We start from the raw sequence: 72,089 nt of genomic DNA, 5'->3' as shown, positions 1-72,089 counted from the left end.
TTTAGGTTAAATATCAATCGAAGATATGTATCCTGATCTATTTAGCTTAAATATCAACATAGGATATGTATCCTGATATATTTAGGGTAAATATCAATATAGGATATGTATCCTGATATATTTAGGTTAAATATCAATACAGGATATGTATCCTGATATATTTAGGTTAAATATCAATTCAGGATATGTATCCTGATATATTTAGATAAATATCAATAGAAGATATGTATCCTGATATATTTAGGTTAAATATCAATATAGGATATGTATCCTGATATATTTAGGTTAAATATCAATAGAAGATATGTATTCTGATATATTTAGGTTAAATATCAATTCAGGATATGTATCCTGATATATTTAGGTTAAATATCAATAGAAGATATGTATCCTGATATATTTAGGTTAAATATCAATATAGGATATGTATCCTGATATATTTAGGTTAAATATCAATATAGGATATGTATCCTGATATATTTAGGTTAAATATCAATAGAATATATGTATCCTGACATATTTAGGTTAAATATCAATATAGGATATGTATCCTGATATATTTAGGTTAAATATCAATATAGGATATGTATCCTGATATATTTAGGTTAAATATCAATAGAAGATATGTATCCTGATCTATTTAGCTTAAATATCAACATAGGATATGTATCCTGATATATTTAGGTTAAATATCAATAGAAGATATGTATCCTGATATATTTAGGTTAAATATCAAGATAGGATATGTATCCTGATATATTTAGGTTAAATATCAATAGAAGATATGTATCCTGATATATTTAGGTTAAATATCAATATAGGATATGTATCCTGATATATTTAGGTTAAATATCAATATAGGATATGTATCCTGATATATTTAGGTTAAATATCAATCGAAGATATGTATCCTGATATATGTAGGTTAAATATCAATATAGGATATGTATCCTGATATGTTTAGGTTAAATATCAATACAGGATATGTATCCTGATATATTTAGGTTAAATATCAATATAGGATATGTATCCTGATATATTTAGGTTAAATATCAATAGAAGATATGTGTTCTGATATATTTAGGTTAAATATCAATTCAGGATATGTATCCTGATATATTTAGGTTAAATATCAATAGAAGATATGTATCCTGATATATTTAGGTTAAATATCAATCGAAGATATGTATCCTGATATATGTAGGTTAAATATCAATATAGGATATGTATCCTGATATGTTTAGGTTAAATATCAATAGAATATATGTATCCTGATATATTTAGGTTAAATATCAATATAGGATATGTATCCTGATATATTTAGGTTAAATATCAATATAGGATATGTATCCTGATATATTTAGGTTAAATATCAATAGAAGATATGTATCCTGATATATTTAGGTTAAATATCAATATAGGATATGTATCCTGATATATTTAGGTTAAATATCAATATAGGATATGTATCCTGATATATTTAGGTTAAATATCAATCGAAGATATGTATCCTGATATATTTAGGTTAAATATCAATATAGGATATGTATCCTGATATATTTAGGTTAAATATCAATAGAAGATATGTATCCTGATCTATTTAGCTTAAATATCAATATAGGATATGTATCCTGATATATTTAGGTTAAATATTAATAGAAGATATGTATCCTAATATATTTAGGTCAAATATCAATACAGGATATGTATCCTGATATATTTAGGTTAAATATCAATTCAGGATATGTATCCTGATATATTTAGATAAATATCAATAGAAGATATGTATCCTGATATATTTAGGTTAAATATCAATATAGGATATGTATCCTGATATATTTAGGTTAAATATCAATAGAAGATATGTATCCTGATCTATTTAGCTTAAATATCAACATAGGATATGTATCCTGATATATTTAGGGTAAATATCAATATAGGATATGTATCCTGATATATTTAGGTTAAATATCAATCGAAGATATGTATCCTGATATATGTAGGTTAAATATCAATATAGGATATGTATCCTGATATGTTTAGGTTAAATATCAATACAGGATATGTATCCTGATATATTTAGGTTAAATATCAATATAGGATATGTATCCTGATATATTTAGGTTAAATATCAATAGAAGATATGTATCCTGATATATTTAGGTTAAATATCAATATAGGATATGTATCCTGATATATTTAGGTTAAATATCAATAGAAGATATGTATCCTGATATATTTAGGTTAAATATCAATAGAAGATATGTATCCTGATGTATTTAGGTCAAATATCAATATAGGATATGTATCCTGATATATTTAGGTTAAATATCAATATAGGATATGTATCCTGATATATTTAGGTTAAATATCAATAGAATATATGTATCCTGATATATTTAGGTTAAATATCAATATAGGATATGTATCCTGATATATTTAGGTTAAATATCAATATAGGATATGTATCCTGATATATTTAGGTTAAATATCAATAGAAGATATGTATCCTGATATATTTAGGTTAAATATCAATATAGGATATGTATCTTGATATATTTAGGTTAAATATCAATAGAAGATATGTATCCTGATATATTTAGGTTAAATATCAATAGAAGATATGTATCCTGATATGTTTAGGTTAAATATCAATATAAGATATGTATCCTGATATATTTAGGTTAAATATCAATAGAAGATATGTATCCTGATATATTTAGCTTAAATATCAATATAGGATATGTATCCTGATATATTTAGGTTAAATATCAATAGAAGATATGTATGCTAATATATTTAGGTTAAATATCAATATAGGATATGTATCCTGATATATTTAGGTTAAATATCAATAGAATATATGTATCCTGATATATTTAGGTTAAATATCAATATAAGATATGTATCCTGATATGTTTAGGTTAAATATCAATAGAAGATATGTATCCTAATATATTTAGGTTAAATATCAATAGAAGATATGTATCCTGATATATTTAGGTTAAATATCAATATAGGATATGTATCCTGATATATTTAGGTTAAATATCAATATAGGATATGTATCCTGATATATTTAGGTTAAATATCAATATAGGATATGTATCCTGATATATTTAGGTTAAATATTAATATAGGATATGTATCCTGATATATTTAGGTTAAATATCAATAGAATATATGTATCCTGATATATTTAGGTTAAATATCAATTCAGGATATGTATCCTGATATATTTAGGTTAAATATCAATAGAAGATATGTATCCTGATATATTTAGGTTAAATATCAATAGAAGATATGTATCCTGATGAATTTAGGTTAAATATCAATAGAAGATATGTATCCTGATATATTTAGGTTAAATATCAATCGAAGATATGTATCCTGATATATGTAGGTTAAATATCAATATAGGATATGTATCCTGATATGTTTAGGTTAAATATCAATATAGAATATGTATCCTGATATATTTAGGTTAAATATCAATAGAAGATATGTATCCTGATGTATTTAGGTCAAATATCAATATAGGATATGTATCCTGATATATTTAGGTTAAATATCAATATAGGATATGTATCCTGATATATTTAGGTTAAATATCAATAGAATATATGTATCCTGATATATTTAGGTTAAATATCAATATAGGATATGTATCCTGATATATTTAGATTAAATATCAATAAAAGATATGTATCCTGATATATTTAGGTTAAATATCAATCGAAGATATGTATCCTGATGTATTTAGGTCAAATATCAATATAGGATATGTATCCTGATATATTTAGGTTAAATATCAATATAGGATATGTATCCTGATATATTTAGGTTAAATATCAATAGAATATATGTATCCTGATATATTTAGGTTAAATATCAATATAGGATATGTATCCTGATATATTTAGGTTAAATATCAATATAGGATATGTATCCTGATATATTTAGGTTAAATATCAATATAGGATATGTATCCTGATATATTTAGGTTAAATATCAATAGAATATATGTATCCTGATATATTTAGGTTAAATATCAATATAGGATATGTATCCTGATATATTTAGATTAAATATCAATAAAAGATATGTATCCTGATATATTTAGGTTAAATATCAATCGAAGATATGTATCCTGATGTATTTAGGTTAAATATCAATAGAAGATATGTATCCTGATGTATTTAGGTCAAATATCAATATAGGATATGTATCCTGATATATTTAGGTTAAATATCAATATAGGATATGTATCCTGATATATTTAGGTTAAATATCAATAGAATATATGTATCCTGATATATTTAGGTTAAATATCAATATAGGATATGTATCCTGATATATTTAGGTTAAATATCAATATAGGATATGTATCCTGATATATTTAGGTTAAATATCAATAGAAGATATGTATCCTGATATATTTAGGTTAAATATCAATATAAGATATGTATCCTGATATGTTTAGGTTAAATATCAATAGAAGATATGTATCCTAATATATTTAGGTTAAATATCAATACAGGATATGTATCCTGATATATTTAGGTTAAATATCAATTCAGGATATGTATCCTGATATATTTAGATAAATATCAATAGAAGATATGTATCCTGATATATTTAGGTTAAATATCAATATAGGATATGTATCCTGATATATTTAGGTTAAATATCAATCGAAGATATGTATCCTGATATATTTAGGTTAAATATCAATATAGGATATGTATCCTGATATGTTTAGGTTAAATATCAATACAGGATATGTATCCTGATATGTTTAGGTTAAATATCAATACAGGATATGTATCCTGATATATTTAGCTTAAATATCAATATAGGATATGTATCCTGATATATTTAGGTTAAATATCAATAGAAGATATGTATGCTAATATATTTAGGTTAAATATCAATATAGGATATGTATCCTGATATATTTAGGTTAAATATCAATAGAATATATGTATCCTGATATATTTAGGTTAAATATCAATACAGGATATGTATCCTGATATATTTAGGTTAAATATCAATATAGGATATGTATCCTGATATATTTAGGTTAAATATCAATAGAAGATATGTATTCTGATATATTTAGGTTAAATATCAATTCAGGATATGTATCCTGATATCTTTAGGTTAAATATCAATAGAAGATATGTATCCTGATATATTTAGGTTAAATATCAATATAGGATATGTATCCTGATATATTTAGGTTAAATATCAATATAGGATATGTATCCTAAAATATTTAGGTTAAATATCAATAAAAGATATGTATCCTGATTTATTTAGGTTAAATATCAATATAGGATATGTATCCTGATATATGTAGGTTAAATATCAAAATAGGATATGTATCCTGATATATTTAGGTTAAATATCAATAGAATATATGTATCCTGATATATTTAGGTTAAATATCAATATAGGATATGTATCCTGATATATTTAGGTTAAATATCAATATAGGATATGTATCCTAAAATATTTAGGTTAAATATCAATAGAAGATATGTATCCTGATTTATTTAGGTTAAATATTAATATAGGATATGTATCCTGATATATTTAGGTTAAATATCAATATAGGATATGTATCCTGATATATTTAGGTTAAATATCAATAGAATATATGTATCCTGATATATTTAGGTTAAATATCAATATAAGATATGTATCCTGATATGTTTAGGTTAAATATCAATAGAAGATATGTATCCTAATATATTTAGGTTAAATATCAATACAGGATATGTATCCTGATATATTTAGGTTAAATATCAATTCAGGATATGTATCCTGATATATTTAGATAAATATCAATAGAAGATATGTATCCTGATATATTTAGGTTAAATATCAATATAGGATATGTATCCTGATATATTAAGGTTAAATATCAATCGAAGATATGTATCCTGATATATGTAGGTTAAATATCAATATAGGATATGTATCCTGATATGTTTAGGTTAAATATCAATACAGGATATGTATCCTGATATATTTAGCTTAAATATCAATATAGGATATGTATCCTGATATATGTAGGTTAAATATCAATATAGGATATGTATCCTGATATGTTTAGGTTAAATATCAATACAGGATATGTATCCTGATATATTTAGCTTAAATATCAATATAGGATATGTATCCTGATATATTTAGGTTAAATATCAATAGAAGATATGTATGCTAATATATTTAGGTTAAATATCAATATAGGATATGTATCCTGATATATTTAGGTTAAATATCAATAGAATATATGTATCCTGATATATTTAGGTTAAATATCAATATAAGATATGTATCCTGATATGTTTAGGTTAAATATCAATAGAAGATATGTATCCTAATATATTTAGGTTAAATATCAATACAGGATATGTATCCTGATATATTTAGGTTAAATATCAATTCAGGATATGTATCCTGATATATTTAGATAAATATCAATAGAAGATATGTATCCTGATATATTTAGGTTAAATATCAATATAGGATATGTATCCTGATATATTTAGGTTAAATATCAATATAGGATATGTATCCTGATATATTTAGGTTAAATATCAATCGAAGATATGTATCCTGATATATTTAGGTTAAATATCAATTCAGGATATGTATCCTGATATATTTAGGTTAAATATCAATAGAAGATATGTATCCTGATATATTTAGGTTAAATATCAATAGAAGATATGTATCCTGATGAATTTAGGTTAAATATCAATAGAAGATATGTATCCTGATATATTTAGGTTAAATATCAATCGAAGATATGTATCCTGATATATGTAGGTTAAATATCAATATAGGATATGTATCCTGATATGTTTAGGTTAAATATCAATACAGGATATGTATCCTGATATATTTAGGTTAAATATCAATATAGAATATGTATCCTGATATATTTAGGTTAAATATCAATAGAAGATATGTATCCTGATATATTTAGGTTAAATATCAATATAGAATATGTATCCTGATATATTTAGGTTAAATATCAATAGAAGATATGTATCCTGATGTATTTAGGTCAAATATCAATATAGGATATGTATCCTGATATATTTAGGTTAAATATCAATATAGGATATGTATCCTGATATATTTAGGTTAAATATCAATAGAATATATGTATCCTGATATATTTAGGTTAAATATCAATATAGGATATGTATCCTGATATATTTAGATTAAATATCAATAAAAGATATGTATCCTGATATATTTAGGTTAAATATCAATCGAAGATATGTATCCTGATGTATTTAGGTTAAATATCAATAGAAGATATGTATCCTGATGTATTTAGGTCAAATATCAATATAGGATATGTATCCTGATATATTTAGGTTAAATATCAATATAGGATATGTATCCTGATATATTTAGGTTAAATATCAATAGAATATATGTATCCTGATATATTTAGGTTAAATATCAATATAGGATATGTATCCTGATATATTTAGGTTAAATATCAATATAGGATATGTATCCTGATATATTTAGGTTAAATATCAATAGAATATATGTATCCTGATATATTTAGGTTAAATATCAATATAGGATATGTATCCTGATATATTTAGATTAAATATCAATAAAAGATATGTATCCTGATATATTTAGGTTAAATATCAATCGAAGATATGTATCCTGATGTATTTAGGTTAAATATCAATAGAAGATATGTATCCTGATGTATTTAGGTCAAATATCAATATAGGATATGTATCCTGATATATTTAGGTTAAATATCAATATAGGATATGTATCCTGATATATTTAGGTTAAATATCAATAGAATATATGTATCCTGATATATTTAGGTTAAATATCAATTCAGGATATGTATCCTGATATATTTAGGTTAAATATCAATAGAAGATATGTATCCTGATATATTTAGGTTAAATATCAATAGAAGATATGTATCCTGATGAATTTAGGTTAAATATCAATAGAAGATATGTATCCTGATATATTTAGGTTAAATATCAATCGAAGATATGTATCCTGATATATGTAGGTTAAATATCAATATAGGATATGTATCCTGATATGTTTAGGTTAAATATCAATACAGGATATGTATCCTGATATATTTAGGTTAAATATCAATATAGAATATGTATCCTGATATATTTAGGTTAAATATCAATAGAAGATATGTATCCTGATATATTTAGGTTAAATATCAATATAGAATATGTATCCTGATATATTTAGGTTAAATATCAATAGAAGATATGTATCCTGATGTATTTAGGTCAAATATCAATATAGGATATGTATCCTGATATATTTAGGTTAAATATCAATATAGGATATGTATCCTGATATATTTAGGTTAAATATCAATAGAATATATGTATCCTGATATATTTAGGTTAAATATCAATATAGGATATGTATCCTGATATATTTAGATTAAATATCAATAAAAGATATGTATCCTGATATATTTAGGTTAAATATCAATCGAAGATATGTATCCTGATGTATTTAGGTTAAATATCAATAGAAGATATGTATCCTGATGTATTTAGGTCAAATATCAATATAGGATATGTATCCTGATATATTTAGGTTAAATATCAATATAGGATATGTATCCTGATATATTTAGGTTAAATATCAATAGAATATATGTATCCTGATATATTTAGGTTAAATATCAATATAGGATATGTATCCTGATATATTTAGGTTAAATATCAATATAGGATATGTATCCTGATATATTTAGGTTAAATATCAATCGAAGATATGTATCCTGATCTATTTAGCTTAAATATCAACATAGGATATGTATCCTGATATATTTAGGGTAAATATCAATATAGGATATGTATCCTGATATATTTAGGTTAAATATCAAGATAGGATATGTATCCTGATATATTTAGGTTAAATATCAATAGAAGATATGTATCCTGATATATTTAGGTTAAATATCAATATAGGATATGTATCCTGATATATTTAGGTTAAATATCAATATAGGATATGTATCCTGATATATTTAGGTTAAATATCAATCGAAGATATGTATCCTGATATATTTAGGTTAAATATCAATATAGGATATGTATCCTGATATATTTAGGTTAAATATCAATAGAAGATATGTATCCTGATCTATTTAGCTTAAATATCAATATAGGATATGTATCCTGATATATTTAGGTTAAATATTAATAGAAGATATGTATCCTAATATATTTAGGTCAAATATCAATACAGGATATGTATCCTGATATATTTAGGTTAAATATCAATTCAGGATATGTATCCTGATATATTTAGATAAATATCAATAGAAGATATGTATCCTGATATATTTAGGTTAAATATCAATATAGGATATGTATCCTGATATATTTAGGTTAAATATCAATAGAAGATATGTATCCTGATCTATTTAGCTTAAATATCAACATAGGATATGTATCCTGATATATTTAGGTTAAATATCAATATAGGATATGTATCCTGATATATTTAGGTTAAATATCAATAGAAGATATGTATCCTGATATATTTAGGTTAAATATCAATAGAAGATATGTATCCTGATGTATTTAGGTCAAATATCAATATAGGATATGTATCCTGATATATTTAGGTTAAATATCAATATAGGATATGTATCCTGATATATTTAGGTTAAATATCAATAGAATATATGTATCCTGATATATTTAGGTTAAATATCAATATAGGATATGTATCCTGATATATTTAGGTTAAATATCAATATAGGATATGTATCCTGATATATTTAGGTTAAATATCAATAGAAGATATGTATCCTGATATATTTAGGTTAAATATCAATATAGGATATGTATCCTGATATATTTAGGTTAAATATCAATAGAAGATATGTATCCTGATATATTTAGGTTAAATATCAATAGAAGATATGTATCCTGATATGTTTAGGTTAAATATCAATATAAGATATGTATCCTGATATATTTAGGTTAAATATCAATAGAAGATATGTATGCTAATATATTTAGGTTAAATATCAATATAGGATATGTATCCTGATATATTTAGGTTAAATATCAATAGAATATATGTATCCTGATATATTTAGGTTAAATATCAATATAAGATATGTATCCTGATATGTTTAGGTTAAATATCAATAGAAGATATGTATCCTAATATATTTAGGTTAAATATCAATAGAAGATATGTATCCTGATATATTTAGGTTAAATATCAATATAGGATATGTATCCTGATATATTTAGGTTAAATATCAATATAGGATATGTATCCTGATATATTTAGGTTAAATATCAATATAGGATATGTATCCTGATATATTTAGGTTAAATATTAATATAGGATATGTATCCTGATATATTTAGGTTAAATATCAATAGAATATATGTATCCTGATATATTTAGGTTAAATATCAATTCAGGATATGTATCCTGATATATTTAGGTTAAATATCAATAGAAGATATGTATCCTGATATATTTAGGTTAAATATCAATAGAAGATATGTATCCTGATGAATTTAGGTTAAATATCAATAGAAGATATGTATCCTGATATATTTAGGTTAAATATCAATCGAAGATATGTATCCTGATATATGTAGGTTAAATATCAATATAGGATATGTATCCTGATATGTTTAGGTTAAATATCAATATAGAATATGTATCCTGATATATTTAGGTTAAATATCAATAGAAGATATGTATCCTGATGTATTTAGGTCAAATATCAATATAGGATATGTATCCTGATATATTTAGGTTAAATATCAATATAGGATATGTATCCTGATATATTTAGGTTAAATATCAATAGAATATATGTATCCTGATATATTTAGGTTAAATATCAATATAGGATATGTATCCTGATATATTTAGATTAAATATCAATAAAAGATATGTATCCTGATATATTTAGGTTAAATATCAATCGAAGATATGTATCCTGATGTATTTAGGTCAAATATCAATATAGGATATGTATCCTGATATATTTAGGTTAAATATCAATATAGGATATGTATCCTGATATATTTAGGTTAAATATCAATAGAATATATGTATCCTGATATATTTAGGTTAAATATCAATATAGGATATGTATCCTGATATATTTAGGTTAAATATCAATATAGGATATGTATCCTGATATATTTAGGTTAAATATCAATATAGGATATGTATCCTGATATATTTAGGTTAAATATCAATAGAATATATGTATCCTGATATATTTAGGTTAAATATCAATTCAGGATATGTATCCTGATATATTTAGGTTAAATATCAATAGAAGATATGTATCCTGATATATTTAGGTTAAATATCAATAGAAGATATGTATCCTGATGAATTTAGGTTAAATATCAATAGAAGATATGTATCCTGATATATTTAGGTTAAATATCAATCGAAGATATGTATCCTGATATATGTAGGTTAAATATCAATATAGGATATGTATCCTGATATGTTTAGGTTAAATATCAATACAGGATATGTATCCTGATATATTTAGGTTAAATATCAATATAGAATATGTATCCTGATATATTTAGGTTAAATATCAATAGAAGATATGTATCCTGATATATTTAGGTTAAATATCAATATAGAATATGTATCCTGATATATTTAGGTTAAATATCAATAGAAGATATGTATCCTGATGTATTTAGGTCAAATATCAATATAGGATATGTATCCTGATATATTTAGGTTAAATATCAATATAGGATATGTATCCTGATATATTTAGGTTAAATATCAATAGAATATATGTATCCTGATATATTTAGGTTAAATATCAATATAGGATATGTATCCTGATATATTTAGATTAAATATCAATAAAAGATATGTATCCTGATATATTTAGGTTAAATATCAATCGAAGATATGTATCCTGATGTATTTAGGTTAAATATCAATAGAAGATATGTATCCTGATGTATTTAGGTCAAATATCAATATAGGATATGTATCCTGATATATTTAGGTTAAATATCAATATAGGATATGTATCCTGATATATTTAGGTTAAATATCAATAGAATATATGTATCCTGATATATTTAGGTTAAATATCAATATAGGATATGTATCCTGATATATTTAGGTTAAATATCAATCGAAGATATGTATCCTGATCTATTTAGCTTAAATATCAACATAGGATATGTATCCTGATATATTTAGGGTAAATATCAATATAGGATATGTATCCTGATATATTTAGGTTAAATATCAAGATAGGATATGTATCCTGATATATTTAGGTTAAATATCAATAGAAGATATGTATCCTGATATATTTAGGTTAAATATCAATATAGGATATGTATCCTGATATATTTAGGTTAAATATCAATATAGGATATGTATCCTGATATATTTAGGTTAAATATCAATCGAAGATATGTATCCTGATATATTTAGGTTAAATATCAATATAGGATATGTATCCTGATATATTTAGGTTAAATATCAATAGAAGATATGTATCCTGATCTATTTAGCTTAAATATCAATATAGGATATGTATCCTGATATATTTAGGTTAAATATTAATAGAAGATATGTATCCTAATATATTTAGGTCAAATATCAATACAGGATATGTATCCTGATATATTTAGGTTAAATATCAATTCAGGATATGTATCCTGATATATTTAGATAAATATCAATAGAAGATATGTATCCTGATATATTTAGGTTAAATATCAATATAGGATATGTATCCTGATATATTTAGGTTAAATATCAATAGAAGATATGTATCCTGATCTATTTAGCTTAAATATCAACATAGGATATGTATCCTGATATATTTAGGGTAAATATCAATATAGGATATGTATCCTGATATATTTAGGTTAAATATCAATCGAAGATATGTATCCTGATATATGTAGGTTAAATATCAATATAGGATATGTATCCTGATATGTTTAGGTTAAATATCAATACAGGATATGTATCCTGATATATTTAGGTTAAATATCAATATAGGATATGTATCCTGATATATTTAGGTTAAATATCAATAGAAGATATGTATCCTGATATATTTAGGTTAAATATCAATATAGGATATGTATCCTGATATATTTAGGTTAAATATCAATAGAAGATATGTATCCTGATATATTTAGGTTAAATATCAATAGAAGATATGTATCCTGATGTATTTAGGTCAAATATCAATATAGGATATGTATCCTGATATATTTAGGTTAAATATCAATATAGGATATGTATCCTGATATATTTAGGTTAAATATCAATAGAATATATGTATCCTGATATATTTAGGTTAAATATCAATATAGGATATGTATCCTGATATATTTAGGTTAAATATCAATATAGGATATGTATCCTGATATATTTAGGTTAAATATCAATAGAAGATATGTATCCTGATATATTTAGGTTAAATATCAATATAGGATATGTATCCTGATATATTTAGGTTAAATATCAATAGAAGATATGTATCCTGATATATTTAGGTTAAATATCAATAGAAGATATGTATCCTGATATGTTTAGGTTAAATATCAATATAAGATATGTATCCTGATATATTTAGGTTAAATATCAATAGAAGATATGTATCCTGATATATTTAGCTTAAATATCAATATAGGATATGTATCCTGATATATTTAGGTTAAATATCAATAGAAGATATGTATGCTAATATATTTAGGTTAAATATCAATATAGGATATGTATCCTGATATATTTAGGTTAAATATCAATAGAATATATGTATCCTGATATATTTAGGTTAAATATCAATATAAGATATGTATCCTGATATGTTTAGGTTAAATATCAATAGAAGATATGTATCCTAATATATTTAGGTTAAATATCAATAGAAGATATGTATCCTGATATATTTAGGTTAAATATCAATATAGGATATGTATCCTGATATATTTAGGTTAAATATTAATATAGGATATGTATCCTGATATATTTAGGTTAAATATCAATAGAATATATGTATCCTGATATATTTAGGTTAAATATCAATTCAGGATATGTATCCTGATATATTTAGGTTAAATATCAATAGAAGATATGTATCCTGATATATTTAGGTTAAATATCAATAGAAGATATGTATCCTGATGAATTTAGGTTAAATATCAATAGAAGATATGTATCCTGATATATTTAGGTTAAATATCAATCGAAGATATGTATCCTGATATATGTAGGTTAAATATCAATATAGGATATGTATCCTGATATGTTTAGGTTAAATATCAATACAGGATATGTATCCTGATATATTTAGGTTAAATATCAATATAGAATATGTATCCTGATATATTTAGGTTAAATATCAATAGAAGATATGTATCCTGATATATTTAGGTTAAATATCAATATAGAATATGTATCCTGATATATTTAGGTTAAATATCAATAGAAGATATGTATCCTGATGTATTTAGGTCAAATATCAATATAGGATATGTATCCTGATATATTTAGGTTAAATATCAATATAGGATATGTATCCTGATATATTTAGGTTAAATATCAATAGAATATATGTATCCTGATATATTTAGGTTAAATATCAATATAGGATATGTATCCTGATATATTTAGATTAAATATCAATAAAAGATATGTATCCTGATATATTTAGGTTAAATATCAATCGAAGATATGTATCCTGATGTATTTAGGTTAAATATCAATAGAAGATATGTATCCTGATGTATTTAGGTCAAATATCAATATAGGATATGTATCCTGATATATTTAGGTTAAATATCAATATAGGATATGTATCCTGATATATTTAGGTTAAATATCAATAGAATATATGTATCCTGATATATTTAGGTTAAATATCAATATAGGATATGTATCCTGATATATTTAGGTTAAATATCAATATAGGATATGTATCCTGATAAATTTAGGTTAAATATCAATATAGAATATGTATCCTGATATATTTAGGTTAAATATCAATAGAATATATGTATCCTGATATATTTAGGTTAAATATCAATATAGGATATATATCCTGATATATTTAGATTAAATATCAATAAAAGATATGTATCCTGATATATTTAGGTTAAATATCAATCGAAGATATGTATCCTGATGTATTTAGGTTAAATATCAATAGAAGATATGTATCCTGATGTATTTAGGTCAAATATCAATATAGGATATGTATCCTGATATATTTAGGTTAAATATCAATATAGGATATGTATCCTGATATATTTAGGTTAAATATCAATAGAATATATGTATCCTGATATATTTAGGTTAAATATCAATATAGGATATGTATCCTGATATATTTAGGTTAAATATCAATATAGGATATGTATCCTGATATATTTAGGTTAAATATCAATAGAAGATATGTATCCTGATATATTTAGGTTAAATATCAATAGAAGATATGTATCCTGATATGTTTAGGTTAAATATCAATAGAAGATATGTATCCTAATATATTTAGGTTAAATATCAATACAGGATATGTATCCTGATATATTTAGGTTAAATATCAATTCAGGATATGTATCCTGATATATTTAGATAAATATCAATAGAAGATATGTATCCTGATATATTTAGGTTAAATATCAATATAGGATATGTATCCTGATATATTTAGGTTAAATATCAATCGAAGATATGTATCCTGATATATTTAGGTTAAATATCAATATAGGATATGTATCCTGATATGTTTAGGTTAAATATCAATACAGGATATGTATCCTGATATGTTTAGGTTAAATATCAATACAGGATATGTATCCTGATATATTTAGCTTAAATATCAATATAGGATATGTATCCTGATATATTTAGGTTAAATATCAATAGAAGATATGTATGCTAATATATTTAGGTTAAATATCAATATAGGATATGTATCCTGATATATTTAGGTTAAATATCAATAGAATATATGTATCCTGATATATTTAGGTTAAATATCAATATAGGATATGTATCCTGATATATTTAGGTTAAATATCAATACAGGATATGTATCCTGATATATTTAGGTTAAATATCAATCGAAGATATGTATCCTGATGTATTTAGGTTAAATATCAATATAGGATATGTATCCTGATATATTTAGATAAATATCAATAGAAGATATGTATCCTGATATATTTAGGTTAAATATCAATATAGGATATGTATCCTGATATATTTAGGTTAAATATCAATAGAAGATATGTATTCTGATATATTTAGGTTAAATATCAATTCAGGATATGTATCCTGATATATTTAGGTTAAATATCAATAGAAGATATGTATCCTGATATATTTAGGTTAAATATCAATATAGGATATGTATCCTGATATATTTAGGTTAAATATCAATATAGGATATGTATCCTGATATATTTAGGTTAAATATCAATAGAATATATGTATCCTGACATATTTAGGTTAAATATAAATATAGGATATGTATCCTGATATATTTAGGTTAAATATCAATATAGGATATGTATCCTGATATATTTAGGTTAAATATCAATAGAAGATATGTATCCTGATCTATTTAGCTTAAATATCAACATAGGATATGTATCCTGATATATTTAGGTTAAATATCAATAGAAGATATGTATCCTGATATATTTAGGTTAAATATCAAGATAGGATATGTATCCTGATATATTTAGGTTAAATATCAATAGAAGATATGTATCCTGATATATTTAGGTTAAATATCAATATAGGATATGTATCCTGATATATTTAGGTTAAATATCAATATAGGATATGTATCCTGATATATTTAGGTTAAATATCAATCGAAGATATGTATCCTGATATATGTAGGTTAAATATCAATATAGGATATGTATCCTGATATGTTTAGGTTAAATATCAATACAGGATATGTATCCTGATATATTTAGGTTAAATATCAATATAGGATATGTATCCTGATATATTTAGGTTAAATATCAATAGAAGATATGTGTTCTGATATATTTAGGTTAAATATCAATTCAGGATATGTATCCTGATATATTTAGGTTAAATATCAATAGAAGATATGTATCCTGATATATTTAGGTTAAATATCAATCGAAGATATGTATCCTGATATATGTAGGTTAAATATCAATATAGGATATGTATCCTGATATGTTTAGGTTAAATATCAATAGAATATATGTATCCTGATATATTTAGGTTAAATATCAATATAGGATATGTATCCTGATATATTTAGGTTAAATATCAATATAGGATATGTATCCTGATATATTTAGGTTAAATATCAATAGAAGATATGTATCCTGATATATTTAGGTTAAATATCAATATAGGATATGTATCCTGATATATTTAGGTTAAATATCAATAGAAGATATGTATCCTGATCTATTTAGCTTAAATATCAATATAGGATATGTATCCTGATATATTTAGGTTAAATATTAATAGAAGATATGTATCCTAATATATTTAGGTCAAATATCAATACAGGATATGTATCCTGATATATTTAGGTTAAATATCAATTCAGGATATGTATCCTGATATATTTAGATAAATATCAATAGAAGATATGTATCCTGATATATTTAGGTTAAATATCAATATAGGATATGTATCCTGATATATTTAGGTTAAATATCAATAGAAGATATGTATCCTGATCTATTTAGCTTAAATATCAACATAGGATATGTATCCTGATATATTTAGGGTAAATATCAATATAGGATATGTATCCTGATATATTTAGGTTAAATATCAATCGAAGATATGTATCCTGATGTATTTAGGTCAAATATCAATATAGGATATGTATCCTGATATATTTAGGTTAAATATCAATATAGGATATGTATCCTGATATATTTAGGTTAAATATCAATCGAAGATATGTATCCTGATATATGTAGGTTAAATATCAATATAGGATATGTATCCTGATATGTTTAGGTTAAATATCAATTTCGGATATGTATCCTGATATGTTTAGGTTAAATATCAATACAGGATATGTATCCTGATATATTTAGGTTAAATATCAATTTCGGATATGTATCCTGATATATTTAGGTTAAATATCAATAGAAGATATGTATCCTGATCTATTTAGCTTAAATATCAATATAGGATATGTATCCTGATATATTTAGGGTAAATATCAATATAGGATATGTATCCTGATATATTTAGGTTAAATATCAATCGAAGATATGTATCCTGATATATGTAGGTTAAATATCAATATAGGATATGTATCCTGATATGTTTAGGTTAAATATCAATACAGGATATGTATCCTGATATATTTAGGTTAAATGTCAATATAGGATATGTATCCTGATATATTTAGGTTAAATATCAATAGAAGATATGTATCCTGATATATTTAGGTTAAATAACAATAGAAGATATGTATCCTGATATATGTAGGTTAAATATCAATATAGAATATGTATCCTGATATATTTAGGTTAAATATCAATAGAAGATATGTATCCTGATATGTTTAGGTTAAATATCAAGATAAGATATGTATCCTGATATATTTAGGTTAAATATCAATAGAAGATATGTATCCTGATATGTTTAGGTTAAATATCAAGATAAGATATGTATCCTGATATATTTAGGTTAAATATCAATAGAAGATATGTATCCTAATATATTTAGGTTAAATATCAATAGAAGATATGTATCCTGATATATTTAGGTTAAATATCAATATAGGATATGTATCCTGATATATTTAGGTTAAATATTAATATAGGATATGTATCCTGATATATTTAGGTTAAATATCAATAGAATATATGTATCCTGATATATTTAGGTTAAATATCAATTCAGGATATGTATCCTGATATATTTAGGTTAAATATCAATATAGGATATGTATCCTGATATATTTAGGTTAAATATCAATAGAAGATATGTATCCTGATATATTTAGGTTAAATATCAATATAAGATATGTATCCTGATATGTTTAGGTTAAATATCAATAGAAGATATGTATCCTAATATATTTAGGTTAAATATCAATACAGGATATGTATCCTGATATATTTAGGTTAAATATCAATTCAGGATATGTATCCTGATATATTTAGATAAATATCAATAGAAGATATGTATCCTGATATATTTAGGTTAAATATCAATATAGGATATGTATCCTGATATATTTAGGTTAAATATCAATCGAAGATATGTATCCTGATATATTTAGGTTAAATATCAATATAGGATATGTATCCTGATATGTTTAGGTTAAATATCAATACAGGATATGTATCCTGATATGTTTAGGTTAAATATCAATATAGGATATGTATCCTGATATATTTAGGTTAAATATCAATCGAAGATATGTATCCTGATATATTTAGGTTAAATATCAATTCAGGATATGTATCCTGATATATTTAGGTTAAATATCAATACAGGATATGTATCCTGATATATTTAGGTTAAATATCAATATAGAATATGTATCCTGATATATTTAGGTTAAATATCAATAGAAGATATGTATCCTGATATATTTAGGTTAAATATCAATATAGAATATGTATCCTGATATATTTAGGTTAAATATCAATAGAAGATATGTATCCTGATGTATTTAGGTCAAATATCAATATAGGATATGTATCCTGATATATTTAGGTTAAATATCAATATAGGATATGTATCCTGATATATTTAGGTTAAATATCAATAGAATATATGTATCCTGATATATTTAGGTTAAATATCAATATAGGATATGTATCCTGATATATTTAGATTAAATATCAATATAAGATATGTATCCTGATATATTTAGGTTAAATATCAATCGAAGATATGTATCCTGATGTATTTAGGTTAAATATCAATCGAAGATATGTATCCTGATGTATTTAGGTCAAATATCAATATAGGATATGTATCCTGATATATTTAGGTTAAATATCAATATAGGATATGTATCCTGATATATTTAGGTTAAATATCAATAGAATATATGTATCCTGATATATTTAGGTTAAATATCAATAGAAGATATGTATCCTGATATATTTAGGTTAAATATCAATAGAAGATATGTATCCTGATATATTTAGGTTAAATATCAATAGAAGATATGTATCCTGATATATTTAGGTTAAATATCAAGATAGGATATGTATCCTGATATATTTAGGTTAAATATCAATAGAAGATATGTATCCTGATATATTTAGGTTAAATATCAATATAGGATATGTATCCTGATATATTTAGGTTAAATATCAATATAGGATATGTATCCTGATATATTTAGGTTAAATATCAATCGAAGATATGTATCCTGATATATGTAGGTTAAATATCAATATAGGATATGTATCCTGATATGTTTAGGTTAAATATCAATACAGGATATGTATCCTGATATATTTAGGTTAAATATCAATATAGGATATGTATCCTGATATATTTAGGTTAAATATCAATAGAAGATATGTGTTCTGATATATTTAGGTTAAATATCAATTCAGGATATGTATCCTGATATATTTAGGTTAAATATCAATAGAAGATATGTATCCTGATATATTTAGGTTAAATATCAATCGAAGATATGTATCCTGATATATGTAGGTTAAATATCAATATAGGATATGTATCCTGATATGTTTAGGTTAAATATCAATAGAATATATGTATCCTGATATATTTAGGTTAAATATCAATATAGGATATGTATCCTGATATATTTAGGTTAAATATCAATATAGGATATGTATCCTGATATATTTAGGTTAAATATCAATAGAAGATATGTATCCTGATATATTTAGGTTAAATATCAATATAGGATATGTATCCTGATATATTTAGGTTAAATATCAATATAGGATATGTATCCTGATATATTTAGGTTAAATATCAATATAGGATATGTATCCTGATATATTTAGGTTAAATATCAATAGAAGATATGTATCCTGATCTATTTAGCTTAAATATCAATATAGGATATGTATCCTGATATATTTAGGTTAAATATTAATAGAAGATATGTATCCTAATATATTTAGGTCAAATATCAATACAGGATATGTATCCTGATATATTTAGGTTAAATATCAATTCAGGATATGTATCCTGATATATTTAGATAAATATCAATAGAAGATATGTATCCTGATATATTTAGGTTAAATATCAATATAGGATATGTATCCTGATATATTTAGGTTAAATATCAATAGAAGATATGTATCCTGATCTATTTAGCTTAAATATCAACATAGGATATGTATCCTGATATATTTAGGGTAAATATCAATATAGGATATGTATCCTGATATATTTAGGTTAAATATCAATCGAAGATATGTATCCTGATATATGTAGGTTAAATATCAATATAGGATATGTATCCTGATATGTTTAGGTTAAATATCAATACAGGATATGTATCCTGATATATTTAGGTTAAATATCAATATAGGATATGTATCCTGATATATTTAGGTTAAATATCAATAGAAGATATGTATCCTGATATATTTAGGTTAAATATCAATATAGGATATGTATCCTGATATATTTAGGTTAAATATCAATAGAAGATATGTATCCTGATATATTTAGGTTAAATATCAATAGAAGATATGTATCCTGATATATTTAGGTTAAATATCAATAGAAGATATGTATCCTGATATATTTAGGTTAAATATCAATATAGAATATGTATCCTGATATATTTAGGTTAAATATCAATAGAAGATATGTATCCTGATAATTTTAGGTTAAACATCAATATAAGATATGTATCCTGATATATTTAGGTTAAATATCAATAGAAGATATGTATCCTAATATATTTAGGTTAAATATCAATACAGGATATGTATCCTGATATATTTAGGTTAAATATCAATAGAAGATATGTATCCTGATATATTTAGGTTAAATATCAATCGAAGATATGTATCCTGATATATGTAGGTTAAATATCAATATAGGATATGTATCCTGATATGTTTAGGTTAAATATCAATTTCGGATATGTATCCTGATATGTTTAGGTTAAATATCAATACAGGATATGTATCCTGATATATTTAGGTTAAATATCAATTTCGGATATGTATCCTGATATATTTAGGTTAAATATCAATAGAAGATATGTATCCTGATCTATTTAGCTTAAATATCAATATAGGATATGTATCCTGATATATTTAGGGTAAATATCAATATAGGATATGTATCCTGATATATTTAGGTTAAATATCAATCGAAGATATGTATCCTGATATATGTAGGTTAAATATCAATATAGGATATGTATCCTGATATGTTTAGGTTAAATATCAATACAGGATATGTATCCTGATATATTTAGGTTAAATGTCAATATAGGATATGTATCCTGATATATTTAGGTTAAATATCAATAGAAGATATGTATCCTGATATATTTAGGTTAAATAACAATAGAAGATATGTATCCTGATATATGTAGGTTAAATATCAATATAGAATATGTATCCTGATATATTTAGGTTAAATATCAATAGAAGATATGTATCCTGATATGTTTAGGTTAAATATCAAGATAAGATATGTATCCTGATATATTTAGGTTAAATATCAATAGAAGATATGTATCCTGATATGTTTAGGTTAAATATCAAGATAAGATATGTATCCTGATATATTTAGGTTAAATATCAATAGAAGATATGTATCCTAATATATTTAGGTTAAATATCAATAGAAGATATGTATCCTGATATATTTAGGTTAAATATCAATATAGGATATGTATCCTGATATATTTAGGTTAAATATTAATATAGGATATGTATCCTGATATATTTAGGTTAAATATCAATAGAATATATGTATCCTGATATATTTAGGTTAAATATCAATTCAGGATATGTATCCTGATATATTTAGGTTAAATATCAATAGAAGATATGTATCCTGATATATTTAGGTTAAATATCAATAGAAGATATGTATCCTGATGAATTTAGGTTAAATATCAATAGAAGATATGTATCCTGATATATTTAGGTTAAATATCAATCGAAGATATGTATCCTGATATATGTAGGTTAAATATCAATATAGGATATGTATCCTGATATGTTTAGGTTAAATATCAATACAGGATATGTATCCTGATATATTTAGGTTAAATATCAATATAGAATATGTATCCTGATATATTTAGGTTAAATATCAATAGAAGATATGTATCCTGATATATTTAGGTTAAATATCAATATAGAATATGTATCCTGATATATTTAGGTTAAATATCAATAGAAGATATGTATCCTGATGTATTTAGGTCAAATATCAATATAGGATATGTATCCTGATATATTTAGGTTAAATATCAATATAGGATATGTATCCTGATATATTTAGGTTAAATATCAATAGAATATATGTATCCTGATATATTTAGGTTAAATATCAATATAGGATATGTATCCTGATATATTTAGATTAAATATCAATAGAATATATGTATCCTGATATATTTAGGTTAAATATCAATTCAGGATATGTATCCTGATATATTTAGGTTAAATATCAATAGAAGATATGTATCCTGATATATTTAGGTTAAATATCAATATAGGATATGTATCCTGATATATTTAGGTTAAATATCAATAGAAGATATGTATCCTGATATATTTAGGTTAAATATCAATAGAAGATATGTATCCTGATATGTTTAGGTTAAATATCAATATAAGATATGTATCCTGATATATTTAGGTTAAATATCAATAGAAGATATGTATCCTGATATATTTAGCTTAAATATCAATATAGGATATGTATCCTGATATATTTAGGTTAAATATCAATAGAAGATATGTATGCTAATATATTTAGGTTAAATATCAATATAGGATATGTATCCTGATATATTTAGGTTAAATATCAATAGAATATATGTATCCTGATATATTTAGGTTAAATATCAATATAAGATATGTATCCTGATATGTTTAGGTTAAATATCAATAGAAGATATGTATCCTAATATATTTAGGTTAAATATCAATACAGGATATGTATCCTGATATATTTAGGTTAAATATCAATTCAGGATATGTATCCTGATATATTTAGATAAATATCAATAGAAGATATGTATCCTGATATATTTAGGTTAAATATCAATATAGGATATGTATCCTGATATATTTAGGTTAAATATCAATCGAAGATATGTATCCTGATATATTTAGGTTAAATATCAATATAGGATATGTATCCTGATATGTTTAGGTTAAATATCAATACAGGATATGTATCCTGATATGTTTAGGTTAAATATCAATATAGGATATGTATCCTGATATATTTAGGTTAAATATCAATAGAAGATATGTATGCTAATATATTTAGGTTAAATATCAATATAGGATATGTATCCTGATATATTTAGGTTAAATATCAATAGAATATATGTATCCTGATATATTTAGGTTAAATATCAATATAGGATATGTATCCTGATATATTTAGGTTAAATATCAATATAGGATATGTATCCTGATATATTTAGGTTAAATATCAATAGAAGATATGTATCCTGATCTATTTAGCTTAAATATCAATATAGGATATGTATCCTGATATATTTAGGGTAAATATCAATATAGGATATGTATCCTGATATATTTAGGTTAAATATCAATCGAAGATATGTATCCTGATATATTTAGGTTAAATATCAATATAGGATATGTATCCTGATATGTTTAGGTTAAATATCAATACAGGATATGTATCCTGATATATTTAGGTTAAATATCAATATAGGATATGTATCCTGATATATTTAGGTTAAATATCAATATAGGATATGTATCCTGATATATTTAGGTTAAATATCAATACAGGATATGTATCCTGATATATTTAGGTTAAATATCAATATAGGATATGTATCCTGATATATTTAGGTTAAATATCAATAGAAGATATGTATTCTGATATATTTAGGTTAAATATCAATTCAGGATATGTATCCTGATATCTTTAGGTTAAATATCAATAGAAGATATGTATCCTGATATATTTAGGTTAAATATCAATATAGGATATGTATCCTGATATATTTAGGTTAAATATCAATATAGGATATGTATCCTAAAATATTTAGGTTAAATATCAATAAAAGATATGTATCCTGATTTATTTAGGTTAAATATCAATATAGGATATGTATCCTGATATATGTAGGTTAAATATCAATATAGGATATGTATCCTGATATATTTAGGTTAAATATCAATAGAATATATGTATCCTGATATATTTAGGTTAAATATCAATATAGGATATGTATCCTGATATATTTAGGTTAAATATCAATATAGGATATGTATCCTAAAATATTTAGGTTAAATATCAATAGAAGATATGTATCCTGATTTATTTAGGTTAAATATTAATATAGGATATGTATCCTGATATATTTAGGTTAAATATCAATAGAAGATATGTATCCTGATATATTTAGGTTAAATATCAATCGAAGATATGTATCCTGATATATTTAGGGTAAATATCAATATAGGATATGTATCCTGATATATTTAGGTTAAATATCAATCGAAGATATGTATCCTGATATATGTAGGTTAAATATCAATATAGGATATGTATCCTGATATGTTTAGGTTAAATATCAATATAGGATATGTATCCTGATATATTTAGGTTAAATATCAATAGAAGATATGTATCCTGATATATTTAGGTTAAATATCAATATAGGATATGTATCCTGATATATTTAGGTTAAATATCAATATAGGATATGTATCCTGATATATTTAGGTTAAATATCAATCGAAGATATGTATCCTGATATATTTAGGTTAAATATCAATAGAAGATATGTATCCTGATATATTTAGGTTAAATATCAATATAGGATATGTATCCTGATATATTTAGGTTAAATATCAATAGAATATATGTATTCTGATATATTTAGGTTAAATATCAATTCAGGATATGTATCCTGATATATTTAGGTTAAATATCAATAGAAGATATGTATCCTAATATATTTAGGTTAAATATCAATACAGGATATGTATCCTGATATATTTAGGTTAAATATCAATTCAGGATATGTATCCTGATATATTTAGATAAATATCAATAGAAGATATGTATCCTGATATATTTAGGTTAAATATCAATATAGGATATGTATCCTGATATATTTAGGTTAAATATCAATAGAATATATGTATTCTGATATATTTAGGTTAAATATCAATTCAGGATATGTATCCTGATATATTTAGGTTAAATATCAATAGAAGATATGTATCCTGATATATTTAGGTTAAATATCAATATAGGATATGTATCCTGATATATTTAGGTTAAATATCAATATAGGATATGTATCCTGATATATTTAGGTTAAATATCAATAGAATATATGTATCCTGATATATTTAGGTTAAATATCAATAGAAGATATGTATCCTGATCTATTTAGCTTAAATATCAATATAGGATATGTATCCTGATATATTTAGGTTAAATATCAATAGAAGATATGTATCCTAATATATTTAGGTTAAATATCAATACAGGATATGTATCCTGATATATTTAGGTTAAATATCAATTCAGGATATGTATCCTGATATATTTAGATAAATATCAATAGAAGATATGTATCCTGATATATTTAGGTTAAATATCAATATAGGATATGTATCCTGATATATTTAGGTTAAATATCAATAGAATATATGTATTCTGATATATTTAGGTTAAATATCAATTCAGGATATGTATCCTGATATATTTAGGTTAAATATCAATAGAAGATATGTATCCTGATATATTTAGGTTAAATATCAATATAGGATATGTATCCTGATATATTTAGGTTAAATATCAATATAGTATATGTATCCTGATATATTTAGGTTAAATATCAATAGAATATATGTATCCTGATATATTTAGGTTAAATATCAATATAGGATATGTATCCTGATATATTTAGGTTAAATATCAATATAGGATATGTATCCTGATATATTTAGGTTAAATATCAATCGAAGATATGTATCCTGATCTATTTAGCTTAAATATCAACATAGGATATGTATCCTGATATATTTAGGGTAAATATCAATATAGGATATGTATCCTGATATATTTAGGTTAAATATCAATACAGGATATGTATCCTGATATGTTTAGGTTAAATATCAATACAGGATATGTATCCTGATATATTTAGGTTAAATATCAATATAGGATATGTATCCTGATATATTTAGGTTAAATATCAATAGAAGATATGTATCCTGATATATTTAGGTTAAATATCAATATAGGATATGTATCCTGATATATTTAGGTTAAATATCAATAGAAGATATGTATCCTGATATATTTAGGTTAAATATCAATAGAAGATATGTATCCTGATATATTTAGGTTAAATATCAATATAGAATATGTATCCTGATATATTTAGGTTAAATATCAATAGAAGATATGTATCCTGATAATTTTAGGTTAAATATCAATATAAGATATGTATCCTGATATATTTAGGTTAAATATCAATAGAAGATATGTATCCTAATATATTTAGGTTAAATATCAATACAGGATATGTATCCTGATATATTTAGGTTAAATATCAATAGAAGATATGTATCCTGATATATTTAGGTTAAATATCAATCGAAGATATGTATCCTGATATATGTAGGTTAAATATCAATATAGGATATGTATCCTGATATGTTTAGGTTAAATATCAATTTCGGATATGTATCCTGATATGTTTAGGTTAAATATCAATACAGGATATGTATCCTGATATATTTAGGTTAAATATCAATTTCGGATATGTATCCTGATATATTTAGGTTAAATATCAATAGAAGATATGTATCCTGGTCTATTTAGCTTAAATATCAATATAGGATATGTATCCTGATATATTTAGGGTAAATATCAATATAGGATATGTATCCTGATATATTTAGGTTAAATATCAATCGAAGATATGTATCCTGATATATGTAGGTTAAATATCAATATAGGATATGTATCCTGATATGTTTAGGTTAAATATCAATACAGGATATGTATCCTGATATATTTAGGTTAAATGTCAATATAGGATATGTATCCTGATATATTTAGGTTAAATATCAATAGAAGATATGTATCCTGATATATTTAGGTTAAATAACAATAGAAGATATGTATCCTGATATATGTAGGTTAAATATCAATATAGAATATGTATCCTGATATATTTAGGTTAAATATCAATAGAAGATATGTATCCTGATGAATTTAGGTTAAATATCAATAGAAGATATGTATCCTGATATATTTAGGTTAAATATCAATCGAAGATATGTATCCTGATATATGTAGGTTAAATATCAATATAGGATATGTATCCTGATATATTTAGGTTAAATATCAATATAGGATATGTATCCTGATATATTTAGGTTAAATATCAATAGAATATATGTATCCTGATATATTTAGGTTAAATATCAATATAGGATATGTATCCTGATATATTTAGATTAAATATCAATATAAGATATGTATCCTGATATATTTAGGTTAAATATCAATCGAAGATATGTATCCTGATGTATTTAGGTTAAATATCAATAGAAGATATGTATCCTGATGTATTTAGGTCAAATATCAATATAGGATATGTATCCTGATATATTTAGGTTAAATATCAATATAGGATATGTATCCTGATATATTTAGGTTAAATATCAATAGAATATATGTATCCTGATATATTTAGGTTAAATATCAATAGAAGATATGTATCCTGATATATTTAGGTTAAATATCAATAGAAGATATGTATCCTGATATATTTAGGTTAAATATCAATATAGGATATGTATCCTGATATATTTAGGTTAAATATCAATAGAAGATATGTATCCTGATATATTTAGGTTAAATATCAATAGAAGATATGTATCCTGATATGTTTAGGTTAAATATCAATATAAGATATGTATCCTGATATATTTAGGTTAAATATCAATAGAAGATATGTATCCTGATATATTTAGCTTAAATATCAATATAGGATATGTATCCTGATATATTTAGGTTAAATATCAATAGAAGATATGTATGCTAATATATTTAGGTTAAATATCAATATAGGATATGTATCCTGATATATTTAGGTTAAATATCAATAGAATATATGTATCCTGATATATTTAGGTTAAATATCAATATAAGATATGTATCCTGATATGTTTAGGTTAAATATCAATAGAAGATATGTATCCTAATATATTTAGGTTAAATATCAATACAGGATATGTATCCTGATATATTTAGGTTAAATATCAATTCAGGATATGTATCCTGATATATTTAGATAAATATCAATAGAAGATATGTATCCTGATATATTTAGGTTAAATATCAATATAGGATATGTATCCTGATATATTTAGGTTAAATATCAATCGAAGATATGTATCCTGATATATTTAGGTTAAATATCAATATAGGATATGTATCCTGATATGTTTAGGTTAAATATCAATACAGGATATGTATCCTGATATGTTTAGGTTAAATATCAATATAGGATATGTATCCTGATATATTTAGGTTAAATATCAATAGAAGATATGTATGCTAATATATTTAGGTTAAATATCAATATAGGATATGTATCCTGATATATTTAGGTTAAATATCAATAGAATATATGTATCCTGATATATTTAGGTTAAATATCAATATAGGATATGTATCCTGATATATTTAGGTTAAATATCAATATAGGATATGTATCCTGATATATTTAGGTTAAATATCAATAGAAGATATGTATCCTGATCTATTTAGCTTAAATATCAATATAGGATATGTATCCTGATATATTTAGGGTAAATATCAATATAGGATATGTATCCTGATATATTTAGGTTAAATATCAATCGAAGATATGTATCCTGATATATTTAGGTTAAATATCAATATAGGATATGTATCCTGATATGTTTAGGTTAAATATCAATACAGGATATGTATCCTGATATATTTAGGTTAAATATCAATATAGGATATGTATCCTGATATATTTAGGTTAAATATCAATATAGGATATGTATCCTGATATATTTAGGTTAAATATCAATACAGGATATGTATCCTGATATATTTAGGTTAAATATCAATATAGGATATGTATCCTGATATATTTAGGTTAAATATCAATAGAAGATATGTATTCTGATATATTTAGGTTAAATATCAATTCAGGATATGTATCCTGATATCTTTAGGTTAAATATCAATAGAAGATATGTATCCTGATATATTTAGGTTAAATATCAATATAGGATATGTATCCTGATATATTTAGGTTAAATATCAATATAGGATATGTATCCTAAAATATTTAGGTTAAATATCAATAAAAGATATGTATCCTGATTTATTTAGGTTAAATATCAATATAGGATATGTATCCTGATATATGTAGGTTAAATATCAATATAGGATATGTATCCTGATATATTTAGGTTAAATATCAATAGAATATATGTATCCTGATATATTTAGGTTAAATATCAATATAGGATATGTATCCTGATATATTTAGGTTAAATATCAATATAGGATATGTATCCTAAAATATTTAGGTTAAATATCAATAGAAGATATGTATCCTGATTTATTTAGGTTAAATATTAATATAGGATATGTATCCTGATATATTTAGGTTAAATATCAATAGAAGATATGTATCCTGATATATTTAGGTTAAATATCAATCGAAGATATGTATCCTGATATATTTAGGGTAAATATCAATATAGGATATGTATCCTGATATATTTAGGTTAAATATCAATCGAAGATATGTATCCTGATATATGTAGGTTAAATATCAATATAGGATATGTATCCTGATATGTTTAGGTTAAATATCAATATAGGATATGTATCCTGATATATTTAGGTTAAATATCAATAGAAGATATGTATCCTGATATATTTAGGTTAAATATCAATATAGGATATGTATCCTGATATATTTAGGTTAAATATCAATATAGGATATGTATCCTGATATATTTAGGTTAAATATCAATCGAAGATATGTATCCTGATATATTTAGGTTAAATATCAATAGAAGATATGTATCCTGATATATTTAGGTTAAATATCAATATAGGATATGTATCCTGATATATTTAGGTTAAATATCAATAGAAGATATGTATCCTGATATATTTAGCTTAAATATCAATATAGGATATGTATCCTGATATATTTAGGTTAAATATCAATAGAAGATATGTATCCTAATATATTTAGGTTAAATATCAATACAGGATATGTATCCTGATATATTTAGGTTAAATATCAATTCAGGATATGTATCCTGATATATTTAGATAAATATCAATAGAAGATATGTATCCTGATATATTTAGGTTAAATATCAATATAGGATATGTATCCTGATATATTTAGGTTAAATATCAATAGAATATATGTATTCTGATATATTTAGGTTAAATATCAATTCAGGATATGTATCCTGATATATTTAGGTTAAATATCAATAGAAGATATGTATCCTGATATATTTAGGTTAAATATCAATATAGGATATGTATCCTGATATATTTAGGTTAAATATCAATATAGGATATGTATCCTGATATATTTAGGTTAAATATCAATAGAATATATGTATCCTGATATATTTAGGTTAAATATCAATAGAAGATATGTATCCTGATCTATTTAGCTTAAATATCAATATAGGATATGTATCCTGATATATTTAGGTTAAATATCAATAGAAGATATGTATCCTAATATATTTAGGTTAAATATCAATACAGGATATGTATCCTGATATATTTAGGTTAAATATCAATTCAGGATATGTATCCTGATATATTTAGATAAATATCAATAGAAGATATGTATCCTGATATATTTAGGTTAAATATCAATATAGGATATGTATCCTGATATATTTAGGTTAAATATCAATAGAATATATGTATTCTGATATATTTAGGTTAAATATCAATTCAGGATATGTATCCTGATATATTTAGGTTAAATATCAATAGAAGATATGTATCCTGATATATTTAGGTTAAATATCAATATAGGATATGTATCCTGATATATTTAGGTTAAATATCAATATAGTATATGTATCCTGATATATTTAGGTTAAATATCAATAGAATATATGTATCCTGATATATTTAGGTTAAATATCAATATAGGATATGTATCCTGATATATTTAGGTTAAATATCAATATAGGATATGTATCCTGATATATTTAGGTTAAATATCAATCGAAGATATGTATCCTGATCTATTTAGCTTAAATATCAACATAGGATATGTATCCTGATATATTTAGGGTAAATATCAATATAGGATATGTATCCTGATATATTTAGGTTAAATATCAATACAGGATATGTATCCTGATATATTTAGGTTAAATATCAATTCAGGATATGTATCCTGATATATTTAGATAAATATCAATAGAAGATATGTATCCTGATATATTTAGGTTAAATATCAATATAGGATATGTATCCTGATATATTTAGGTTAAATATCAATAGAAGATATGTATTCTGATATATTTAGGTTAAATATCAATTCAGGATATGTATCCTGATATATTTAGGTTAAATATCAATAGAAGATATGTATCCTGATATATTTAGGTTAAATATCAATATAGGATATGTATCCTGATATATTTAGGTTAAATATCAATATAGGATATGTATCCTGATATATTTAGGTTAAATATCAATAGAATATATGTATCCTGACATATTTAGGTTAAATATAAATATAGGATATGTATCCTGATATATTTAGGTTAAATATCAATATAGGATATGTATCCTGATATATTTAGGTTAAATATCAATAGAAGATATGTATCCTGATCTATTTAGCTTAAATATCAACATAGGATATGTATCCTGATATATTTAGGTTAAATATCAATAGAAGATATGTATCCTGATATATTTAGGTTAAATATCAAGATAGGATATGTATCCTGATATATTTAGGTTAAATATCAATAGAAGATATGTATCCTGATATATTTAGGTTAAATATCAATATAGGATATGTATCCTGATATATTTAGGTTAAATATCAATATAGGATATGTATCCTGATATATTTAGGTTAAATATCAATCGAAGATATGTATCCTGATATATGTAGGTTAAATATCAATATAGGATATGTATCCTGATATGTTTAGGTTAAATATCAATACAGGATATGTATCCTGATATATTTAGGTTAAATATCAATATAGGATATGTATCCTGATATATTTAGGTTAAATATCAATAGAAGATATGTGTTCTGATATATTTAGGTTAAATATCAATTCAGGATATGTATCCTGATATATTTAGGTTAAATATCAATAGAAGATATGTATCCTGATATATTTAGGTTAAATATCAATCGAAGATATGTATCCTGATATATGTAGGTTAAATATCAATATAGGATATGTATCCTGATATGTTTAGGTTAAATATCAATAGAATATATGTATCCTGATATATTTAGGTTAAATATCAATATAGGATATGTATCCTGATATATTTAGGTTAAATATCAATATAGGATATGTATCCTGATATATTTAGGTTAAATATCAATAGAAGATATGTATCCTGATATATTTAGGTTAAATATCAATATAGGATATGTATCCTGATATATTTAGGTTAAATATCAATATAGGATATGTATCCTGATATATTTAGGTTAAATATCAATATAGGATATGTATCCTGATATATTTAGGTTAAATATCAATAGAAGATATGTATCCTGATCTATTTAGCTTAAATATCAATATAGGATATGTATCCTGATATATTTAGGTTAAATATTAATAGAAGATATGTATCCTAATATATTTAGGTCAAATATCAATACAGGATATGTATCCTGATATATTTAGGTTAAATATCAATTCAGGATATGTATCCTGATATATTTAGATAAATATCAATAGAAGATATGTATCCTGATATATTTAGGTTAAATATCAATATAGGATATGTATCCTGATATATTTAGGTTAAATATCAATAGAAGATATGTATCCTGATCTATTTAGCTTAAATATCAACATAGGATATGTATCCTGATATATTTAGGGTAAATATCAATATAGGATATGTATCCTGATATATTTAGGTTAAATATCAATCGAAGATATGTATCCTGATATATGTAGGTTAAATATCAATATAGGATATGTATCCTGATATGTTTAGGTTAAATATCAATACAGGATATGTATCCTGATATATTTAGGTTAAATATCAATATAGGATATGTATCCTGATATATTTAGGTTAAATATCAATAGAAGATATGTATCCTGATATATTTAGGTTAAATATCAATATAGGATATGTATCCTGATATATTTAGGTTAAATATCAATAGAAGATATGTATCCTGATATATTTAGGTTAAATATCAATAGAAGATATGTATCCTGATATATTTAGGTTAAATATCAATAGAAGATATGTATCCTGATATATTTAGGTTAAATATCAATATAGAATATGTATCCTGATATATTTAGGTTAAATATCAATAGAAGATATGTATCCTGATAATTTTAGGTTAAATATCAATATAAGATATGTATCCTGATATATTTAGGTTAAATATCAATAGAAGATATGTATCCTAATATATTTAGGTTAAATATCAATACAGGATATGTATCCTGATATATTTAGGTTAAATATCAATAGAAGATATGTATCCTGATATATTTAGGTTAAATATCAATCGAAGATATGTATCCTGATATATGTAGGTTAAATATCAATATAGGATATGTATCCTGATATGTTTAGGTTAAATATCAATTTCGGATATGTATCCTGATATGTTTAGGTTAAATATCAATACAGGATATGTATCCTGATATATTTAGGTTAAATATCAATTTCGGATATGTATCCTGATATATTTAGGTTAAATATCAATAGAAGATATGTATCCTGATCTATTTAGCTTAAATATCAATATAGGATATGTATCCTGATATATTTAGGGTAAATATCAATATAGGATATGTATCCTGATATATTTAGGTTAAATATCAATCGAAGATATGTATCCTGATATATGTAGGTTAAATATCAATATAGGATATGTATCCTGATATGTTTAGGTTAAATATCAATACAGGATATGTATCCTGATATATTTAGGTTAAATGTCAATATAGGATATGTATCCTGATATATTTAGGTTAAATATCAATAGAAGATATGTATCCTGATCTATTTAGCTTAAATATCAATATAGGATATGTATCCTGATATATTTAGGTTAAATATCAATAGAAGATATGTATCCTAATATATTTAGGTTAAATATCAATACAGGATATGTATCCTGATATATTTAGGTTAAATATCAATTCAGGATATGTATCCTGATATATTTAGATAAATATCAATAGAAGATATGTATCCTGATATATTTAGGTTAAATATCAATATAGGATATGTATCCTGATATATTTAGGTTAAATATCAATAGAATATATGTATTCTGATATATTTAGGTTAAATATCAATTCAGGATATGTATCCTGATATATTTAGGTTAAATATCAATAGAAGATATGTATCCTGATATATTTAGGTTAAATATCAATATAGGATATGTATCCTGATATATTTAGGTTAAATATCAATATAGTATATGTATCCTGATATATTTAGGTTAAATATCAATAGAATATATGTATCCTGATATATTTAGGTTAAATATCAATATAGGATATGTATCCTGATATATTTAGGTTAAATATCAATATAGGATATGTATCCTGATATATTTAGGTTAAATATCAATCGAAGATATGTATCCTGATCTATTTAGCTTAAATATCAACATAGGATATGTATCCTGATATATTTAGGGTAAATATCAATATAGGATATGTATCCTGATATATTTAGGTTAAATATCAATACAGGATATGTATCCTGATATGTTTAGGTTAAATATCAATACAGGATATGTATCCTGATATATTTAGGTTAAATATCAATATAGGATATGTATCCTGATATATTTAGGTTAAATATCAATAGAAGATATGTATCCTGATATATTTAGGTTAAATATCAATATAGGATATGTATCCTGATATATTTAGGTTAAATATCAATAGAAGATATGTATCCTGATATATTTAGGTTAAATATCAATAGAAGATATGTATCCTGATATATTTAGGTTAAATATCAATATAGAATATGTATCCTGATATATTTAGGTTAAATATCAATAGAAGATATGTATCCTGATAATTTTAGGTTAAATATCAATATAAGATATGTATCCTGATATATTTAGGTTAAATATCAATAGAAGATATGTATCCTAATATATTTAGGTTAAATATCAATACAGGATATGTATCCTGATATATTTAGGTTAAATATCAATAGAAGATATGTATCCTGATATATTTAGGTTAAATATCAATCGAAGATATGTATCCTGATATATGTAGGTTAAATATCAATATAGGATATGTATCCTGATATGTTTAGGTTAAATATCAATTTCGGATATGTATCCTGATATGTTTAGGTTAAATATCAATACAGGATATGTATCCTGATATATTTAGGTTAAATATCAATTTCGGATATGTATCCTGATATATTTAGGTTAAATATCAATAGAAGATATGTATCCTGGTCTATTTAGCTTAAATATCAATATAGGATATGTATCCTGATATATTTAGGGTAAATATCAATATAGGATATGTATCCTGATATATTTAGGTTAAATATCAATCGAAGATATGTATCCTGATATATGTAGGTTAAATATCAATATAGGATATGTATCCTGATATGTTTAGGTTAAATATCAATACAGGATATGTATCCTGATATATTTAGGTTAAATGTCAATATAGGATATGTATCCTGATATATTTAGGTTAAATATCAATAGAAGATATGTATCCTGATATATTTAGGTTAAATAACAATAGAAGATATGTATCCTGATATATGTAGGTTAAATATCAATATAGAATATGTATCCTGATATATTTAGGTTAAATATCAATAGAAGATATGTATCCTGATGAATTTAGGTTAAATATCAATAGAAGATATGTATCCTGATATATTTAGGTTAAATATCAATCGAAGATATGTATCCTGATATATGTAGGTTAAATATCAATATAGGATATGTATCCTGATATATTTAGGTTAAATATCAATATAGGATATGTATCCTGATATATTTAGGTTAAATATCAATAGAATATATGTATCCTGATATATTTAGGTTAAATATCAATATAGGATATGTATCCTGATATATTTAGATTAAATATCAATATAAGATATGTATCCTGATATATTTAGGTTAAATATCAATCGAAGATATGTATCCTGATGTATTTAGGTTAAATATCAATAGAAGATATGTATCCTGATGTATTTAGGTCAAATATCAATATAGGATATGTATCCTGATATATTTAGGTTAAATATCAATATAGGATATGTATCCTGATATATTTAGGTTAAATATCAATAGAATATATGTATCCTGATATATTTAGGTTAAATATCAATAGAAGATATGTATCCTGATATATTTAGGTTAAATATCAATAGAAGATATGTATCCTGATATATTTAGGTTAAATATCAATATAGGATATGTATCCTGATATATTTAGGTTAAATATCAATAGAAGATATGTATCCTGATATATTTAGGTTAAATATCAATAGAAGATATGTATCCTGATATGTTTAGGTTAAATATCAATATAAGATATGTATCCTGATATATTTAGGTTAAATATCAATAGAAGATATGTATCCTGATATATTTAGCTTAAATATCAATATAGGATATGTATCCTGATATATTTAGGTTAAATATCAATAGAAGATATGTATGCTAATATATTTAGGTTAAATATCAATATAGGATATGTATCCTGATATATTTAGGTTAAATATCAATAGAATATATGTATCCTGATATATTTAGGTTAAATATCAATATAAGATATGTATCCTGATATGTTTAGGTTAAATATCAATAGAAGATATGTATCCTAATATATTTAGGTTAAATATCAATACAGGATATGTATCCTGATATATTTAGGTTAAATATCAATTCAGGATATGTATCCTGATATATTTAGATAAATATCAATAGAAGATATGTATCCTGATATATTTAGGTTAAATATCAATATAGGATATGTATCCTGATATATTTAGGTTAAATATCAATCGAAGATATGTATCCTGATATATTTAGGTTAAATATCAATATAGGATATGTATCCTGATATGTTTAGGTTAAATATCAATACAGGATATGTATCCTGATATGTTTAGGTTAAATATCAATATAGGATATGTATCCTGATATATTTAGGTTAAATATCAATAGAAGATATGTATGCTAATATATTTAGGTTAAATATCAATATAGGATATGTATCCTGATATATTTAGGTTAAATATCAATAGAATATATGTATCCTGATATATTTAGGTTAAATATCAATATAGGATATGTATCCTGATATATTTAGGTTAAATATCAATATAGGATATGTATCCTGATATATTTAGGTTAAATATCAATAGAAGATATGTATCCTGATCTATTTAGCTTAAATATCAATATAGGATATGTATCCTGATATATTTAGGGTAAATATCAATATAGGATATGTATCCTGATATATTTAGGTTAAATATCAATCGAAGATATGTATCCTGATATATTTAGGTTAAATATCAATATAGGATATGTATCCTGATATGTTTAGGTTAAATATCAATACAGGATATGTATCCTGATATATTTAGGTTAAATATCAATATAGGATATGTATCCTGATATATTTAGGTTAAATATCAATATAGGATATGTATCCTGATATATTTAGGTTAAATATCAATACAGGATATGTATCCTGATATATTTAGGTTAAATATCAATATAGGATATGTATCCTGATATATTTAGGTTAAATATCAATAGAAGATATGTATTCTGATATATTTAGGTTAAATATCAATTCAGGATATGTATCCTGATATCTTTAGGTTAAATATCAATAGAAGATATGTATCCTGATATATTTAGGTTAAATATCAATATAGGATATGTATCCTGATATATTTAGGTTAAATATCAATATAGGATATGTATCCTAAAATATTTAGGTTAAATATCAATAAAAGATATGTATCCTGATTTATTTAGGTTAAATATCAATATAGGATATGTATCCTGATATATGTAGGTTAAATATCAATATAGGATATGTATCCTGATATATTTAGGTTAAATATCAATAGAATATATGTATCCTGATATATTTAGGTTAAATATCAATATAGGATATGTATCCTGATATATTTAGGTTAAATATCAATATAGGATATGTATCCTAAAATATTTAGGTTAAATATCAATAGAAGATATGTATCCTGATTTATTTAGGTTAAATATTAATATAGGATATGTATCCTGATATATTTAGGTTAAATATCAATAGAAGATATGTATCCTGATATATTTAGGTTAAATATCAATCGAAGATATGTATCCTGATATATTTAGGGTAAATATCAATATAGGATATGTATCCTGATATATTTAGGTTAAATATCAATCGAAGATATGTATCCTGATATATGTAGGTTAAATATCAATATAGGATATGTATCCTGATATGTTTAGGTTAAATATCAATATAGGATATGTATCCTGATATATTTAGGTTAAATATCAATAGAAGATATGTATCCTGATATATTTAGGTTAAATATCAATATAGGATATGTATCCTGATATATTTAGGTTAAATATCAATATAGGATATGTATCCTGATATATTTAGGTTAAATATCAATCGAAGATATGTATCCTGATATATTTAGGTTAAATATCAATAGAAGATATGTATCCTGATATATTTAGGTTAAATATCAATATAGGATATGTATCCTGATATATTTAGGTTAAATATCAATAGAAGATATGTATCCTGATATATTTAGCTTAAATATCAATATAGGATATGTATCCTGATATATTTAGGTTAAATATCAATAGAAGATATGTATCCTAATATATTTAGGTTAAATATCAATACAGGATATGTATCCTGATATATTTAGGTTAAATATCAATTCAGGATATGTATCCTGATATATTTAGATAAATATCAATAGAAGATATGTATCCTGATATATTTAGGTTAAATATCAATATAGGATATGTATCCTGATATATTTAGGTTAAATATCAATAGAATATATGTATTCTGATATATTTAGGTTAAATATCAATTCAGGATATGTATCCTGATATATTTAGGTTAAATATCAATAGAAGATATGTATCCTGATATATTTAGGTTAAATATCAATATAGGATATGTATCCTGATATATTTAGGTTAAATATCAATATAGGATATGTATCCTGATATATTTAGGTTAAATATCAATAGAATATATGTATCCTGATATATTTAGGTTAAATATCAATAGAAGATATGTATCCTGATCTATTTAGCTTAAATATCAATATAGGATATGTATCCTGATATATTTAGGTTAAATATCAATAGAAGATATGTATCCTAATATATTTAGGTTAAATATCAATACAGGATATGTATCCTGATATATTTAGGTTAAATATCAATTCAGGATATGTATCCTGATATATTTAGATAAATATCAATAGAAGATATGTATCCTGATATATTTAGGTTAAATATCAATATAGGATATGTATCCTGATATATTTAGGTTAAATATCAATAGAATATATGTATTCTGATATATTTAGGTTAAATATCAATTCAGGATATGTATCCTGATATATTTAGGTTAAATATCAATAGAAGATATGTATCCTGATATATTTAGGTTAAATATCAATATAGGATATGTATCCTGATATATTTAGGTTAAATATCAATATAGTATATGTATCCTGATATATTTAGGTTAAATATCAATAGAATATATGTATCCTGATATATTTAGGTTAAATATCAATATAGGATATGTATCCTGATATATTTAGGTTAAATATCAATATAGGATATGTATCCTGATATATTTAGGTTAAATATCAATCGAAGATATGTATCCTGATCTATTTAGCTTAAATATCAACATAGGATATGTATCCTGATATATTTAGGGTAAATATCAATATAGGATATGTATCCTGATATATTTAGGTTAAATATCAATACAGGATATGTATCCTGATATATTTAGGTTAAATATCAATTCAGGATATGTATCCTGATATATTTAGATAAATATCAATAGAAGATATGTATCCTGATATATTTAGGTTAAATATCAATATAGGATATGTATCCTGATATATTTAGGTTAAATATCAATAGAAGATATGTATTCTGATATATTTAGGTTAAATATCAATTCAGGATATGTATCCTGATATATTTAGGTTAAATATCAATAGAAGATATGTATCCTGATATATTTAGGTTAAATATCAATATAGGATATGTATCCTGATATATTTAGGTTAAATATCAATATAGGATATGTATCCTGATATATTTAGGTTAAATATCAATAGAATATATGTATCCTGACATATTTAGGTTAAATATAAATATAGGATATGTATCCTGATATATTTAGGTTAAATATCAATATAGGATATGTATCCTGATATATTTAGGTTAAATATCAATAGAAGATATGTATCCTGATCTATTTAGCTTAAATATCAACATAGGATATGTATCCTGATATATTTAGGTTAAATATCAATAGAAGATATGTATCCTGATATATTTAGGTTAAATATCAAGATAGGATATGTATCCTGATATATTTAGGTTAAATATCAATAGAAGATATGTATCCTGATATATTTAGGTTAAATATCAATATAGGATATGTATCCTGATATATTTAGGTTAAATATCAATATAGGATATGTATCCTGATATATTTAGGTTAAATATCAATCGAAGATATGTATCCTGATATATGTAGGTTAAATATCAATATAGGATATGTATCCTGATATGTTTAGGTTAAATATCAATACAGGATATGTATCCTGATATATTTAGGTTAAATATCAATATAGGATATGTATCCTGATATATTTAGGTTAAATATCAATAGAAGATATGTGTTCTGATATATTTAGGTTAAATATCAATTCAGGATATGTATCCTGATATATTTAGGTTAAATATCAATAGAAGATATGTATCCTGATATATTTAGGTTAAATATCAATCGAAGATATGTATCCTGATATATGTAGGTTAAATATCAATATAGGATATGTATCCTGATATGTTTAGGTTAAATATCAATAGAATATATGTATCCTGATATATTTAGGTTAAATATCAATATAGGATATGTATCCTGATATATTTAGGTTAAATATCAATATAGGATATGTATCCTGATATATTTAGGTTAAATATCAATAGAAGATATGTATCCTGATATATTTAGGTTAAATATCAATATAGGATATGTATCCTGATATATTTAGGTTAAATATCAATATAGGATATGTATCCTGATATATTTAGGTTAAATATCAATATAGGATATGTATCCTGATATATTTAGGTTAAATATCAATAGAAGATATGTATCCTGATCTATTTAGCTTAAATATCAATATAGGATATGTATCCTGATATATTTAGGTTAAATATTAATAGAAGATATGTATCCTAATATATTTAGGTCAAATATCAATACAGGATATGTATCCTGATATATTTAGGTTAAATATCAATTCAGGATATGTATCCTGATATATTTAGATAAATATCAATAGAAGATATGTATCCTGATATATTTAGGTTAAATATCAATATAGGATATGTATCCTGATATATTTAGGTTAAATATCAATAGAAGATATGTATCCTGATCTATTTAGCTTAAATATCAACATAGGATATGTATCCTGATATATTTAGGGTAAATATCAATATAGGATATGTATCCTGATATATTTAGGTTAAATATCAATCGAAGATATGTATCCTGATATATGTAGGTTAAATATCAATATAGGATATGTATCCTGATATGTTTAGGTTAAATATCAATACAGGATATGTATCCTGATATATTTAGGTTAAATATCAATATAGGATATGTATCCTGATATATTTAGGTTAAATATCAATAGAAGATATGTATCCTGATATATTTAGGTTAAATATCAATATAGGATATGTATCCTGATATATTTAGGTTAAATATCAATAGAAGATATGTATCCTGATATATTTAGGTTAAATATCAATAGAAGATATGTATCCTGATATATTTAGGTTAAATATCAATAGAAGATATGTATCCTGATATATTTAGGTTAAATATCAATATAGAATATGTATCCTGATATATTTAGGTTAAATATCAATAGAAGATATGTATCCTGATAATTTTAGGTTAAATATCAATATAAGATATGTATCCTGATATATTTAGGTTAAATATCAATAGAAGATATGTATCCTAATATATTTAGGTTAAATATCAATACAGGATATGTATCCTGATATATTTAGGTTAAATATCAATAGAAGATATGTATCCTGATATATTTAGGTTAAATATCAATCGAAGATATGTATCCTGATATATGTAGGTTAAATATCAATATAGGATATGTATCCTGATATGTTTAGGTTAAATATCAATTTCGGATATGTATCCTGATATGTTTAGGTTAAATATCAATACAGGATATGTATCCTGATATATTTAGGTTAAATATCAATTTCGGATATGTATCCTGATATATTTAGGTTAAATATCAATAGAAGATATGTATCCTGATCTATTTAGCTTAAATATCAATATAGGATATGTATCCTGATATATTTAGGGTAAATATCAATATAGGATATGTATCCTGATATATTTAGGTTAAATATCAATCGAAGATATGTATCCTGATATATGTAGGTTAAATATCAATATAGGATATGTATCCTGATATGTTTAGGTTAAATATCAATACAGGATATGTATCCTGATATATTTAGGTTAAATGTCAATATAGGATATGTATCCTGATATATTTAGGTTAAATATCAATAGAAGATATGTATCCTGATATATTTAGGTTAAATAACAAAGAAGATATGTATCCTGATATATGTAGGTTAAATATCAATATAGAATATGTATCCTGATATATTTAGGTTAAATATCAATAGAAGATATGTATCCTGATATGTTTAGGTTAAATATCAAGATAAGATATGTATCCTGATATATTTAGGTTAAATATCAATAGAAGATATGTATCCTGATATATTTAGCTTAAATATCAATATAGGATATGTATCCTGATATATTTAGGTTAAATATCAATAGAAGATATGTATCCTAATATATTTAGGTTAAATATCAATACAGGATATGTATCCTGATATATTTAGGTTAAATATCAATTCAGGATATGTATCCTGATATATTTAGATAAATATCAATAGAAGATATGTATCCTGATATATTTAGGTTAAATATCAATATAGGATATGTATCCTGATATATTTAGGTTAAATATCAATAGAATATATGTATTCTGATATATTTAGGTTAAATATCAATTCAGGATATGTATCCTGATATATTTAGGTTAAATATCAATAGAAGATATGTATCCTGATATATTTAGGTTAAATATCAATATAGGATATGTATCCTGATATATTTAGGTTAAATATCAATATAGGATATGTATCCTGATATATTTAGGTTAAATATCAATAGAATATATGTATCCTGATATATTTAGGTTAAATATCAATAGAAGATATGTATCCTGATCTATTTAGCTTAAATATCAATATAGGATATGTATCCTGATATATTTAGGTTAAATATCAATAGAAGATATGTATCCTAATATATTTAGGTTAAATATCAATACAGGATATGTATCCTGATATATTTAGGTTAAATATCAATTCAGGATATGTATCCTGATATATTTAGATAAATATCAATAGAAGATATGTATCCTGATATATTTAGGTTAAATATCAATATAGGATATGTATCCTGATATATTTAGGTTAAATATCAATAGAATATATGTATTCTGATATATTTAGGTTAAATATCAATTCAGGATATGTATCCTGATATATTTAGGTTAAATATCAATAGAAGATATGTATCCTGATATATTTAGGTTAAATATCAATATAGGATATGTATCCTGATATATTTAGGTTAAATATCAATATAGTATATGTATCCTGATATATTTAGGTTAAATATCAATAGAATATATGTATCCTGATATATTTAGGTTAAATATCAATATAGGATATGTATCCTGATATATTTAGGTTAAATATCAATATAGGATATGTATCCTGATATATTTAGGTTAAATATCAATCGAAGATATGTATCCTGATCTATTTAGCTTAAATATCAACATAGGATATGTATCCTGATATATTTAGGGTAAATATCAATATAGGATATGTATCCTGATATATTTAGGTTAAATATCAATACAGGATATGTATCCTGATATATTTAGGTTAAATATCAATTCAGGATATGTATCCTGATATATTTAGATAAATATCAATAGAAGATATGTATCCTGATATATTTAGGTTAAATATCAATATAGGATATGTATCCTGATATATTTAGGTTAAATATCAATAGAAGATATGTATTCTGATATATTTAGGTTAAATATCAATTCAGGATATGTATCCTGATATATTTAGGTTAAATATCAATAGAAGATATGTATCCTGATATATTTAGGTTAAATATCAATATAGGATATGTATCCTGATATATTTAGGTTAAATATCAATATAGGATATGTATCCTGATATATTTAGGTTAAATATCAATAGAATATATGTATCCTGACATATTTAGGTTAAATATAAATATAGGATATGTATCCTGATATATTTAGGTTAAATATCAATATAGGATATGTATCCTGATATATTTAGGTTAAATATCAATAGAAGATATGTATCCTGATCTATTTAGCTTAAATATCAACATAGGATATGTATCCTGATATATTTAGGTTAAATATCAATAGAAGATATGTATCCTGATATATTTAGGTTAAATATCAAGATAGGATATGTATCCTGATATATTTAGGTTAAATATCAATAGAAGATATGTATCCTGATATATTTAGGTTAAATATCAATATAGGATATGTATCCTGATATATTTAGGTTAAATATCAATATAGGATATGTATCCTGATATATTTAGGTTAAATATCAATCGAAGATATGTATCCTGATATATGTAGGTTAAATATCAATATAGGATATGTATCCTGATATGTTTAGGTTAAATATCAATACAGGATATGTATCCTGATATATTTAGGTTAAATATCAATATAGGATATGTATCCTGATATATTTAGGTTAAATATCAATAGAAGATATGTGTTCTGATATATTTAGGTTAAATATCAATTCAGGATATGTATCCTGATATATTTAGGTTAAATATCAATCGAAGATATGTATCCTGATATATGTAGGTTAAATATCAATATAGGATATGTATCCTGATATGTTTAGGTTAAATATCAATAGAATATATGTATCCTGATATATTTAGGTTAAATATCAATATAGGATATGTATCCTGATATATTTAGGTTAAATATCAATATAGGATATGTATCCTGATATATTTAGGTTAAATATCAATAGAAGATATGTATCCTGATATATTTAGGTTAAATATCAATATAGGATATGTATCCTGATATATTTAGGTTAAATATCAATATAGGATATGTATCCTGATATATTTAGGTTAAATATCAATATAGGATATGTATCCTGATATATTTAGGTTAAATATCAATAGAAGATATGTATCCTGATCTATTTAGCTTAAATATCAATATAGGATATGTATCCTGATATATTTAGGTTAAATATTAATAGAAGATATGTATCCTAATATATTTAGGTCAAATATCAATACAGGATATGTATCCTGATATATTTAGGTTAAATATCAATTCAGGATATGTATCCTGATATATTTAGATAAATATCAATAGAAGATATGTATCCTGATATATTTAGGTTAAATATCAATATAGGATATGTATCCTGATATATTTAGGTTAAATATCAATAGAAGATATGTATCCTGATCTATTTAGCTTAAATATCAACATAGGATATGTATCCTGATATATTTAGGGTAAATATCAATATAGGATATGTATCCTGATATATTTAGGTTAAATATCAATCGAAGATATGTATCCTGATATATGTAGGTTAAATATCAATATAGGATATGTATCCTGATATGTTTAGGTTAAATATCAATACAGGATATGTATCCTGATATATTTAGGTTAAATATCAATATAGGATATGTATCCTGATATATTTAGGTTAAATATCAATAGAAGATATGTATCCTGATATATTTAGGTTAAATATCAATATAGGATATGTATCCTGATATATTTAGGTTAAATATCAATAGAAGATATGTATCCTGATATATTTAGGTTAAATATCAATAGAAGATATGTATCCTGATATATTTAGGTTAAATATCAATAGAAGATATGTATCCTGATATATTTAGGTTAAATATCAATATAGAATATGTATCCTGATATATTTAGGTTAAATATCAATAGAAGATATGTATCCTGATAATTTTAGGTTAAATATCAATATAAGATATGTATCCTGATATATTTAGGTTAAATATCAATAGAAGATATGTATCCTAATATATTTAGGTTAAATATCAATACAGGATATGTATCCTGATATATTTAGGTTAAATATCAATAGAAGATATGTATCCTGATATATTTAGGTTAAATATCAATCGAAGATATGTATCCTGATATATGTAGGTTAAATATCAATATAGGATATGTATCCTGATATGTTTAGGTTAAATATCAATTTCGGATATGTATCCTGATATGTTTAGGTTAAATATCAATACAGGATATGTATCCTGATATATTTAGGTTAAATATCAATTTCGGATATGTATCCTGATATATTTAGGTTAAATATCAATAGAAGATATGTATCCTGATCTATTTAGCTTAAATATCAATATAGGATATGTATCCTGATATATTTAGGGTAAATATCAATATAGGATATGTATCCTGATATATTTAGGTTAAATATCAATCGAAGATATGTATCCTGATATATGTAGGTTAAATATCAATATAGGATATGTATCCTGATATGTTTAGGTTAAATATCAATACAGGATATGTATCCTGATATATTTAGGTTAAATGTCAATATAGGATATGTATCCTGATATATTTAGGTTAAATATCAATAGAAGATATGTATCCTGATATATTTAGGTTAAATAACAAAGAAGATATGTATCCTGATATATGTAGGTTAAATATCAATATAGAATATGTATCCTGATATATTTAGGTTAAATATCAATAGAAGATATGTATCCTGATATGTTTAGGTTAAATATCAAGATAAGATATGTATCCTGATATATTTAGGTTAAATATCAATAGAAGATATGTATCCTGATATGTTTAGGTTAAATATCAAGATAAGATATGTATCCTGATATATTTAGGTTAAATATCAATAGAAGATATGTATCCTAATATATTTAGGTTAAATATCAATAGAAGATATGTATCCTGATATATTTAGGTTAAATATCAATATAGGATATGTATCCTGATATATTTAGGTTAAATATTAATATAGGATATGTATCCTGATATATTTAGGTTAAATATCAATAGAATATATGTATCCTGATATATTTAGGTTAAATATCAATTCAGGATATGTATCCTGATATATTTAGGTTAAATATCAATAGAAGATATGTATCCTGATATATTTAGGTTAAATATCAATAGAAGATATGTATCCTGATGAATTTAGGTTAAATATCAATAGAAGATATGTATCCTGATATATTTAGGTTAAATATCAATCGAAGATATGTATCCTGATATATGTAGGTTAAATATCAATATAGGATATGTATCCTGATATGTTTAGGTTAAATATCAATACAGGATATGTATCCTGATATATTTAGGTTAAATATCAATATAGAATATGTATCCTGATATATTTAGGTTAAATATCAATAGAAGATATGTATCCTGATATATTTAGGTTAAATATCAATATAGAATATGTATCCTGATATATTTAGGTTAAATATCAATAGAAGATATGTATCCTGATGTATTTAGGTCAAATATCAATATAGGATATGTATCCTGATATATTTAGGTTAAATATCAATATAGGATATGTATCCTGATATATTTAGGTTAAATATCAATAGAATATATGTATCCTGATATATTTAGGTTAAATATCAATATAGGATATGTATCCTGATATATTTAGATTAAATATCAATATAAGATATGTATCCTGATATATTTAGGTTAAATATCAATCGAAGATATGTATCCTGATGTATTTAGGTTAAATATCAATAGAAGATATGTATCCTGATGTATTTAGGTCAAATATCAATATAGTATATGTATCCTGATATATTTAGGTTAAATATCAATATAGGATATGTATCCTGATATATTTAGGTTAAATATCAATAGAATATATGTATCCTGATATATTTAGGTTAAATATCAATAGAAGATATGTATCCTGATATATTTAGGTTAAATATCAATAGAAGATATGTATCCTGATATATTTAGGTTAAATATCAATATAGGATATGTATCCTGATATATTTAGGTTAAATATCAATAGAAGATATGTATCCTGATATATTTAGGTTAAATATCAATAGAAGATATGTATCCTGATATGTTTAGGTTAAATATCAATATAAGATATGTATCCTGATATATTTAGGTTAAATATCAATAGAAGATATGTATCCTGATATATTTAGCTTAAATATCAATATAGGATATGTATCCTGATATATTTAGGTTAAATATCAATAGAAGATATGTATGCTAATATATTTAGGTTAAATATCAATATAGGATATGTATCCTGATATATTTAGGTTAAATATCAATAGAATATATGTATCCTGATATATTTAGGTTAAATATCAATATAAGATATGTATCCTGATATGTTTAGGTTAAATATCAATAGAAGATATGTATCCTAATATATTTAGGTTAAATATCAATACAGGATATGTATCCTGATATATTTAGGTTAAATATCAATTCAGGATATGTATCCTGATATATTTAGATAAATATCAATAGAAGATATGTATCCTGATATATTTAGGTTAAATATCAATATAGGATATGTATCCTGATATATTTAGGTTAAATATCAATCGAAGATATGTATCCTGATATATTTAGGTTAAATATCAATATAGGATATGTATCCTGATATGTTTAGGTTAAATATCAATACAGGATATGTATCCTGATATGTTTAGGTTAAATATCAATATAGGATATGTATCCTGATATATTTAGGTTAAATATCAATAGAAGATATGTATGCTAATATATTTAGGTTAAATATCAATATAGGATATGTATCCTGATATATTTAGGTTAAATATCAATAGAATATATGTATCCTGATATATTTAGGTTAAATATCAATATAGGATATGTATCCTGATATATTTAGGTTAAATATCAATATAGGATATGTATCCTGATATATTTAGGTTAAATATCAATAGAAGATATGTATCCTGATCTATTTAGCTTAAATATCAATATAGGATATGTATCCTGATATATTTAGGGTAAATATCAATATAGGATATGTATCCTGATATATTTAGGTTAAATATCAATCGAAGATATGTATCCTGATATATTTAGGTTAAATATCAATATAGGATATGTATCCTGATATGTTTAGGTTAAATATCAATACAGGATATGTATCCTGATATATTTAGGTTAAATATCAATATAGGATATGTATCCTGATATATTTAGGTTAAATATCAATATAGGATATGTATCCTGATATATTTAGGTTAAATATCAATACAGGATATGTATCCTGATATATTTAGGTTAAATATCAATATAGGATATGTATCCTGATATATTTAGGTTAAATATCAATAGAAGATATGTATTCTGATATATTTAGGTTAAATATCAATTCAGGATATGTATCCTGATATCTTTAGGTTAAATATCAATAGAAGATATGTATCCTGATATATTTAGGTTAAATATCAATATAGGATATGTATCCTGATATATTTAGGTTAAATATCAATATAGGATATGTATCCTAAAATATTTAGGTTAAATATCAATAAAAGATATGTATCCTGATTTATTTAGGTTAAATATCAATATAGGATATGTATCCTGATATATGTAGGTTAAATATCAATATAGGATATGTATCCTGATATATTTAGGTTAAATATCAATAGAATATATGTATCCTGATATATTTAGGTTAAATATCAATATAGGATATGTATCCTGATATATTTAGGTTAAATATCAATATAGGATATGTATCCTAAAATATTTAGGTTAAATATCAATAGAAGATATGTATCCTGATTTATTTAGGTTAAATATTAATATAGGATATGTATCCTGATATATTTAGGTTAAATATCAATAGAAGATATGTATCCTGATATATTTAGGTTAAATATCAATCGAAGATATGTATCCTGATATATTTAGGGTAAATATCAATATAGGATATGTATCCTGATATATTTAGGTTAAATATCAATCGAAGATATGTATCCTGATATATGTAGGTTAAATATCAATATAGGATATGTATCCTGATATGTTTAGGTTAAATATCAATATAGGATATGTATCCTGATATATTTAGGTTAAATATCAATAGAAGATATGTATCCTGATATATTTAGGTTAAATATCAATATAGGATATGTATCCTGATATATTTAGGTTAAATATCAATATAGGATATGTATCCTGATATATTTAGGTTAAATATCAATCGAAGATATGTATCCTGATATATTTAGGTTAAATATCAATAGAAGATATGTATCCTGATATATTTAGGTTAAATATCAATATAGGATATGTATCCTGATATATTTAGGTTAAATATCAATAGAAGATATGTATCCTGATATATTTAGCTTAAATATCAATATAGGATATGTATCCTGATATATTTAGGTTAAATATCAATAGAAGATATGTATCCTAATATATTTAGGTTAAATATCAATACAGGATATGTATCCTGATATATTTAGGTTAAATATCAATTCAGGATATGTATCCTGATATATTTAGATAAATATCAATAGAAGATATGTATCCTGATATATTTAGGTTAAATATCAATATAGGATATGTATCCTGATATATTTAGGTTAAATATCAATAGAATATATGTATTCTGATATATTTAGGTTAAATATCAATTCAGGATATGTATCCTGATATATTTAGGTTAAATATCAATAGAAGATATGTATCCTGATATATTTAGGTTAAATATCAATATAGGATATGTATCCTGATATATTTAGGTTAAATATCAATATAGGATATGTATCCTGATATATTTAGGTTAAATATCAATAGAATATATGTATCCTGATATATTTAGGTTAAATATCAATATAGGATATGTATCCTGATATATTTAGGTTAAATATCAATATAGGATATGTATCCTGATATATTTAGGTTAAATATCAATCGAAGATATGTATCCTGATCTATTTAGCTTAAATATCAACATAGGATATGTATCCTGATATATTTAGGGTAAATATCAATATAGGATATGTATCCTGATATATTTAGGTTAAATATCAATACAGGATATGTATCCTGATATATTTAGGTTAAATATCAGTTCAGGATATGTATCCTGATATATTTAGATAAATATCAATAGAAGATATGTATCCTGATATATTTAGGTTAAATATCAATATAGGATATGTATCCTGATATATTTAGGTTAAATATCAATAGAAGATATGTATTCTGATATATTTAGGTTAAATATCAATTCAGGATATGTATCCTGATATATTTAGGTTAAATATCAATATAGGATATGTATCCTGATATATTTAGGTTAAATATCAATAGAATATATGTATCCTGACATATTTAGGTTAAATATCAATATAGGATATGTATCCTGATATATTTAGGTTAAATATCAATATAGGATATGTATCCTGATATATTTAGGTTAAATATCAATAGAAGATATGTATCCTGATCTATTTAGCTTAAATATCAACATAGGATATGTATCCTGATATATTTAGGTTAAATATCAATAGAAGATATGTATCCTGATATATTTAGGTTAAATATCAAGATAGGATATGTATCCTGATATATTTAGGTTAAATATCAATAGAAGATATGTATCCTGATATATTTAGGTTAAATATCAATATAGGATATGTATCCTGATATATTTAGGTTAAATATCAATATAGGATATGTATCCTGATATATTTAGGTTAAATATCAATCGAAGATATGTATCCTGATATATGTAGGTTAAATATCAATATAGGATATGTATCCTGATATGTTTAGGTTAAATATCAATACAGGATATGTATCCTGATATATTTAGGTTAAATATCAATATAGGATATGTATCCTGATATATTTAGGTTAAATATCAATAGAAGATATGTGTTCTGATATATTTAGGTTAAATATCAATTCAGGATATGTATCCTGATATATTTAGGTTAAATATCAATAGAAGATATGTATCCTGATATATTTAGGTTAAATATCAATCGAAGATATGTATCCTGATATATGTAGGTTAAATATCAATATAGGATATGTATCCTGATATGTTTAGGTTAAATATCAATAGAATATATGTATCCTGATATATTTAGGTTAAATATCAATAGAAGATATGTATCCTGATATATTTAGGTTAAATATCAATACAGGATATGTATCCTGATATATTTAGGTTAAATATCAATATAGGATATGTATCCTGATATATTTAGGTTAAATATCAATAGAAGATATGTATCCTGATATATTTAGGTTAAATATCAATATAGGATATGTATCCTGATATATTTAGATTAAATATCAATATAAGATATGTATCCTGATATATTTAGGTTAAATATCAATAGAAGATATGTATCCTAATATATTTAGGTTAAATATCAATACAGGATATGTATCCTGATATATTTAGGTTAAATATCAATAGAAGATATGTATCCTGATATATTTAGGTTAAATATCAATCGAAGATATGTATCCTGATATATGTAGGTTAAATATCAATATAGGATATGTATCCTGATATGTTTAGGTTAAATATCAATACAGGATATGTATCCTGATATATTTAGGTTAAATATCAATTTCGGATATGTATCCTGATATATTTAGGTTAAATATCAATAGAAGATATGTATCCTGATCTATTTAGCTTAAATATCAATATAGGATATGTATCCTGATATATTTAGGGTAAATATCAATATAGGATATGTATCCTGATATATTTAGGTTAAATATCAATCGAAGATATGTATCCTGATATATGTAGGTTAAATATCAATATAGGATATGTATCCTGATATGTTTAGGTTAAATATCAATACAGGATATGTATCCTGATATATTTAGGTTAAATGTCAATATAGGATATGTATCCTGATATATTTAGGTTAAATATCAAGATAAGATATGTATCCTGATATATTTAGGTTAAATATCAAGATAAGATATGTATCCTGATATATTTAGGTTAAATATCAATAGAAGATATGTATCCTGATATGTTTAGGTTAAATATCAAGATAAGATATGTATCCTGATATATTTAGGTTAAATATCAATAGAAGATATGTATCCTAATATATTTAGGTTAAATATCAATAGAAGATATGTATCCTGATATATTTAGGTTAAATATCAATATAGGATATGTATCCTGATATATTTAGGTTAAATATTAATATAGGATATGTATCCTGATATATTTAGGTTAAATATCAATAGAATATATGTATCCTGATATATTTAGGTTAAATATCAATTCAGGATATGTATCCTGATATATTTAGGTTAAATATCAATAGAAGATATGTATCCTGATATATTTAGGTTAAATATCAATAGAAGATATGTATCCTGATGAATTTAGGTTAAATATCAATAGAAGATATGTATCCTGATATATTTAGGTTAAATATCAATCGAAGATATGTATCCTGATATATGTAGGTTAAATATCAATATAGGATATGTATCCTGATATGTTTAGGTTAAATATCAATACAGGATATGTATCCTGATATATTTAGGTTAAATATCAATATAGAATATGTATCCTGATATATTTAGGTTAAATATCAATAGAAGATATGTATCCTGATATATTTAGGTTAAATATCAATATAGAATATGTATCCTGATATATTTAGGTTAAATATCAATAGAAGATATGTATCCTGATGTATTTAGGTCAAATATCAATATAGGATATGTATCCTGATATATTTAGGTTAAATATCAATATAGGATATGTATCCTGATATATTTAGGTTAAATATCAATAGAATATATGTATCCTGATATATTTAGGTTAAATATCAATATAGGATATGTATCCTGATATATTTAGATTAAATATCAATATAAGATATGTATCCTGATATATTTAGGTTAAACATCAATCGAAGATATGTATCCTGATGTATTTAGGTTAAATATCAATAGAAGATATGTATCCTGATGTATTTAGGTCAAATATCAATATAGGATATGTATCCTGATATATTTAGGTTAAATATCAATATAGGATATGTATCCTGATATATTTAGATTAAATATCAATATAAGATATGTATCCTGATATATTTAGGTTAAATATCAATAGAAGATATGTATCCTAATATATTTAGGTTAAATATCAATACAGGATATGTATCCTGATATATTTAGGTTAAATATCAATAGAAGATATGTATCCTGATATATTTAGGTTAAATATCAATCGAAGATATGTATCCTGATATATGTAGGTTAAATATCAATATAGGATATGTATCCTGATATGTTTAGGTTAAATATCAATACAGGATATGTATCCTGATATATTTAGGTTAAATATCAATTTCGGATATGTATCCTGATATATTTAGGTTAAATATCAATAGAAGATATGTATCCTGATCTATTTAGCTTAAATATCAATATAGGATATGTATCCTGATATATTTAGGGTAAATATCAATATAGGATATGTATCCTGATATATTTAGGTTAAATATCAATCGAAGATATGTATCCTGATATATGTAGGTTAAATATCAATATAGGATATGTATCCTGATATGTTTAGGTTAAATATCAATACAGGATATGTATCCTGATATATTTAGGTTAAATGTCAATATAGGATATGTATCCTGATATATTTAGGTTAAATATCAAGATAAGATATGTATCCTGATATATTTAGGTTAAATATCAAGATAAGATATGTATCCTGATATATTTAGGTTAAATATCAATAGAAGATATGTATCCTGATATGTTTAGGTTAAATATCAAGATAAGATATGTATCCTGATATATTTAGGTTAAATATCAATAGAAGATATGTATCCTAATATATTTAGGTTAAATATCAATAGAAGATATGTATCCTGATATATTTAGGTTAAATATCAATATAGGATATGTATCCTGATATATTTAGGTTAAATATTAATATAGGATATGTATCCTGATATATTTAGGTTAAATATCAATAGAATATATGTATCCTGATATATTTAGGTTAAATATCAATTCAGGATATGTATCCTGATATATTTAGGTTAAATATCAATAGAAGATATGTATCCTGATATATTTAGGTTAAATATCAATAGAAGATATGTATCCTGATGAATTTAGGTTAAATATCAATAGAAGATATGTATCCTGATATATTTAGGTTAAATATCAATCGAAGATATGTATCCTGATATATGTAGGTTAAATATCAATATAGGATATGTATCCTGATATGTTTAGGTTAAATATCAATACAGGATATGTATCCTGATATATTTAGGTTAAATATCAATATAGAATATGTATCCTGATATATTTAGGTTAAATATCAATAGAAGATATGTATCCTGATATATTTAGGTTAAATATCAATATAGAATATGTATCCTGATATATTTAGGTTAAATATCAATAGAAGATATGTATCCTGATGTATTTAGGTCAAATATCAATATAGGATATGTATCCTGATATATTTAGGTTAAATATCAATATAGGATATGTATCCTGATATATTTAGGTTAAATATCAATAGAATATATGTATCCTGATATATTTAGGTTAAATATCAATATAGGATATGTATCCTGATATATTTAGATTAAATATCAATATAAGATATGTATCCTGATATATTTAGGTTAAACATCAATCGAAGATATGTATCCTGATGTATTTAGGTTAAATATCAATAGAAGATATGTATCCTGATGTATTTAGGTCAAATATCAATATAGGATATGTATCCTGATATATTTAGGTTAAATATCAATATAGGATATGTATCCTGATATATTTAGGTTAAATATCAATAGAAGATATGTATCCTGATATATTTAGGTTAAATATCAATATAGGATATGTATCCTGATATATTTAGGTTAAATATCAATAGAAGATATGTATCCTGATCTATTTAGCTTAAATATCAATATAGGATATGTATCCTGATATATTTAGGTTAAATATCAATCGAAGATATGTATCCTGATATATGTAGGTTAAATATCAATATAGGATATGTATCCTGATATGTTTAGGTTAAATATCAATAGAATATATGTATCCTGATATATTTAGGTTAAATATCAATAGAAGATATGTATCCTGATATATTTAGGTTAAATATCAATACAGGATATGTATCCTGATATATTTAGGTTAAATATCAATATAGGATATGTATCCTGATATATTTAGGTTAAATATCAATAGAAGATATGTATCCTGATATATTTAGGTTAAATATCAATATAGGATATGTATCCTGATATATTTAGATTAAATATCAATATAAGATATGTATCCTGATATATTTAGGTTAAATATCAATAGAAGATATGTATCCTAATATATTTAGGTTAAATATCAATACAGGATATGTATCCTGATATATTTAGGTTAAATATCAATAGAAGATATGTATCCTGATATATTTAGGTTAAATATCAATCGAAGATATGTATCCTGATATATGTAGGTTAAATATCAATATAGGATATGTATCCTGATATGTTTAGGTTAAATATCAATACAGGATATGTATCCTGATATATTTAGGTTAAATATCAATTTCGGATATGTATCCTGATATATTTAGGTTAAATATCAATAGAAGATATGTATCCTGATCTATTTAGCTTAAATATCAATATAGGATATGTATCCTGATATATTTAGGGTAAATATCAATATAGGATATGTATCCTGATATATTTAGGTTAAATATCAATCGAAGATATGTATCCTGATATATGTAGGTTAAATATCAATATAGGATATGTATCCTGATATGTTTAGGTTAAATATCAATACAGGATATGTATCCTGATATATTTAGGTTAAATGTCAATATAGGATATGTATCCTGATATATTTAGGTTAAATATCAAGATAAGATATGTATCCTGATATATTTAGGTTAAATATCAAGATAAGATATGTATCCTGATATATTTAGGTTAAATATCAATAGAAGATATGTATCCTGATATGTTTAGGTTAAATATCAAGATAAGATATGTATCCTGATATATTTAGGTTAAATATCAATAGAAGATATGTATCCTAATATATTTAGGTTAAATATCAATAGAAGATATGTATCCTGATATATTTAGGTTAAATATCAATATAGGATATGTATCCTGATATATTTAGGTTAAATATTAATATAGGATATGTATCCTGATATATTTAGGTTAAATATCAATAGAATATATGTATCCTGATATATTTAGGTTAAATATCAATTCAGGATATGTATCCTGATATATTTAGGTTAAATATCAATAGAAGATATGTATCCTGATATATTTAGGTTAAATATCAATAGAAGATATGTATCCTGATGAATTTAGGTTAAATATCAATAGAAGATATGTATCCTGATATATTTAGGTTAAATATCAATCGAAGATATGTATCCTGATATATGTAGGTTAAATATCAATATAGGATATGTATCCTGATATGTTTAGGTTAAATATCAATACAGGATATGTATCCTGATATATTTAGGTTAAATATCAATATAGAATATGTATCCTGATATATTTAGGTTAAATATCAATAGAAGATATGTATCCTGATATATTTAGGTTAAATATCAATATAGAATATGTATCCTGATATATTTAGGTTAAATATCAATAGAAGATATGTATCCTGATGTATTTAGGTCAAATATCAATATAGGATATGTATCCTGATATATTTAGGTTAAATATCAATATAGGATATGTATCCTGATATATTTAGGTTAAATATCAATAGAATATATGTATCCTGATATATTTAGGTTAAATATCAATATAGGATATGTATCCTGATATATTTAGATTAAATATCAATATAAGATATGTATCCTGATATATTTAGGTTAAATATCAATCGAAGATATGTATCCTGATGTATTTAGGTTAAATATCAATAGAAGATATGTATCCTGATGTATTTAGGTCAAATATCAATATAGGATATGTATCCTGATATATTTAGGTTAAATATCAATATAGGATATGTATCCTGATATATTTAGGTTAAATATCAATAGAATATATGTATCCTGATATATTTAGGTTAAATATCAATATAGGATATGTATCCTGATATATTTAGGTTAAATATCAATATAGGATATGTATCCTGATATATTTAGGTTAAATATCAATAGAAGATATGTATCCTGATATATTTAGGTTAAATATCAATATAGGATATGTATCCTGATATATTTAGGTTAAATATCAATAGAAGATATGTATCCTGATATATTTAGGTTAAATATCAATAGAAGATATGTATCCTGATATGTTTAGGTTAAATATCAATATAAGATATGTATCCTGATATATTTAGGTTAAATATCAATAGAAGATATGTATCCTAATATATTTAGGTTAAATATCAATACAGGATATGTATCCTGATATATTTAGGTTAAATATCAATATAGGATATGTATCCTGATATATTTAGGTTACATATCAATAGAATATATTTATCCTGATATATTTAGTTTAAATATCAAGCGAAGATATGTATCCTGATATATGTAGGTTAAATATCAATATAGGATATGTATCCTGATATGTTTAGGTTAAATATCATAACAGGATATGTATCCTGATATATTTAGCTTAAACATCAATATAGGATATGTATCCTGATATATTTAGGTTAAATATCAATAGAAGATATGTATGCTAATATATTTAGGTTAAATATCAATATAGGATATGTATCCTGATATATTTAGGTTAAATACCAATAGAATATATGTATCCTGATATATTTAGGTTAAATATCAATATAGGATATGTATCCTGATATATTTAGGTTAAATATCAATATAGGATATGTATCCTGATATATTTAGGTTAAATATCAATATAGGATATGTATCCTGATATATTTAGATTAAATATCAATATAAGATATGTATCCTGATATATTTAGGTTAAATATATATCGAAGATATGTATCCTGATGTATTTAGGTTAAATATCAATAGAAGATATGTATCCTGATGTATTTAGGTCAAATATCAATATAGGATATGTATCCTGATATATTTAGGTTAAATATCAATATAGGATATGTATCCTGATATATTTAGGTTAAATATCAATAGAATATATGTATCCTGATATATTTAGGTTAAATATCAATATAGGATATGTATCCTGATATATTTAGGTTAAATATCAATATAGAATATGTATCCTGATATATTTAGGTTAAATATCAATATAAGATATGTATCCTGATATATTTAGGTTAAATATCAATATAAGATATGTATCCTGATATATTTAGGTTAAATATCAATAGAAGATATGTATCCTAATATATTTAGGTTAAATATCAATACAGGATATGTATCCTGATATATTTAGGTTAAATATCAACAGAAGATATGTATCCTGATATATTTAGGTTAAATATCAATCGAAGATATGTATCCTGATATATGTAGGTTAAATATCAATATAGGATATGTATCCTGATATGTTTAGGTTAAATATCAATACAGGATATGTATCCTGATATATTTAGGTTAAATATCAATTTCGGATATGTATCCTGATATATTTAGGTTAAATATCAATAGAAGATATGTATCCTGATCTATTTAGCTTAAATATCAATATAGGATATGTATCCTGATATATTTAGGTTAAATATCAATATAGGATATGTATCCTGATATATTTAGGTTAAATATCAATATAGGATATGTATCCTGATATATGTAGGTTAAATATCAATATAGGATATGTATCCTGATATATGTAGGTTAAATATCAATATAGGATATGTATCCTGATATATTTAGGTTAAATATCAATAGAAGATATGTATCCTGATATATTTAGGTAAAAATATCAATAGAAGACATGTATCCTGATATATTTAGGTAAAAATATCAATAGAAGATATGTATCCTGATATATTTATGTTAAATATCAATAGAAGATATGTATCCTGATATATTTAGGATAAATATCAATTCAGGATATGTATCCTGATATATTTAGCTTAAATATCAATAGAAGACATGTATCCTGATATATTTAGGTAAAAATATCAATATAGGATATGTATCCTGATATATTTAGGTTAAATATCAATAGAAGATATGTATCCTGATATATTTAGGTAAAAATATCAATAGAAGACATGTATCCTGATATATTTAGGTAAAAATATCAATAGAAGATATGTATCCTGATATATTTATGTTAAATATCAATAGAAGATATGTATCCTGATATATTTAGGATAAATATCAATTCAGGATATGTATCCTGATATATTTAGCTTAAATATCAATAGAAGACATGTATCCTGATATATTTAGGTAAAAATATCAATATAGGATATGTATCCTGATATGTTTAGGTTAAATATCAATACAGGATATGTATCCTGATATATTTAGCTTAAATATCAATATAGGATATGTATCCTGATATATTTAGGTTAAATATCAATAGAAGATATGTATGCTAATATATTTAGGTTAAATATCAATATAGGATATGTATCCTGATATATTTAGGTTAAATATCAATAGAATATATGTATCCTGATATATTTAGGTTAAATATCAATATAGGATATGTATCCTGATATATTTAGGTTAAATATCAATATAGGATATGTATCCTGATATATTTAGGTTAAATATCAATAGAAGATATGTATCCTGATCTATTTAGCTTAAATATCAATATAGGATATGTATCCTGATATATTTAGGGTAAATATCAATATAGGATATGTATCCTGATATATTTAGGTTAAATATCAATCGAAGATATGTATCCTGATATATGTAGGTTAAATATCAATATAGGATATGTATCCTGATATGTTTAGGTTAAATATCAATATAGGATATGTATCCTGATATATTTAGGTTAAATATTAATATAGGATATGTATCCTGATATATTTAGGTTAAATATCAATATAGGATATGTATCCTGATATATTTAGGTTAAATATCAATAGAATATATGTATCCTGATATATTTAGGTTAAATATCAATTCAGGATATGTATCCTGATATATTTAGATAAATATCAATAGAAGATATGTATCCTGATATATTTAGGTTAAATATCAATATAGGATATGTATCCTGATATATTTAGGTTAAATATCAATCGAAGATATGTATCCTGATATATGTAGGTTAAATATCAATATAGGATATGTATCCTGATATGTTTAGGTTAAATATCAATACAGGATATGTATCCTGATATATTTAGCTTAAATATCAATATAGGATATGTATCCTGATATATTTAGGTTAAATATCAATAGAAGATATGTATGCTAATATATTTAGGTTAAATATCAATAGAATATATGTATCCTGATATATTTAGGTTAAATATCAATATAGGATATGTATCCTGATATATTTAGGTTAAATATCAATATAGGATATGTATCCTAAAATATTTAGGTTAAATATCAATAGAAGATATGTATCCTGATTTATTTAGGTTAAATATTAATATAGGATATGTATCCTGATATATTTAGGTTAAATATCAATATAGGATATGTATCCTGATATATTTAGGTTAAATATCAATAGAAGATATGTATCCTGATCTATTTAGCTTAAATATCAACATAGGATATGTATCCTGATATATTTAGGGTAAATATCAATATAGGATATGTATCCTGATATATTTAGGTTAAATATCAATATAGGATATGTATCCTGATATATTTAGGTTAAATATCAATATATGATATGTATCCTGATATATTTAGGTTAAATATCAATCGAAGATATGTATCCTGATATATGTAGGTTAAATATCAATATAGGATATGTATCCTGATATATTTAGGTTAAATATCAATAGAAGATATGTATCCTGATATATTTAGGTTAAATATCAATCGAAGATATGTATCCTGATATATTTAGGTTAAATATCAATTCAGGATATGTATCCTGATATATTTAGGTTAAATATCAATAGAAGATATGTATCCTGATATATTTAGGTTAAATATCAATATAGGATATGTATCCTGATATATTTAGGTTAAATATCAATATAGGATATGTATCCTGATATATTTAGGTTAAATATCAATAGAATATATGTATCCTGACATATTTAGGTTAAATATCAATATAGGATATGTATCCTGATATATTTAGGTTAAATATCAATATATGATATGTATCCTGATATATTTAGGTTAAATATCAATCGAAGATATGTATCCTGATATATGTAGGTTAAATATCAATATAGGATATGTATCCTGATATATTTAGGTTAAATATCAATAGAAGATATGTGTTCTGATATATTTAGGTTAAATATCAATTCAGGATATGTATCCTGATATATTTAGGTTAAATATCAATAGAAGATATGTATCCTGATATATTTAGGTTAAATATCAATCGAAGATATGTATCCTGATATATGTAGGTTAAATATCAATATAGGATATGTATCCTGATATGTTTAGGTTAAATATCAATAGAAGATATGTATCCTGATCTATTTAGCTTAAATATCAATATAGGATATGTATCCTGATATATTTAGGTTAAATATCAATATAGGATATGTATCCTGATATATTTAGGTTAAATATCAATATAGGATATGTATCCTGATATATGTAGGTTAAATATCAATATAGGATATGTATCCTGATATATTTAGGTTAAATATCAATATAGGATATGTATCCTGATATATTTAGGTTAAATATCAATAGAAGATATGTATCCTGATATATTTAGGTAAAAATATCAATAGAAGACATGTATCCTGATATATTTAGGTAAAAATATCAATAGAAGATATGTATCCTGATATATTTATGTTAAATATCAATAGAAGATATGTATCCTGATATATTTAGGATAAATATCAATTCAGGATATGTATCCTGATATATTTAGCTTAAATATCAATAGAAGACATGTATCCTGATATATTTAGGTAAAAATATCAATATAGGATATGTATCCTGATATGTTTAGGTTAAATATCAATACAGGATATGTATCCTGATATATTTAGCTTAAATATCAATATAGGATATGTATCCTGATATATTTAGGTTAAATATCAATAGAAGATATGTATGCTAATATATTTAGGTTAAATATCAATATAGGATATGTATCCTGATATATTTAGGTTAAATATCAATAGAATATATGTATCCTGATATATTTAGGTTAAATATCAATATAGGATATGTATCCTGATATATTTAGGTTAAATATCAATATAGGATATGTATCCTGATATATTTAGGTTAAATATCAATAGAAGATATGTATCCTGATCTATTTAGCTTAAATATCAATATAGGATATGTATCCTGATATATTTAGGGTAAATATCAATATAGGATATGTATCCTGATATATTTAGGTTAAATATCAATCGAAGATATGTATCCTGATATATTTAGGTTAAATATCAATAGAAGATATGTATCCTGATCTATTTAGCTTAAATATCAATATAGGATATGTATCCTGATATATTTAGGGTAAATATCAATATAGGATATGTATCCTGATATATTTAGGTTAAATATCAATCGAAGATATGTATCCTGATATATTTAGGTTAAATATCAATATAGGATATGTATCCTGATATGTTTAGGTTAAATATCAATACAGGATATGTATCCTGATATATTTAGGTTAAATATCAATATAGGATATGTATCCTAAAATATTTAGGTTAAATATCAATATAGGATATGTATCCTGATATATTTAGGTTAAATATCAATAGAAGATATGTATCCTGATATATTTAGGTTAAATATCAATATAGGATATGTATCCTGATATATTTAGGTTAAATATCAATAGAAGATATGTATCCTGATATATTTAGGTTAAATATCAATAGAAGATATGTATCCTGATGTATTTAGGTCAAATATCAATATAGGATATGTATCCTGATATATTTAGGTTAAATATCAATATAGGATATGTATCCTGATATATTTAGGTTAAATATCAATAGAATATATGTATCCTGATATATTTAGGTTAAATATCAATATAGGATATGTATCCTGATATATTTAGGTTAAATATCAATATAGGATATGTATCCTGATATATTTAGGTTAAATATCAATAGAAGATATGTATCCTGATATATTTAGGTTAAATATCAATATAGGATATGTATCCTGATATATTTAGGTTAAATATCAATAGAAGATATGTATCCTGATATATTTAGGTTAAATATCAATAGAAGATATGTATCCTGATATGTTTAGGTTAAATATCAATAGAAGATATGTATGCTAATATATTTAGGTTAAATATCAATATAGGATATGTATCCTGATATATTTAGGTTAAATATCAATAGAATATATGTATCCTGATATATTTAGGTTAAATATCAATATAAGATATGTATCCTGATATGTTTAGGTTAAATATCAATAGAAGATATGTATCCTAATATATTTAGGTTAAATATCAATATAAGATATGTATCCTGATATGTTTAGGTTAAATATCAATAGAAGATATGTATCCTAATATATTTAGGTTAAATATCAATAGAAGATATGTATCCTGATATATTTAGGTTAAATATCAATATAGGATATGTATCCTGATATATTTAGGTTAAATATTAATATAGGATATGTATCCTGATATATTTAGGTTAAATATCAATAGAATATATGTATCCTGATATATTTAGGTTAAATATCAATTCAGGATATGTATCCTGATATATTTAGGTTAAATATCAATAGAAGATATGTATCCTGATATATTTAGGTTAAATATCAATAGAAGATATGTATCCTGATGAATTTAGGTTAAATATCAATAGAAGATATGTATCCTGATCTATTTAGGTTAAATATCAATCGAAGATATGTATCCTGATATATGTAGGTTAAATATCAATATAGGATATGTATCCTGATATGTTTAGGTTAAATATCAATACAGGATATGTATCCTGATATATTTAGGTTAAATATCAATATAGAATATGTATCCTGATATATTTAGGTTAAATATCAATAGAAGATATGTATCCTGATATATTTAGGTTAAATATCAATATAGAATATGTATCCTGATATATTTAGGTTAAATATCAATAGAAGATATGTATCCTGATGTATTTAGGTCAAATATCAATATAGGATATGTATCCTGATATATTTAGGTTAAATATCAATATAGGATATGTATCCTGATATATTTAGGTTAAATATCAATAGAATATATGTATCCTGATATATTTAGGTTAAATATCAATATAGGATATGTATCCTGATATATTTAGATTAAATATCAATAAAAGATATGTATCCTGATATATTTAGGTTAAATATCAATCGAAGATATGTATCCTGATGTATTTAGGTTAAATATCAATAGAAGATATGTATCCTGATGTATTTAGGTCAAATATCAATATAGGATATGTATCCTGATATATTTAGGTTAAATATCAATATAGGATATGTATCCTGATATATTTAGGTTAAATATCAATATAGGATATGTATCCTGATATATTTAGGTTAAATATCAATAGAAGATATGTATCCTGATATATTTAGGTTAAATATCAATATAGGATATGTATCCTGATATATTTAGGTTAAATATCAATATAAGATATGTATCCTGATATGTTTAGGTTAAATATCAATAGAAGATATGTATCCTAATATATTTAGGTTAAATATCAATACAGGATATGTATCCTGATATATTTAGGTTAAATATCAATTCAGGATATGTATCCTGATATATTTAGATAAATATCAATAGAAGATATGTATCCTGATATATTTAGGTTAAATATCAATATAGGATATGTATCCTGATATATTTAGGTTAAATATCAATCGAAGATATGTATCCTGATATATTTAGGTTAAATATCAATATAGGATATGTATCCTGATATATTTAGGTTAAATATCAATATAGGATATGTATCCTGATATATTTAGGTTAAATATCAATAGAAGATATGTATCCTGATCTATTTAGCTTAAATATCAATATAGGATATGTATCCTGATATATTTAGGGTAAATATCAATATAGGATATGTATCCTGATATATTTAGGTTAAATATCAATCGAAGATATGTATCCTGATATATGTAGGTTAAATATCAATATAGGATATGTATCCTGATATGTTTAGGTTAAATATCAATATAGGATATGTATCCTGATATATTTAGGTTAAATATTAATATAGGATATGTATCCTGATATATTTAGGTTAAATATCAATATAGGATATGTATCCTGATATATTTAGGTTAAATATCAATAGAATATATGTATCCTGATATATTTAGGTTAAATATCAATTCAGGATATGTATCCTGATATATTTAGATAAATATCAATAGAAGATATGTATCCTGATATATTTAGGTTAAATATCAATATAGGATATGTATCCTGATATATTTAGGTTAAATATCAATCGAAGATATGTATCCTGATATATGTAGGTTAAATATCAATATAGGATATGTATCCTGATATGTTTAGGTTAAATATCAATACAGGATATGTATCCTGATATATTTAGCTTAAATATCAATATAGGATATGTATCCTGATATATTTAGGTTAAATATCAATAGAAGATATGTATGCTAATATATTTAGGTTAAATATCAATAGAATATATGTATCCTGATATATTTAGGTTAAATATCAATATAGGATATGTATCCTGATATATTTAGGTTAAATATCAATATAGGATATGTATCCTAAAATATTTAGGTTAAATATCAATAGAAGATATGTATCCTGATTTATTTAGGTTAAATATTAATATAGGATATGTATCCTGATATATTTAGGTTAAATATCAATATAGGATATGTATCCTGATATATTTAGGTTAAATATCAATAGAAGATATGTATCCTGATCTATTTAGCTTAAATATCAACATAGGATATGTATCCTGATATATTTAGGGTAAATATCAATATAGGATATGTATCCTGATATATTTAGGTTAAATATCAATACAGGATATGTATCCTGATATATTTAGGTTAAATATCAATTCAGGATATGTATCCTGATATATTTAGATAAATATCAATAGAAGATATGTATCCTGATATATTTAGGTTAAATATCAATATAGGATATGTATCCTGATATATTTAGGTTAAATATCAATAGAAGATATGTATTCTGATATATTTAGGTTAAATATCAATTCAGGATATGTATCCTGATATATTTAGGTTAAATATCAATAGAAGATATGTATCCTGATATATTTAGGTTAAATATCAATATAGGATATGTATCCTGATATATTTAGGTTAAATATCAATATAGGATATGTATCCTGATATATTTAGGTTAAATATCAATAGAATATATGTATCCTGACATATTTAGGTTAAATATCAATATAGGATATGTATCCTGATATATTTAGGTTAAATATCAATATAGGATATGTATCCTGATATATTTAGGTTAAATATCAATAGAAGATATGTATCCTGATCTATTTAGCTTAAATATCAACATAGGATATGTATCCTGATATATTTAGGTTAAATATCAATAGAAGATATGTATCCTGATATATTTAGGTTAAATATCAAGATAGGATATGTATCCTGATATATTTAGGTTAAATATCAATAGAAGATATGTATCCTGATATATTTAGGTTAAATATCAATATAGGATATGTATCCTGATATATTTAGGTTAAATATCAATATATGATATGTATCCTGATATATTTAGGTTAAATATCAATCGAAGATATGTATCCTGATATATGTAGGTTAAATATCAATATAGGATATGTATCCTGATATATTTAGGTTAAATATCAATAGAAGATATGTGTTCTGATATATTTAGGTTAAATATCAATTCAGGATATGTATCCTGATATATTTAGGTTAAATATCAATAGAAGATATGTATCCTGATATATTTAGGTTAAATATCAATCGAAGATATGTATCCTGATATATGTAGGTTAAATATCAATATAGGATATGTATCCTGATATGTTTAGGTTAAATATCAATAGAAGATATGTATCCTGATCTATTTAGCTTAAATATCAATATAGGATATGTATCCTGATATATTTAGGTTAAATATCAATATAGGATATGTATCCTGATATATTTAGGTTAAATATCAATATAGGATATGTATCCTGATATATGTAGGTTAAATATCAATATAGGATATGTATCCTGATATATTTAGGTTAAATATCAATATAGGATATGTATCCTGATATATTTAGGTTAAATATCAATAGAAGATATGTATCCTGATATATTTAGGTAAAAATATCAATAGAAGACATGTATCCTGATATATTTAGGTAAAAATATCAATAGAAGATATGTATCCTGATATATTTATGTTAAATATCAATAGAAGATATGTATCCTGATATATTTAGGATAAATATCAATTCAGGATATGTATCCTGATATATTTAGCTTAAATATCAATAGAAGACATGTATCCTGATATATTTAGGTAAAAATATCAATATAGGATATGTATCCTGATATATTTAGGTTAAATATCAATAGAAGATATGTATCCTGATATATTTAGGTAAAAATATCAATAGAAGACATGTATCCTGATATATTTAGGTAAAAATATCAATAGAAGATATGTATCCTGATATATTTATGTTAAATATCAATAGAAGATATGTATCCTGATATATTTAGGATAAATATCAATTCAGGATATGTATCCTGATATATTTAGCTTAAATATCAATAGAAGACATGTATCCTGATATATTTAGGTAAAAATATCAATATAGGATATGTATCCTGATATGTTTAGGTTAAATATCAATACAGGATATGTATCCTGATATATTTAGCTTAAATATCAATATAGGATATGTATCCTGATATATTTAGGTTAAATATCAATAGAAGATATGTATGCTAATATATTTAGGTTAAATATCAATATAGGATATGTATCCTGATATATTTAGGTTAAATATCAATAGAATATATGTATCCTGATATATTTAGGTTAAATATCAATATAGGATATGTATCCTGATATATTTAGGTTAAATATCAATATAGGATATGTATCCTGATATATTTAGGTTAAATATCAATAGAAGATATGTATCCTGATCTATTTAGCTTAAATATCAATATAGGATATGTATCCTGATATATTTAGGGTAAATATCAATATAGGATATGTATCCTGATATATTTAGGTTAAATATCAATATAGGATATGTATCCTGATATATTTAGGTTAAATATCAATAGAATATATGTATCCTGATATATTTAGGTTAAATATCAATATAGGATATGTATCCTGATATATTTAGGTTAAATATCAATATAGGATATGTATCCTGATATATTTAGGTTAAATATCAATAGAAGATATGTATCCTGATATATTTAGGTTAAATATCAATATAGGATATGTATCCTGATATATTTAGGTTAAATATCAATAGAAGATATGTATCCTGATATATTTAGGTTAAATATCAATAGAAGATATGTATCCTGATATGTTTAGGTTAAATATCAATATAAGATATGTATCCTGATATATTTAGGTTAAATATCAATAGAAGATATGTATCCTGATATATTTAGCTTAAATATCAATATAGGATATGTATCCTGATATATTTAGGTTAAATATCAATAGAAGATATGTATGCTAATATATTTAGGTTAAATATCAATATAGGATATGTATCCTGATATATTTAGGTTAAATATCAATAGAATATATGTATCC

Source organism: Dunckerocampus dactyliophorus, chromosome 5, assembly GCF_027744805.1.
Source record: "Dunckerocampus dactyliophorus isolate RoL2022-P2 chromosome 5, RoL_Ddac_1.1, whole genome shotgun sequence".
Lineage (NCBI taxonomy): Eukaryota > Metazoa > Chordata > Actinopteri > Syngnathiformes > Syngnathidae > Dunckerocampus > Dunckerocampus dactyliophorus.
The sequence above is the reverse complement of the archived record's forward strand: the minus strand, read 5'-3'. Positions refer to the sequence as shown.